This window comes from Magallana gigas, chromosome 4 (genome assembly GCF_963853765.1).
Source record: "Magallana gigas chromosome 4, xbMagGiga1.1, whole genome shotgun sequence".
NCBI lineage: Eukaryota > Metazoa > Mollusca > Bivalvia > Ostreida > Ostreidae > Magallana > Magallana gigas.
Window position 1 is genome coordinate 55598593 of NC_088856.1, and position 56598 is coordinate 55655190.

General features: G+C 35.1%; 4 protein-coding genes and 2 long non-coding RNA genes across 11 annotated transcripts; 3 read left to right on the forward strand and 3 right to left on the reverse strand.

The window, feature by feature from the left end:
* Positions 1-3683: 3683 nt before the first annotated feature.
* On the forward strand, positions 3684-9302 carry LOC136269576 (E3 ubiquitin-protein ligase TRIM71-like). Its single transcript, XM_066083048.1, has 2 exons — positions 3684-3836; positions 7052-9302. The coding sequence occupies exon 2, from the start codon at positions 7075-7077 to the stop codon at positions 8734-8736; it is 1662 nt and encodes a 553-aa protein (XP_065939120.1). The 5' UTR covers positions 3684-3836; positions 7052-7074; the 3' UTR covers positions 8737-9302.
* Positions 9303-14764: 5462 nt separating this feature from the next.
* LOC105326348 (uncharacterized) lies at positions 14765-20978 on the reverse strand. Of its 2 annotated transcripts, XR_010713439.1 has the most exons (3): positions 20872-20978; positions 15051-20657; positions 14765-14836 (listed from the first exon to the last, which is right to left on the reverse strand). XR_010713439.1 is itself a non-coding variant. In XM_066083106.1 (2 exons), exon 2 carries the CDS (start codon positions 20575-20577, stop codon positions 15235-15237), a length of 5343 nt encoding a protein of 1780 aa, XP_065939178.1. In that variant the 5' UTR covers positions 20578-20657; positions 20872-20978; the 3' UTR covers positions 14779-15234. The 2 variants fall into 2 exon arrangements, 1 of the variants encoding a protein (XP_065939178.1); XM_066083106.1 differs by having other exon boundaries at positions 14779-20657.
* Positions 20979-26024: 5046 nt separating this feature from the next.
* On the forward strand, positions 26025-34811 carry LOC117683207 (amidase). The gene is given in 12 exon segments (XM_066083107.1): positions 26025-26109; positions 27291-27398; positions 27862-27976; positions 29517-29689; positions 30076-30215; positions 31024-31224; positions 31780-31854; positions 32263-32419; positions 32728-32790; positions 32984-33045; positions 33047-33275; positions 33616-34811. Coding segments are annotated over 12 exon segments (1548 nt in total). The 5' UTR covers positions 26025-26093; the 3' UTR covers positions 33825-34811.
* Positions 34812-41790: 6979 nt separating this feature from the next.
* Positions 41791-44444, forward strand: LOC117683205 (ankyrin repeat and SOCS box protein 2). 2 transcript variants are annotated; one of them, XM_034452229.2, is made up of 3 exons: positions 41791-42500; positions 42840-43134; positions 43527-44444. In XM_034452229.2, the coding sequence occupies exons 1-3, from the start codon at positions 41946-41948 to the stop codon at positions 43970-43972; spliced, it is 1296 nt and encodes a 431-aa protein (XP_034308120.2). In that variant the 5' UTR covers positions 41791-41945; the 3' UTR covers positions 43973-44444. The 2 variants fall into 2 exon arrangements, with proteins under 2 accessions (XP_034308120.2, XP_034308118.2); XM_034452227.2 differs by having other exon boundaries at positions 41795-42500; positions 42840-43143; positions 43527-44439.
* On the reverse strand, positions 43830-49417 carry LOC109617990 (uncharacterized). 2 transcript variants are annotated; one of them, XR_010713449.1, is made up of 3 exons: positions 48926-49417; positions 45575-45688; positions 43830-43968 (listed from the first exon to the last, which is right to left on the reverse strand). It is a non-coding gene; the product is annotated as an uncharacterized lncRNA (long non-coding RNA). The 2 variants fall into 2 exon arrangements; XR_010713448.1 differs by lacking the exons at positions 43830-43968; positions 45575-45688 and adding an exon at positions 46204-46883 and having other exon boundaries at positions 48926-48972; positions 49186-49417.
* A 1834-nt stretch (positions 49418-51251) lies between these two features.
* LOC136274978 (uncharacterized) lies at positions 51252-56043 on the reverse strand. 3 transcript variants are annotated; one of them, XR_010713446.1, is made up of 5 exons: positions 55895-56043; positions 54277-54418; positions 53798-54007; positions 52659-52724; positions 51252-51444 (listed from the first exon to the last, which is right to left on the reverse strand). It is a non-coding gene; the product is annotated as an uncharacterized lncRNA (long non-coding RNA). The 3 variants fall into 3 exon arrangements; XR_010713444.1 differs by lacking the exon at positions 54277-54418 and having other exon boundaries at positions 55895-56042; XR_010713445.1 differs by lacking the exon at positions 55895-56043 and having other exon boundaries at positions 54277-55882.
* Between the last annotated feature and the right edge of the window lie 555 nt (positions 56044-56598).

Consider the following 56598-nt stretch of genomic DNA (forward strand, 5'->3'; position numbering starts at 1 on the left):
ATGCATATATATGCATGTACACAGCACTGTGCATCGTGATCATTTTCATGCAAATAAACCGACTTGACAATTTATAACACCATATTTAATAAGGTTATACAAGAAAACTATGAGAGATTTAAAGAAAAACATTTCCGGGAAGCACGTATTCGAGAGAGTATATAATGGTACAATTTTCGGGCGCCTGTAAAGTGCGAAACGAAATCGAAACGAAACGAAACGAAACGAAATCAAACGAACCGAAACGAAACCAATCGAAACGAAACGAAATCAATCGAAACGAAACGAAACCAATTGAAACGAAACCAAAAATCGAAACGAAACGAAACGGAATTTAAACAAAACTAATATCAATTTTGACTACATAAAAGTGAAAATAAATTCATTGAAATCAATTTTTGAACCATAAAATATAACTATCTGTATGTTTCAGATTACCGCTGTAAATTTTTAAGGCGATTATCCGAAATTTGCAAAAATTATATAACTATGTAAATAAGCGATGTACATTCCTATACCTTTTAATGTTTCTAATTTGTTTCATTTAATGATTTTCAGACGTTTAGAGAGAGAGAGAGAGAGAGAGAGAGAGAGAGAGAGAGAGAGAGAGAGATGCCTTAAAACTTATCAGCAACATCACATAGCAAAGTATATACGCAAGTTTTGAAAGAGAGAGATTGAGATATGATGATGATACTGAAGGGGACATTCTAACAACAATTTTCTTTCTATCGATTTGAAATATTGTAAAAATGAAACGATCGAACACAATGTGATTTATAGTATATATTTATATATATAATACTGTTTGGTTACCAGTTTCTAACATATAATAAGAAAGTATAGCATGAATTTAGACGTTGTAATTTGACAAAATTAAAGTGCAATATAAAGAGGTTTTTTACCTGTTTTTTTTTTTTTTTTACCTTAAATCAAACATGATCTCCTCTTTCTCTCCCTTTCACACGAACGCACAATGTATTTGAATCATTTTTACAATATTTCATATCGATATATGTCACAGGGTCGTTAAATAAATAACGATCAAAGACTTGGATTCGTACTTTGCTTTTATATTATATATGAAAAGAAACCTAGAAAACACAGAAAACACATTCACAACACAACACACACACGTTGACGAAAGACAATTACATGTACTACATATTTAAATAAATTACAAACACAATGGTTTTCCCAATTATAATACCGGTGATTTACCGACAATATCACTGAATATGATGTTACAATAATATGTTTAACAGTGATCTTACCAGGTATCCAGGACTTTAAATAATAAATAAATAACTGGATCTTTGAAGATCAGGAATAGAATATAACAGTATTTGATACTAGCGCCGTAAAGGGTAGAATCTGTGGGTACTGGATTTGGCGGGACTTGCGCTTATATAGTGAACGAAGTTAGTAAAACATGCATATTAATGAGCTAAAAGTCGTCTGTCATTGGTCATGTACCTGGTCACTAAATCCTAAAAATGGAAAAACCACGTGACTTATCACAACATTCACACATGCACTCATTCATACATACAGCAATGCGTTCTATCAGCAATGCGCGCTGATGAACATTAAATAAATAAATTAATATGAACTGTGACATATATAAAAAAACGTGTAGTTGGAATGTCTCCGTAAATACTGTAAACGCACTATATTTAGGGTGTACAATATTTGGCGGAATATAATTTTTCAACAAGCTAGCATGGATTTGATTTAGCGCATTTCTGAATTTACCTTTTCATCTACTTATATATTTTACATTTGGCAATGTACTTGATTTTGCGGACGCCGTTTTCCGCCAAAAACGCAAAATAGAATACATAGCCAAAGGGGTGAAGACAGTTTTATAATACGTTTACAGTATAATCGTCTTTATATTGCAAGTTAATTTTGTCAAATTACGACGTCCAAATTCATGCTATACATATTACAACAATTCTTATTATATGTTAGAAACTGGTTACTAACCAGTATGCTCTAAATCACATTGTATTCGATCGTTTCGTTTTTACAATATTTCAAATCGACAGAAAGAAAATTGATGTTAGAATGTCCCCTTTAGTATCATCCTCATATTTCTATCTCTCTCTTTCTTTCTTTCTCTCTCTCCCAAACTTGCGTATATACTTTGCTATGTGATGTCGCTGATAAGTTTTAAGGCCTCTCTCTCTCTCTCTCTCTCTCTCTCTCTCTCTCTCTCTCTCTCTCTCTCAAAACGTCTGAATATCGTTTTTATCATTTAATGAAACAAATTAGAAACATTAAAAGGTATAAGAATGTACATAATTATATAATTTTTGCAAATTTTGGATAATCGGCTTCAAAATTTACAGCACCAATCTGAAACATACAGGTAGTTATATTTTATGGTTCAAAAATTGATTTCAATGAATTTATTTTCACTTTTATGTAGTCAAAATTGATATTAGTTTTGTTTAAATTCTGTTTCGTTTCGTTTCGATTTTTGGTTTCGTTTCGTTTGATTTTGTTTCGTTTCGATTGATTTCGTTTCGTTTCGATTGGTTTCGTTTCGTTTCGTTTGATTTCGTTTCGTTTCGTTTCGTTTCGTTTCGATTTCGTTTCGCACTTTACAGGCGCCCACAATTTTCAATATTTGAAACTACGCCAATTTTCATGGTTTGTGGGTCGAGTTATTTAAGAAAAATCTTCGCTGAGTGAAAAAGTCAGTGGGGGGGGCAGGCCCCACCCCACCCCCACCCCACCCCGATGCTACGTGCCTGGATTGGGGCATTCATAACTTAGACGTTACATGTTGCAACATTTACTGGCATCAAATATATATTTGCAAGACTCAGATTGACAAAAAACTGTCGCAAAATAAATTCTTGGTTTGTCTATTTGAAAAAAATCCATAATTAATGATAGTACATTACGGATTCTTAAAGATATAATTGCAGGTAATCGGATAAAACCTATCTATGCTTCAATTATTTATATGATTTATTACTTGTATTTAATCAGGGGCGAAACTCTCAGAGCACGCGTGTAACGAGGGCGAAACCACCCTGTTCCTCTTTTATAGAGACAGAGGACCAGTCAACAGACAGACAGAACAGACGACAGTAGACGTGATGAAGTCGGAGAAAAACTAGGTCTGGAAGAAGAGATACAGAGACCTACACATCAGGGAGTTTAATTTTATATACCAACTCATAAGATTGGAGTCACAAAAGTGTTCTTCCGATCACACACATATTATAACATCAATTCATATGTCAAACGTTATGTTGAAGTCCATAAGCCAGACTTCATTTCTGTCGGCTAGTACATGTTTATCATGATACTCATTAACCTTTTCAATTTAATTAAGATGAATAAGATTATCTTAACTGTCCTTTAACAATTAACTACGTGTAGCACAAAGTATCATGCGCGGATCCGGGGAGGGGGGGGGGGGGGGTACGAGGGATATTTTTTGACAAGCGCTTTTAAACGCTTGTTTCATACAGTAGTTGTTCTATTGTGTATAGAAAATAGACCTCCTGTCTAAAACAGGCGCCTGTGGATATTTTTGGTAATTTCACTATGTATAACTATAATTTCACTATGTATAACTAAGAAATGAACAAAAACACGAAAAGAGGGGATGTTTCGGACCCCCCCCCCACCCCACCCCACCCCACCCCGATCAGCGCATGATGTATGGAATCTCGTTTTGGGGTTACCCGGAAGATTTATTTAAACCAATCACGTGATTTTTACAGGCTGCCAAGGAGAACCATCAACAAGGAAGTGTAAACAAATTGTAAACATTAAAGATATGTGGCCATTTTGAGTTAAAGGCCTTTATAAAGGTGTGTATAGTTTGTTAAATGCGTTAATTATTGTCAGCTGTTATTTTCTGATTGTTGAAAATTTAAATCTAATGCTTATAATCTTTAATTTGTTTCCATTGAGTATAAATGTTCTATATCAATGAATATTGCTGAAATGTATCAGCTTACATTAATTAATGAAGAAAATATGAACAGATTTTTTGTTTGAATAACAAAAATAGACAAAAAACAGCAACCTGTAGCATTTTTTAGGTCACCTGAGTCACTCAGGTGACCAATTGCAAATGGTCTTCATTCGTCGTCATATGGTGTGCGTCGTCCGTCGTGCCTGCATGACACTGCATGTCTGCATTAAATTAACAATAAATTTAAAAAAGAAGACGGGGGAATAAGATGGCGCAAATGCCCAATCGGTTAAGTAGTGAAATACAATTTTAAATTTATTTTTCCCCAATTAAATCTATTCAAATATATTATAATACAACTTTGCAAAAGCAAAATTTCTAACTATAGTCAGGTTTTTTTTTATACATGTATATTTAACAATAAACAAGAAAAAAAATATTGTCGGAAATTTTGGTGGTATCGAACCCGTAACATAAAAACCCTAGATATATAAGGTTAGCTTATGCCAGGTACTCTAACCACCGAGCCATTTCAGACACAACAAAGTGGGCTTTTTAAATATTATGTGTGACTAAGGTCACGAACTACCGGACTTGTATTATTTTTTCAAAACGTTCAGTTGTTGGGATACAAAACTATATTTTTAATGTATAGTGGGTCATCTCTCCACGTTTTTGCTGATTGAAATCGGTTTGTTTTCCAATAGACCTTAATTAGACTATGAGAAAAATATGGAGCACAGACCCACTCTTTAAAAGAAAATGCCTTGAAGTTTTAAAAAATGACAGTATTAGCAGGTTTTGATACGTAATCGCCTGTTTGAGTCAGGATATTCCAAGTATTGAATATACCTATAAGTTAAAAATCAACGATTCGTTAAATATATATTGTTTTAAATGATTTTAAAAAACCCATCAGATTTATTGATACTTTAATTTTTCAGTAGCCTGTCTGATCGCGTATGGGCATTTTACACGCCTTATCCACCCATCTTCTTTAAAAATCTTTTCTACACCCATACATACATGTATGAGGGAAATGCATGGTAATGATGTACATGAAACCCTCTACCAAAATTTTGAGCCATATAGAGTTAATGCATATTGTGTTTTAAATTCTTCTTCTCTACTCTCACACATCTGTATGAAAAACTGACTTAGTAATTATGTTAACCAGGATGTTCTCTACTAAAATTATAAATTTCATGTCCCCTGGAGTATGGGTTTTGACTGTAGGGCCTAAGTGGATGTTTAGTGTAAAAGCATATAATGTTTAAAAATTATATTCTCTACTCCCACTCACCTGAAAGGAAAACTCACAGAGTAAAGAATGTTTTAGACCAGGAAGCCCACTATGAAAATCATAAATTTTATGTCCCCCGACTGCCCCGAGGTAGGGGTTCTGACTCTAGAGCAGGGCCAAAATAGTCATATAGTGTTCAAGCATTTAAATGTTTAAGAAAATAGTCATCTTTACTTCTGCTGATACTGAATAAAAGCTGACTGCATTATTATAAAGAAGGAAAAAAGGCCATCTATCATTTTTTTTTTATTTCATGTCTCCCAGTGCAGGGATTTGAATCTAGGGCGGGGCCAAAACACTCATATATAGTGTATAGGGTAGAGGTTCTTAATGCAAGGTGTGACCAAAATGGTCAATTAGTTTAATATATATAATATTTAAAAAACATCTGCATGCTGACACAAAATAAAAACTGACTGCATATTTAGAAAACAAAACTTTAAGCTGTCATCTTTAATGATATATCGTGTCACCTACATATACATGTAAGGCAAGGGTTATGGCTGAGGTGGGGTTATAAATTTGTCTTATTATTTTATTCTGCTCAGGAATTTCTATGAAAGAAATAAGCAAATTCACACATTTAAAAAAGAGAAAGAATTAAGCTGTCTATCAAAGTTAAGACGTTGTAAAACCATTTGGAAAGAGTTCAGTTTATCTATGAAAACATATGCACATAAAACATATCCTGAAAGTTAACAGATATGGGGAAATTATTTTATATCAGAATCTTGCATCTTTTCAATATCAGGTCATGCACTCTATAATGATTGTAAGTTTTTTGCAAAAGTTATAGGTTTCATTGTCCTTTTTGAAAGATTTCAGGCAGGGAGGTGGTCTGTACAATATTATAAATTTCCTACTCCAGAATTAAACTTCACTAAATACATATATATGAGACTTAAACAAGTTTGTATGTGGTACTCATGCAGGTGACCGTCAAGGCCTATTGGCCCCCTGTTTTTTAAAATAAAATCTGAACTGTAAAGGAATGGAATATTTATTTGTAACTAATGAAAACTCTATTTAAAAATTTATACAAAAATATATCTTTTTTTAAATATGTTACTATTTAGAATTAATATAATGAAATATTGTAACAAAATTTACAACAATTAAAGTAAAAAAGAAAGGCAAACAAATATATGTGTACAATATATTTTAATAGTAAAGATTGTTTGAATTCATTTGATGCACTAGTAAGTTTTAAAAGCAATTATCTATTATGAGATTTTTACGAAGACAAAATTAATGCGCTTTTTAGGACTCATATTCATATATTTACATTTTCCAGTGTCTGCCTGTGATAAAACTACGTATCAATTTTGTACTATATAACCCATAATACAAATGACGCCAAATCGAGGCGCCAGCAGTTTGCTTATTTATATTTAAATATATAATCGTATGATGGCTTAAAATTGTATAAATATAAGTAATAAGGAATCATTCTTTGAATACTATGAGATGATAATTTCATCGGTCTATCATAAAGCCCTTCGGGCTTTGTTGGATTTGATCACGCCCTGACGGAAATTATCACCTCATAATACTTAAAGAATGATTCCTTATTCCTTATATAAATCTGTCTTTCAATAATGAAGTTGAGTTTCAAAAGAGATTCACTGCTTCAAACTTCTAAAGTTTAAATAAAATGATAATGTAATTGTCCTTAACAATGGCGTTGTTATTTGAAGGAAGATGATAGAAACATTTCTGTTAAGACTTTTTCTGAACTCATCTCACCTATTACATGTAAGTTTTATTGTATATATAATTAAACCAAATTTTGTTTGATTTTTCAGAACATGAATAAAAGTGTCTGACCATGGACCCTGAGTACAGCCTTCAGGATGTGTTACGGTGTCATCTCTGTGAGACCCCGGGCCCCCCTATGTACTGTGCCATTTGTAACAGATATCTGTGTAAGGCCTGTGAGGGGGACCATTTATCTGATCTATCCAAAGAACACAAAGTGGTACCATTTAAAAAGAGGGGATATACTCCAAAGTGTCTAAAACATCCCTCAAAAATATGTGAACATTACTGTGAGCAATGTGACTTTCCTATTTGTACAACATGTGCTTCCTCTGAAGAACACAGTGGCCATCAATTTATTGAAATAAATAAAACCATGGACAACAAGAAAGAAATCATTCAAAAAGATTTACAACAACTAGAGAAATCCATTTATCTTAAATACCAAGAGATTGCATCCATTATTCCAGTCCAAAAATCTGCTCTGAATGAAAACTCCCAGAAATTAACAACAGAAATCGACAAACATGGAGAAGACTTGCACAGAGAAATAAACACCATTATCAGAAACATGAAATCTAACGTGGAGGAAACGGACACCAAACACCTGGCTACATTAAATAAACAGGAAAATGAAATCAAACACACCATTTCTGAAATCACACAGACCATTACTGAACTGAAGACGTTACTGGACTCCAATGATGTCAGCCGTGTCTCTGCCTACAAATCCAGGAATGATGAATTCAGAAGATTGCCTCCTAAACTCACAGTGTCCTTACCAAGTTTTACCCCTCAGAAGATCAACAAAGAACAGCTTTATCAACAGTTTGGTTCTCTGTCAGCGTCATCTATCAAAACAGAAGAACATGGCTACACCATGGAATCTCCCGGTGCCGAGTCCTCTCCCCCGGACAGACCGCTCATTGATGTACAACGGATCATCACACAGATAAACACCGAGTATGAAGAATTAAATCCATTACGCAGTGTGTCCTGTCTGAGTGATGAGGAGATGTGGACGTGTGGTGAGGACAACATCATGAGACTGTACAACCTCCGTGGGGAACTAGTGAAGTCAGTCCAAACCAAGTCAGGGTACGTTCCACACGACATAGCAGTGACAAGGAGTGGGGATCTAGTTTATACTGATTATGAAGATAGAACTGTGAACATAGTGAAGAATACACAGATAAAGACAGTGATCAGACTACAGGGGTGGATACCTCTTAGTGTCTGTTGTACCTCCTCTGGTGACCTCCTGGTTGTCATGGAGAGTGATGATAATAAACAAACAAAAGTTGTGTGTTACTCTGGCTCCACAAAGAAACAAAGTATTCAGTACGACGACAAAGGACAACCTCTCTATTCATCTGGTGGATACATTAAATACATCAGTGAGAACAGGAACCTAGATATCTGTGTGTCAGACCATAGAGCCTGTGCAGTAGTGGTGGTCAATCAGGCCGGGAAACTCCGGTTTACCTACACTGGTCCTCCCTCTACTACCAAGGAATCATTCTATCCACGCGGCATCACAACAGAAAGCCAGGGTCGCATCCTGACAGCAGACGGTAAAAATGACCGTATCCACATCCTGGATCAGGACGGACAGTTCCTCCGCTACATTGACAACTATCATTTACGGTATCCATGGGGTTTATGTGTGGACACCAGAGACAACCTCTTTGTGGCTGACACAGTTAAAGTGAAGAAAATACAATATGTGTAGAACATTACACAGCAGTGTAACATTGTTTATATGTATTACATGTTAACAAACTGACTGTATATATTATACTTGTTTGTGTATAACAGTTAATTATCTGTATTATATAATTAGTTTATGTTAATAAATAAACACCTTCATATATTCTTTACATACCAACAATACTATTGTTTAGTTTCTCTTTGTAAATCGTAACAAACTCATTGTTTTTGTGCAGTGATTTTAATGGTAAAAAAATTTCAGCATAAATATTTTACTTTCCAAACAAACTATTATATATACATGTGTATATATATATATGCTTGTCATTAAAAGTTGAAAAGAATACAATCAAACATTCTGTTTAATGAACATTGTATATCAAGAATGAGAACAAGTGAATGTTTGAAAAAAAAACATTTAATTTATGTCATTCTGTTGGATGAGTATATCATTGTGTAAAATAAATGATTTGTATACAGTTATGTGACTTTTAATAATTATTTTTATTACCTAATCAAAGGGATTTTGTTGTTTTATTACAAATTAAATATTTGCGTCTATTTTCAACTGCCGGTCAATAGACTGCCATCTACAGTGTATCAGAACGCGTGTATGTTATATTGTTGACCTTATAACTGTAATTTTAAATATAAAAAAATAACTGGACTTTCAGATTTAATTGGATGGAGCAAAATGTCTGTATGTTGATATTATCAGTTGGAAATTTTAAACTCTGTAACATTTAATTCTAAGACTATTTTGAAGCAATGCTGATTGTTGCATCTGAGATCTGAGATGAAAATTAAAAGCATCCTCTTTGTCAATGGCCAGGTCCCATCGAAGAAGGGAGCAATCTTCTTAGGTTATGGATCGATGATTTATTTTAGCCATACCCTGTAAGCAGGTTGCCCATTGTTATAGCACGACCCCTGTATATTTCCAGTTCAAAAGGTTGATGGGTCAATAGGTTAATATGTCAGTAAGTGTTCTGTCAAACTATTGTATTTTAAGACTTACGTCATTGATGTTAGTAAACATTATGAAGGTTAAACATGCTGACAAGTGGATGAGGTCAAAGGTCACAAGAAGTAAAAAGCACAGTTACTCTTGATTTCAGCGTAAAATGCATGCGCGGATGCAGAATTTTTTTCCAGAGGAGGTCCGCGTCATATTTTCGGCAAATTTACTATATAAGTAAGAAAATTGAGTTTTTCAGGGGGTACCGACTCTCCCTATCTATATCCGCGCATGAAAATATACAGAAATGTTAAAATTCACTGTTTAATGCAAATAAAAAAATACCAGAGTCAATGTTTCAAAATTTAAGAACTTATTTATTTCTTCTACAAAGGTTCAAATGTGCTACAAATAACATTTCTGATGTAAGGAGGGTAACTGCAACAGGGATTTGAATGACTTGCGTTATTTTTTCAATCAAAATGAGCCTATACCAACGTATGGGCGGATATTTTAGAATAGTTGGCATTGAGGTTCTAAATAAGATTTTGGCGCAAACAGCAGTCAATAGTGTCAATATGTTTGGAGTACTAAGTTAAAAGACTACAAAAGTCGATGTTTTGCTAGATAACAGAATTCTGATAGAAATGTTAGATATGTTATGGTATCAGGCACGTAGCATCGCTTTTCCAAGTTGAAGGGGACCAAGACTTGAAAAAAAAAACCCAGAAAAATCCGCTAATTTTAATCCGTAGTGTTCTTTATTAAAGGATTAAAATTTCCTTTAATACGCTTTATTAAAGGATGTAACTACGACCTTCTTGAACTGTTATAATGCTTTTCAATACAATTTCTATAGTTTCTTACAGTGATAGAAAAGTAGAGCCACAAGTTTATTTTTTGAATTATATAAGTAACTCTAAGTAATATGTCAGTAGGCAAAATAAGTTTACCCCCTCCCGTAGCTACGTGTCTGGTTTTATTTTTCCAGTTTCGTATCTGCGTTCATCGTCCTTTTTCTTGTTTTGGTGCTACATTTGTCTTATGCTAATAAATTCAAGATATTGTTATAAAAGACATTTTGGCTAAAATGTTTGATCGGACATAAAAAGTAATATTTGATACAATATTCGCTATTAACCGTTCCAAGGGGGGGGGGGGTGCGGAATTATTTTGCATTTTAAATTCGTGTCCATTGTTAATATATTTTCACAGTAAACACGAACAAATATATCATCTTATTCTTTAGCATTTTATTTTTATTTCAACAAAACAAAAAAACCAAAGTGCTCTGATTAATCAATTTGATAAAACTTTTATTAAAATGTATGTGATGGGAGTTATCTCTCTTTGATCAGTTATGCAAATTAGATTTACGTTTAAGTGATATAAACTCGCATATATACTTAAATGTATTCTATAATAAAAGGGTGAAAAATTCAACAAGAGCTTCCATAAATGAAAAGTTGTACAAAACTTTATATGATAAATGCAAACCATGTCCACCACTTTCCTCGTTTAATAATTTTAGACAAATACCAGACATTTGCTGGGTAAATTGACTCGAAATACCCCACGTGTTAGACCCTGGGAATCCTTTCAAAACTGCCACCCCTCCTCCAAGTACGGAAAAAAATCATTAAAAAATTAACTTAGTTTATTTCCGAAAGCTGCCTTTTTTGGATCTGAATTCGATATTCGACAAATCCAGCATTCAAAAAAGTATTCAACTTTAGTATGGGGACAAGGGTTTCTAAGACAAAAGCCAATCGCTGTAAAAATAGAATAACAACATAATTATGACAATAAATGATAGGAAACGGGATTATCTTATACAGAAATAAAACTTAACAACTAACTTGACCCGCAATCTGAGGCCGGGTCGTAACCATGGATACTAGTGCACGTGTAGTTTGCTCCACTCTCAACGCACGTCCCTCCATTATAGCATGGCGTTGCAAAGCAAGGTCGGTCTGCAATCAATGTTTGAATGAGAAATATTTTTTTTCATAGCCTTATAGTAGAATTTGACCTACAGTACAGTACCGTCAACGCGGATCCCGTATTTAACCTGCGAAAAGCGTTTTTCGTACACCCCCCCCCCCCTTGCAACGTTCCATGACGGGCAAAGTAAACTGTATTTGACTTAAGCCCCAATTGTTTTAAACAAAAGTGTGAAACCATCGCACAGACTATCACTCTACGCTTGAACGCACAGAATACACAGGTATAATGCAGGTGGATAATCCACGTAACGAGTGACCATCAGGAATTCTACCCGTATATCAAACATTTCAACTAACAGTAACTATGAAAAATTGTTTCATTTTACTGCTTTTACTGCCTTTTTAATCTGTAAAACATGTTCAACATGTTTTTGTTTTTGTTTTTTTGCGCAACCCCCCCCCTCTAAAATCTTCAATATAAGAGAGAGAGAGAGAGAGAGAGAGAGAGAGAGAGAGAGAGAGAGAGAGAGAGAGAGAAGTTTTCTCTTTATAAGTAGTATACGAATTAAAATTTCGAATACAGTGTCAATCATTAAATAAAACATCATTATCAGTGTTAAATACTTAATTGTTTGATAAACTTCTTTTTTTCTATGCTTGAAATAAAAACTAATTGAACCTTTATCATGGAAGAAGCACGTGGTGCAGGTCGCGGGCTGATTTGATTGACAGGTGTAGCATGTGGACTCAGACTGATACTGCATGTTGGTTTTCAATCACAATGTACCCCTCCATATTCTTTTATGAATACTAATCTTATGGTTAATTAATATAAGTATATTTTAAATGAATGTTGGTAAAATTAATCCTAAAACGCATTAACTCACGTAATGTCACGTGATATGTATGGAGGTGGACGTGTTTTTACCGGAGTACGACCTAAGGGAATTTCATACCATATATAGCGAAGTTTAGTTAAAGGTTGCGGTGTAACCTCGGCAAATACATTTATTATAGTATGAAATTAAGAAACGATATATGTAATTAAGTGTAGATGTTGTTCTTTTTTTATTTTTTTCGCATTTACTTATGTCAATTTTTCATATTTATGTATGTACAATGTAATAGGGGCTCCTGTAAAATACCCACTTCTGTACTTTAATATGTTTAATTTGTAAAATCTGATGAGCTGCAAAGCTTAAAGAAATAAAGAATGAAAACTCTCTCTCTCTCTCTCTCTCTCTCTCTCTCTCTCTCTCTCTCTCAGAGATCGTAGAGAATATCTGGATCGTCGACACTCAAAATAATCAAGAAGCCTCTTCTGCACCCCTGCGAATGTTATTGTCATTCAAATTTTAGACCACGTGGTTTTATTTCACCCTTTCAGTTTCGCAGTAAGAATCGTACCTCGTGTATAAAGTCTATTTCACAGTACATGTATCTAGGTTCTTAATATAGTAGTAAAATATAAAATCTAGAGGTTTATTGATTTTAAACTTTATCTTCATTAATTAGTGAATAAAATGTGTTCTAGAAATAAACGTGACTATACAAAAATTAGTTTTTGTCTGCTGTTGCAACAACTAACATGCTTAAAAGAGATCCCTCCTGAGGATTAATTTTCGATCCGCGCCTGATCGACCTAGTAATAACATCAATAGTGAAACAGACTATACCATTTTATGCAGAATGTTCCTTGAAAATGGCTCGATATACTAAGTTTTAATGCAAAACAGACACCCATTATTTTTTTTTAAAACATGGTATTGCACACCACAAGCATCAAACATGGCTATGATTTTATTAAGCAACTCAATGGTTATATTTTCAACCACTCTACACGTGTTTGAACACGAACGATAACTCTGTTCTGAATATTATCGTTTAATATAAATAACTGCTAGATGGTAAAATAAGACATACATCTTGAAAGCTTTTCCCGTTTTAACATAAATCACAGTAGGATATGATATGAAAAACGACCAGTACTTACGTATTTTGAGAATATTATCCGAACACTTATACTTCCGCTCGAAATTTCACAGGAAGTGAACAAATATTGGTGAAGTCTCGTGAACTTTCATTCGAGCACCTCTGGATTTATTACTTACTTAGCAACGATAAAGAAAACATTCCGAACACATTCGCAGGGGTGTTCTGTACGATAGAAAATGGGCGATGTTGTACGGTTAGACGGGTACGCAATTTAAAGATTCTCTTTTGTCTTGAGTAAGGTGTGAAAACCCTTAGGGCTGTCGTTTTTACCCTGGGTTTGTTAATCACTATTATAATACACAGGAAATGATTGCGACTTATAATTCATATACACCAGAAAGGAAATGTTTACACTAACAGTTTGCTTTTGATTTTTTAAAAGTAATTCGAGATGTATGCATTTAATAACATGTACATTTTCCCATGTTTTTTTTTGTGATGCAAATTAATTACCTCCTTTTATTTTTTGTAAAGAATAACACCTTTAATGTATCGAATTTAAGACAGCAGTTATAAAACAAACATATAAGGTTAATAAACAACACTAATTATTTTAAAATATTATTAATCTAACTTTGATGTCAAGTTGAAAAATATCTTCGCGACCTTATATTGCCATAAACCACCTTGCGAATATTTTTATATGATATGTGGTTAGCGCGCTGTTTTCTCGACCGTGTATTATATTACTTGTACAGACAACCTTGTCTATGGACAAGTTAATTAAGAACTCAAAATACATAAAAAAAATACAAATATAATCAATACATGTATTTCCTGAGTATTTTCTGTATTTGATAATACGATTGCAAAATGGCTGAAAGTTTGTTGAAACTCGATCGCGCGGACATATAGATCAGCAAAAGCATTTCATTAATTTAATTTCCCCGGTATGCAGTTTACGTAGATTAAACAGAAAAGTTTCAATACTTCCTCACAATTTATTAAAAATCAATAAAAAAAGAAACTATCATCCGATTGCCAAGCATACTTATCAAATTTTGAATAGGCCACGTCAATTTGAATGGATTGTAAAATACATCGTCAAGTAACTAATAACTGAAATAGAATTGATGAATGATTTTTAAATCAATCAAACACATGCTATAAATTCAACTTTTTTTTTCAAAATATATCGTATGTTATTTTAGATAGTTCCATTTGTATAGCTCAGCAATGAAAATTCAACCATCTGTTGTAACCATTTATTCCATTGTTTCAACCTAAAATTACATTTCAATAAATCAATGCCAATTTATGATGATAACAGTATTCCATAATTGTTCATGGCTTGACAAGTTTGTTCAATTTATGACGATAACAGTATTCCATAATTGTTCATAGCTTGACGAGTTTGTTCAATGTTATTCTAAGGCTTAACCAAATTTTTGACTGTCAGATATTTACATATACTCAAATAAATCACTTTTCACTCACACTTTGATGGCTCCAAATTTACTGAGCTACAATATCAATATGTGTGTTCAGAGAAAACGTGGGAGGATCTATCCATGTACACTTCCGTTGATGTCTATAAAAGAAAACCATTCATGTCCGATTCTAAAACTTCCGGAATATCGTAAACGATACACTCCCCCGACATTACTTAACACGTTCACAACTAATTACAGTCCTCAATCGGTAGTATTACTACAAGCCTGTGAACAGATCTGCGAACGAGAGTTCCAGTACATCCGACATATTTTGCACCTGGGCCTATATTTTTGTATTGCACTGTAACATCTCGTACTTTTCCATCTTTTCCTGGCTTAGCCTCAGTAACTTGAGCAAGCTTCCATTTTCCGCGAATAATGTTTGTATCTTGAACTAACACAAGGTCACCTCGTTCCAAGTTCCTCCTGCTAGTATGCCATTTCTGCCTGACAATAAGAGTGGGAAAATAATCCCTAATCCACCTCCTCCAAAAAGTATCCACTACCTGCTGAATAAATTTCCATCTCAGACGTGGATTGCACCTGTCATCCATTTGCATTTGAGGAACCCGCACACTAGATCTACCCAACAATAAATCATTTGGGCATAAGTATGTTCCTTCATTTGGGTCACACACTTTGGTTCCAATAGGTCTCTCATTGATCAAGTTTGCGACTTCAAATAATACACTTTGCAATTCCGAAAAAGTCAAAATTGAATCCCCAACTGCAATTTGCAAGCATCTCTTTACAGACTTGATCAACGATTCACTACACCCATTCTCCCATGGAGCATCTGCAGATTTGATGACATTCCACTCTACATCATACTTCTTAAGTTCCTTTCCTGCAGCTACTAGTTGTGTGCCTGCATCAGAAATTATTCGCTTTGGATTGCCACGAATAGAAACAAATCTTCTGAAGACAACAATGAAATTCCCTGTGTCGTAACCTTCAGCCAAATCAATGTAAACACCCCTGCAGTTAAGGCAATTAAACAATATACCATATGCCTTTCCATGTGTTCGTTTTTTAACCGTGTCACGTATAGTGAATGGTCCAAATATGTCAATGGCACAGTTGTAAAATGGTGGTGATGGGTGAAGTCTGTAAGAAGGTAAGACACCCATCTGCTGTTGTATTGTTACCTTATCCCGTTTTCTACATATAACACAATTATCTTTAATTCGTTTTATGATCTTCCGAACACAGGGAATCCAGTATCTACTTCTTATCTTTGCCAAGGTCACCTCTAATCCTGCATGATCTTCACAGTGAACACTGCGAACAACTAACTGGGTAAAACGACCCTTTCTTGGCAATAAAAAGAATTCCCTCTGATTCCATGATTGTTTGATCCATTCGGCCATGCGTTGTCCAACACATACAATCCCATCTTGATTAATAAATGGCCCGAGTCTCTGAAATTTCTTCATGCAGTCCTTAGGTAATTCCTTTTGTGCAAACTTTACCCACCACGTCTCTGCTTCCACTGATGTTTCCGACTTGATTTTGTCAAAAATACCCCTAAAGGTCCTCCAGTGAACAATGGACAGAATAATGCCCGTCACTCGAAGTAGTTTCCTCAAGCTGGAAAATCGATCAATGTCTATGATAGTACTGCTATGGATAGTGTGATTATCAGAGGTGGCCGACATTGTGACTCCAATAATGTCAGGTATTTGATCATTATCCAAGGTGTTTTCTTGACTTATTGGCCATAGTTCAAATGGAGTTCTCAAGAAATCTGGACCTTTTTGCCACTTGGAGTCAGCCCCCAGAGCACTTGCTGGCGCAACTCTTGTAGTCATGTCTGCAGGATTGTGATCTCCCTGCGCCCACCACCATTCAGTAGGATCTGTAATACTCTGTATTTCAGCAACACGTGTGGCAACAAATGTCCCAAACCCATAACTCTCTCGTTGTATCTGTGCTCTGACAATCATGGAATCAATTATGTGCACAACTTTGCTAAATCTAAAACTCATTTCTGTTATGAGTTTTCGACGAAGTCTAGATGCAAGTACTGCTCCACACAATTCAAGACGAGGGGTAGACAATTGCTTTACTGGTGCGATTCGATTTTTTGCGATCACTAGGCTTGATTCATATGTGTTATTGTTAGTGTGCCATCTGATATAAGCACATGCACCATATGCTTGTTGACTTCCATCAGAAAATATAACAAGAACTGGATCACCTTCAGCATTATCTGGCATAAGACACCTTTTGAATGTCAAAGTTTGTAATTCATAGAGCCCCCGAAAGAATTGAACCCATTTGGCCCTAATATCTTCACTCATAGGTTTATCCCATCCATCCTGAACCTCTCTGGAATATAAACTTCTCATGAGAATTTTTGAAGACAATACACATGGAGCAACCAGCCCAAGAGGATCATATATGCCTGCAACTTGACTTAGGACCATTCTCCGAGTAAGATTCTCAGGAATAAGATGCAATTGTCCCTCTGTGAGATCATCTTCTACATGTACACCGCGTCTTTTTGATGAAAAATTCAGTTTCACCTTGAACACCCAGACATCGGTTTTGGGTAACCAACACATTCCAAGAATGTTTTCCTTTTCAGCATTTAGCACATTCATTCCTGCAAAATGTTCATCTACATCACCAGAAATTATCCAATGTTTAACACGAAATCCTCCATAGCTTAACAGCATTTCAGTGTTGCGAATTATTTTCTCGGCCTCACAAACAGTATCCACCGAAGTAAGTAAATCATCCACATAACTGTTTTTAATTATCAATTCAGCTGCCTCTGGATATTCAGTTTGGAACATTTCAGCTGTCATTTGCAGGGCCATAGTAGAGATTGCTCCGCTTGGTCTATCTCCAAATGTCACTGATGTTAACGCATAGTGATCCGGCAATCTGTCCATCTGCAAGTTTCTCCATACAAATCTGTGTGTATGTTGATCTTTTTCTGATAATTTGATCGTGTTGTACATTTTGGTAATATCTCCCGCAATAGCAATTTTCCTTTGCCTAAATCTGAAGATGACTCCCAAAAGGTCATTAATAACATTAGGGCCTTTTGCCCAATATTCATTCAAAACATGACCCATATATGATGATGATGAATCAAATACAATCCGTACAGGCGTAGTCCTGGAATTCGGTTTCAAGATTTCATGGTGTGGAATGTAGTGAATGGGTCCTTTGTAAGTATCCATTTCTTCATCCGTTAACTTTCTTGCTACACTCCTCTGCACCATATCTATAATCTGGTCACCATATGCTTTGCTGTATTCTTGTCCTGCCTTTTCCAATCTTTTTTCTGTGGATTTTAATCGGCATACTGCTGCGCTTAAATTGTTAGGGAGAAATTTTGGATCTTTAACCCATGGGTATGTAGCAGTCCAATATCTACCCGTTTTATCATACTGAAGTCCATCCTTTATGAGATGTAACTCGCGTTCTTCTTTCAGCGTGTAGTTTCCATTTCCTGGTGGACACTTCCCACACTTGCAACTTCCACACTTTGGAATACAATGTGTTCCGAGACTCTCTATGTCGAAAAATTGGTTAAGAGTGTTCTTCAAGTTTTCTTGATTTAATCGAATTGGTTCGATTATCCTTCCCGAAGCATGATGAATGCACACAAGATTTGATTCTGTCGTAAGGGGCACATGTAAATTGGCATGACTTCCTCTTAAACAGTATCCAAATTGATTTCGCATCAATTGGAGGTTTCCAATCTGATCAATTTTTTCAGGCAATAAGATGCAACAATCGGCTCCTATGAGAAGATCCACCTTTCCTTCTGGTCTAACAATGTCTCCTTCATTAATCCCTTTAAAGAATTTCACAACTCCATGTACATTCACCTTTGAAATGTCTGCTGTAATTTTGTTCATTCCATACACTTTAATTTTCCAGATCTTGCCATTAGTATCTGTCAGTGGTAGTAAATATTCCTTACTTTGAATACACTCAGAGGTATTTCCCACCTTTGTTACTGATAATGTTACTTCACGCCCCTTTAATCCAAGTTTCTTTGCTGATTCGTGAGTCAAAAGTGAGATATTGGCGCCTGGATCCCATAAGGTAGTTAATGGAATACTGTTGCTCTTTACTTTACTGATCATGAGGATGACTCCCTTCTTCCCCTGCTCTTCATTAATTATGTTCACACTATGATGATGTGCACTTGCATTCAATATTGCCCCGTGTAAAAATGGATGGTGAAATCTGCCACATTTTCGTTGATTAAAATCTGTGATTTCACAAGGTTTTCTGTTAATACACCGTTTTGAGAGATGACCACTTTTTAAGCAACTAAAACAGGCACCATTTCTCTTTAGCAATTCCATCTTTGTTTCTCCATCCAGGGCGGAAAAGCCTGCGCAGTCTCCAATAGAATGAGTATCAGTCTCATGATACCAACATTTTTTCCTGAGAGGGGCTCCATTTCTTTGAACATCATGTGTCACACCTCTTTGCTTTCCATTAAGCAGAACATCTGTTACTTGTGCTAGTCCATCAATCACTTGTTGCATTCTCTGTTCATTTTGCTGCATTTGACTTTGTATAACATTAACAAGCGCATTCTCAAATTTATCATTATCTTCGTCCTCGGTATTTGTTATGGTGTGAACTTTTCCTTTACGAGAGACACTGCCACTATCGCTATCTCTAATATCTGAAGTCATGTATTCAATTGCTGTTTTTTCATCCAAAAGGAATCTCAAGAAATCAGAAAAAGCTGTATGCTTCAGTCTTATTTTCAGCAATGCCCATTCTCTCTTCTGAATAGATGGTAATAACTTTTCAATCTCACTGATCATTGTAGCATTATCCATTTCCTTTCCCAAGCCCATCCGCTTTAGAGTAAGCCAACATCCTTCCACAGTGTCCACCATTTCAATGAATTTCTTACTGTCTCCTTCCGGAACTATTTTTAGTGCCTTTATGTCAGTCAGAACAGTGTCTGCTAATTTTTCTGGCCTTCCATACTTCAAATCGAGGCGTCTAAACATTTCCTCAAAATTGTTATCCACTCCCTTAACAATTTCTAAAGGCTCTCCAGATAATGAATTTTTCAGAGCAAAAGGGTCCTCCCCATAATTTGGAATCATGTGTGTTGTATAATCTGACTTAAAACTAGGATAATCTCGAATTTTGCCACTGAAGTGAGGCGGATCTAATTTTTTCACCTTGAGGGATTGTTTCTCAATATGGTTCTTTTTCATTGTATTTTCCTTTGAAGTTAGCTTGAGACAAAGGGATCTTGCCTTGCATAACTCTTTATATAAAGTGTTCATGTCATGGTTCACTTCGTTTGCTTTTGCTTTGTCATCTTCATTGTCTGAATCAAAGTTCTCTATATACTCACTATGCCGAACTTCCATGTCTTTGTATGAATGTTCCAGGTCATCTAACATCTGTCTGACTACACCAGCTTCCTCTTCATCTTGAATTTTCTCCAAAAGACGTCCATATATCCTGTGGAATCTTCCTTTCGCAGTACTCCGTTTTTTCTTTAACGTCTTCCGAATTTCCTCCCCCATATTGTCCAAAGTGTTGAAATGTATAGCTCAGCAATGAAAATTCAACCATCTGTTGTAACCATTTATTCCATTGTTTCAACCTAAAATTACATTTCAATAAATCAATGCCAATTTATGATGATAACAGTATTCCATAATTGTTCATGGCTTGACAAGTTTGTTCAATTTATGACGATAACAGTATTCCATAATTGTTCATAGCTTGACGAGTTTGTTCAATGTTATTCTAAGGCTTAACCAAATTTTTGACTGTCAGATATTTACATATACTCAAATAAATCACTTTTCACTCACACTTTGATGGCTCCAAATTTACTGAGCTACAATATCAATATGTGTGTTCAGAGAAAACGTGGGAGGATCTATCCATGTACACTTCCGTTGATGTCTATAAAAGAAAACCATTCATGTCCGATTCTAAAATTTCCGGAATATCGTAAACGATACACCATTAAATGAAATGATTTATGTACATGTAGCTGTCAATTATTTTTTAGTCGAGGGAGATAACTCGCGTTTCAGTCCGATACTTTTATTCACCTGAAATTTATCGTCAAGACCACGGCGGTGTTAACTTGCTAGACGACTCTACCGCGGGGGTACGCGGTTTTACCTGAGATACCTGTCTTAAACCGCGTTGTAATTTGGACCGCGGGGTGCGCGGAAAATACGGGATCTGCGTTTACGGTACTGTAAGTGTGTTCCTAATATTAAACCTAAGTGTGTTTCTAAGATTTGACCTAAGTGAGTTGCTTAAATTTGACCTAAGTATGTTCCTTAAATTTGACCTAAGTGTGTTCTTAAGATTTAACGTAAGTAAGTTCCTAAGATTCAACCTTAGTGTCTTTGACCTGTGTTCCTAAGATTTGACGTAAATGTGTTCCTAAGATTTGACCTATGTGTGTTCCTAAGATTTAACCTAAGTGTGCTCCTAAGATTTGACCTAAGTGTGTTCCTAAGATTTCAGGCACGAAGCAGGGGGCCTGCCCCGCCCCACTTTTTCTCGCACCAAATAATTTTATTAAATTTGAATTATCATGGGGTTGCCCCCCCCCCTCCACACACACACACTTTTGGGGTAGTATGTATAAAAATTGGAATAGAAATGAGAGAAATCGAAGTTATAAGTTATAAATCTACGCAATTTTTATTTTTTTTGCTTGTCAAGATTTTTTGGATGAGTCTGCCCCCCCCACCCCCCACTTTCAAAATCGATGCTACGTGCCTGGATTTAACTTAGAAAAAAAAAGGTTAGGGATCTTAAGATGTAGCTAGACGGTAACTTAGGAACTCCTAAGTAAGGATACCCACACCTACTAAAATCATTCCTAGTTTTCATATTAATTTATAGAGCTTGTTCAAGGATAAATCATAAACAATTCACTAGGGAAAATAATACATGTACATTGGTACGATAGGCCTAAAACCAGTAATTTTTATACATTGCTTAGATTTATTTTAGTGCCCAAAGCAATTGTGTTAACAAAACCTAAAATCAAATTAACCGCTATTTTGTGTAAAGAAATTATGTATTGGGACAGCTTTTGGCTTAGAAGCCAATAATTATAGAAACAAAAAATGCATGTTTTAGTGTAAATTAACATTTTGATACTCTTGTCATTCAAGTAAGCACATAGGCACGCGCTGTTACGTCAAATTTAAAGGTTACAAAGACTGCCAAGTTTTTTATTTTAAATTCAATGTTGTATTGTAGTTGAGTAAATGAGTATGTCTCTCCCCCCCCCCCTCCGACCCTCCTCCCCAGTCTAAGAAATCGAGGTTCGTCGGAAATGATTGAACTATAGAAAAGATTGCCTAATTCTACCGGTCTTAAGAAAAAGCTTCACAACAGTCGCAACCTTATAGGGTGGTCTTAGGACATGGTATGTGCTACCCTAAAGTTAGGACAAAGTTATGGCGGTTCCTAGATTTAGGAGAGCTTCGAGAAACAACCCTATGCCTAGGACGTATCATAATACATACTTCGGACGCATCATAGTCCCAAGATTAAGAGAGCTTCGTTAACATGCCTGCATATAAATAACTGGCAGTAAGTTAAAAGACAGGAGAAGATAAATAAAATCACAGTGTGTTTGACAAAATCTTATACACGTTCTTTTTATTTCTATGCTGCTACATTGGTAAACTTCTTTTCTTCACAATTAATTCTTATTAAGGGTGATAAAGTAAGATACTTGTACATGAGTATTTTTTTTTCAACGACTTACTACATTATGCATTTTTTCTAATGCCCGAGTAGGAAAAATATTGTAGATTGCCAGCGTACATCCAGTTTGAATTAAAGAAAATGTTCTACTTGAATTTATAATAAACACTTTATCCCTCAGCAAAGCACGTAAATTTTGTTTTGATATCGTTAGACAAAGCAATCCCCCACATTTTCAAATATGTGATGTGAAATGCAGGACTTAAAAAATAAAATGTTTGCATAGTAAACACGGAAGTCATAGATACGTCATTAAATGATATTGTAAACAAATTACGCAAGGTCCTCATTATCCTTTAATATTGACTTCCTAAACTGGATAAACACAAAAATCGCTGAAATAACTGTTACAGATCGAACCGGTGAATTCAATTGAACTGATAAAATCAAAATAGGTAAGACACAAGTTCTAAATATCTTAGATAGTCTTCTCCTGATGTAATAATTTATTTAATAAATTATGATAAAACTAGTTACATCAGAAAGAACTGTGCTTTTCAGTCTGGATTTAAAAAAAAATACTTGGCTTTTATTTGAAATGGGTTTTTTTAATTATATTTTGATTTTCTTTTTTTTTTTTTAGAAAGATCTCATAAACTGTCCTCATCATTCTAGCCAAGATACATGTATATAATGTTTTATTTAATGATTTGGGAATTTTGTTATTATTTTCTAGGAATTTATACATATTCTATAATAACAATGAATGTTATTAGTGATTTATTCGAGTTCAGACAATCACTGTAATGTTAATCAGAATCATTTATTCGATAATCTTAACTCCATTCCAAATTAGCCGATTAGAATATGTTTCATCACACAAACACTTGAGATTATTTTAATTTTGTGTCAGAATATTTGCTGGTATGAGTATATCGACAATATTGTTAAAAATGCATACCAAAGGTTCGGCCTAATGAAGAAGCTGAAATTTAGCGTCATTAATTTTTTTTAAATCTACATAAATTTCATTATAGTCGATCAGTGCTTATTATCTATTCAATATTTAAATAGTCGATCAATGCTTGCTATCTATTCAATATATAAATAGTCGATCAGTGCTTACTCTATCTATTCAATATATAGATTGTCGATGAGTGCTTACTATCTCTTCAGTATATAAATTACTACAGTTAGGTACTGTTTTCATGATTGCGCTAAAAATACATGTAGTTCCATTCATGATCAGCAGACATAACATCACGAAAAATGTTTTGAATATCGATGAATATAAAATACGATCAAGCATAGGGACGATTCCTTAAAATGCTTTCGATTTTTAATCGATTACATAAAGAAATTTTGTGTAATTGATTTTCATAATCTGTTGTAATCATTTTTGCACTGTAATCGGTTGTAATCGATTACTTTATAACAATTAATTGATTAATAATCGATTACTTTATATTTTTCCATTAAAATTTAAATGATACAATTGTGTGACCTCTTCAAGTTGATTTACATGTAACTTGAGAGTTAAATGGGTATTTTCATTATGAACTTGAAAAACACTAATCATTACAATCGATTAGGATAAATTGACTACGAACCACCTTTCCCATAGAAATGTAAATGAAAGTATTCATATTCCTACACTTGCTGCATCTTCAGTCTTTATCAGGAAAATATAAATCATTCTTCGATTGAAAACTTTTTTAACAAAAATAAATGAATATTGCTTACATTGTTGCAATAATCAAAACACTTTCATGACCAATGTCAGTTATTTATCACACAGTCTCTTTCATTTATTGTGTGTGAATGTGTGCGTTTATACAACACCTACACCATATAAATTCTGATCGCACTCGTGTAGACCGTTTAAGCACATGCGTGTGCACTGTTTCCTAGTGACGCATGACTGTTGGCAGTAGTTGCTACTGACATGAAGAACTATATACATCTACACCTGTTTCTTAATAAGTTCAACATTTAATTTGAAATCTGTTACTAAGTGTCTTAGATATGGGGTAACTCATATCTATTCTTGTTATCTTGTGATGCAAAATCTTTCAAAGATTAATTCAAGTTTTTATATTTAATAATCGGATATGTCTACAAAAATCAAACCTGAAGAAAATTGGCAAAATTTTGAGAGAAGCAAAACACTAACTAACCACTCAACTTAAGACAATAGAATACGGAAAGCCACTGTAGCCGCGCCCTCCCCCCCCCCCCCCCCCCATTAGACGCAGTGGGTTAAATCAAGTTAATAAGCAAGTCTTATATACTAGTATATCCAATAATCGGTGCTCTATTTGATATCTATAAATGGTTATAATTTAATTCTGGTTGTAACGCGCTTTCTAATTGGCTAAAAAAAAATTTATATCGTATAAAGAATGTTGCCTACGTCATAGTAAGACTTACGTCAAAAACGTATCAATACGCCTGACGTTGGGTTTGAATTTTGTACAATTTTACGTCATTTTAAAGGTCCGTTTTTATCTACAATGAAGAGTAACAAATTAAATTATAAGCAATGAATTCAATATTTATTAGTTTTTATATACGATATAAAATGGTTTGAAACAGTTTACGCTTTTTTATAAACCGGTTTGCGGTTTATAAAGCGTAAACTGCCCCAAACCATTTTATATCGTATAAAACAAATAAATATTGAATTCATTTCTTAAATAAAATAAATTGTATGCACAAATGACAACCAAGATCCCCATTTCTGAAACACAGCAACCACAGTTACATTTGCTAGCAATAAAATAAAAATATTCTTGAAAAATTCAGAGAGACTTCATGATTTTTTTGTTTTGTAATGTCGTATTTGACAGAAAACATTGTAATGTTTTTATATAGATTTCAAAATATGTTTTTGAAAGCAATAATAGCAAGTACATGCGGGGATCTAGGAGAGGGGCACCTGCAAAATTCATTTCTTTTAAAATTTACAACATTTTTTAAGTAAAATTTCTGAAGAGAGGTTCGGACCCTCTCCCACTCCCCGAGAAAAACAACCCCTCTCCGGAAAACAAAATTTCCTTCTGACGCCCTCCCCCCGAAAAAAATATCCGGGTATGCGCATTTACATGTAGGCAAATAACGTACAGTACTTAATTTTTACTGATTATAAATTTTATAATTTCTACGCTTTTGTCATGTTGTAAATTTTGAATTTGCCGAGTGGAAATAAAATACAAACTTTACAACATGACACTTGCGTGAAATCAATATGTAGCATATATATATATATTATGAAACATCATCTGACATCTTTAAATTTAATTTACCTGTACGACTCACCATACATTTCAAATTGCCCTGCTGATGAAAAATGTCGGGAGAACCAGGTAGTGAATATGTCATAATGAAATAACCTTAAGTTGATATGCGACGTCTATTTTTTATGATGTAAACATCTGTATATTTCCAAACACAGGGTCTATTGTGTGTACGATAATGCTCGGAAAGATTTTTTTGGGCAAAATTGCGTTAAATTCTGCAAGACATTCAAAATGCAAATTTGCGTCTTTATAAATAACCAACGAAATTTGATCAAAATATGAATTCGAATTAAAATTTTGATAGGGCAAATATTGATATTATAATAGCATTTGAACTAATACGTCGCCCGTGATAAGCAGGAGCTGCAGCGTGTGATCTTACTTCCAAGTCAACCCTGACCTTTTTCTGAAACTAGGTCATGCATTCCTTATCAGCAGATTGAAAGTATTGCAATCTTCCAAATAACATATTACAATCCTTTTTTTTTTAAATTTCTTTAAATGCGTCTTGCTTTATACTGTGAGAGCTTTAAAAATGCACTCTTCCAGCGCGTGAAGCGGGTGCAGGTTAAGGTTCTGTGAGCATAGACCTATGTGTACATAGTAGGCCTTATATATATGAATATATATACATTTTTTACACGACCTAACGTTCATGTCCTTAATGTTCGACATCATGCTTTTTCGAGTTTGAATTAAAAAAAAAAAGCCAGTGAAAGTAAACGTTGACATCTCTGTAACTGTTACAGACCACACTTGTGTAAAAGTAATAAAACTGTAGAAAGTGAACAAACGTGTTTACAAACATTGGAAAGTATGTATGGAAACCTGCTGGTACGGTCAAAAACAAAATGGGACCGTTATCTGCGACGAGAACACAAATGAACGCGTACATGCACGTGTATTTTGTGAAATGACGAAGCGTGAACAACAAAAACTCTTCAACCCAAACTTCAAAAGATTCAATAACAGTTGTAAAATATACAGACCGTAACAAATGCGGTCCATTGAGTTTTATGTGATACAGTAGCTAATGATTGTCTGAATAATTATAACGAAATATTATATATTTTAATATTGAAAGTTTTTGGGTTTTTTAAATAACTAAAGGGTAATAGTTTGATATTTTAAAAGTAATAATTAAACAAACACAGTTCCACAGTTAGATAGACCCTGATATATCATTTTTTGATAATTTTATCTTATTTTGCGAACGTTTTGTGCGTTTTTATATTTTTTTACCGCAGAACTTCAAAAGAGTGCCGCCATTGTACGGATATCAGAGGAGGATATCAAATCGATATCAGAGGATCTAAGGCTGAAACTCACACCGGAAGAGACTAGCGCCATCTATGGTAATTAACTATGATAAAATAATTTATTAATACACATATGATAACACAACTTGATTGATACATGTAGCGTTCAAAATTGCCATCTTTGCATATTAACAAGAGCGAGGAAAAATGTTGTCAATTGTGGGACAGCTGAGTTTTAGGATTGGAGAATTATGTAATAGAAGCCAAGAACAATGGTGTTGAAAATATTTCCTTTAATCATGCATCAACAAAAATCTAGACAACAAGCCAACGGAAACTCCCCTTTCAAGAGAGTACTAAGACATTCATTAAAACCTCTTGCACGACACCGATGCAAAATGTATCATAATTTTTATCTTCTCTAATCTTAGACATACATACATGTATATTCACAGAGGCCGTACCTTGACTTGAGTTGGTTTTATAATATAAATGTATCTGTGTTTTGTATAATTACAGTGTCCAGTGTATTGTCTTCTTGATTTATTATTGTATGTAGAGTTCTGTGATGGCACCTGTAAAGACTACCAGAGGGTTTACGAGTTAACGGCACCGACCCCCACCGTCAAATACCCCAGAACCCCCGGGTATAGAGACACACAGGACGACTCCTGGTTTGTATCTATATATTGATCTACATGTACTAGTACATCACATACGTGAATCTAGGGGTGGGGATTGGGGTGACTTCGGACCCCCCCCCCTTGAAAATTCAATTTTATTAAATTCATATAGTAAAGGTCCCAAAAATAGGCCACGGACCCCCTCTCCCTTCCCGTGCAGTTTCTGGGTCCGTGCATGTACGTACATGTATATCATACCTGCTATATGTATATGATATAGAGAGAATAATACATACCCTTTTCCATATCACAGCTTGTATCACCCCGAGACTTCAATATCAGCCCGAGGGCCGAGGGCCCGAGGATTGATATTGGTCGAGGACTGATACAAGCCGTGATATGGAAAAGGGTATCTATTATTATATTTATTACATACTTAGTAATAAATTTAAAAAGAAAACCCATCACATTGAAGAAATTGATTATTCATATCATTTGAAAAAAGTCTGGACATGTACATGTATTTAGTAAAAATATGAGTTCTTGTTTTAACAAACATGAAGCTACAGAGCGCGGAAATTCATCAGGTTTAAAAGTTGACTGCTTTAAAACATTTGCTAGCATTTGAAGTTTTCAACTGCACTTAAAATGTCGACTGTAACTGAAAATGTTTTCTTTTTCCTCTGTAAACATGCAAAAATGCCGAAGCGAAAAAAGGCAGAGGAGTTCCGCAAGGGGTGTGATACGGATCCGTATCAGCCCTGAAGGGCTGATAACCTGTATCAGCCCCCGAGGCCGATACGGATTTTGTGATGTCATCTGTATCACACGTGCAAACAACTTGTATTTATTACTAAGTATGTAATAAACATCCATATTACGTGTACATGTTCACAAAAAGAGCTAGGTTTGGTATTGAATGACTGATGCATTATTACGTATTTATAACTATATGTCATGTATTGCTAATTAAGGCTGTTGGTTTGTCTCTCATTTGAGGATATTTTATACTTTGATTTTATTTTTATTCAAACATATTTTTCGGGGAAAATACGTATTAAAATCAAGACCTTAAATATTTTAATCTTACTTTAAGAAATAAGAGATCATATATTCTTTGAATATTACGAGGTGATTATTTTGGTGTGTGCGTGGTCAACTCCAATAAAGCTCGAGGGGCTTTATGATAGATTTGACCACGCTCCGACCGAATTTATCACCTCATGATATTCAAAGAATGATTCTGTATTATTTATATTTATATAATATTTAGCATTTGGACGAATAAATATTAGAATGTTGACATATTTCTATGATTTCAATTCTATTTTAGTCATGCAAAACCCGCTTGCACCCCAACAATACGTCATTTGAATTCATTGGACTGTAAATACAACTCGTAGTGTTATCACAAACAAAGACACTAAAAAATGTAGATAAATAAGAATTTAACTTCTGACAATTTCATTTTAAACTAAATATTTATTTCTAAGTTAAAGTACTTGTATATATTTATAGTTAAGAATCAACGATCTTTCTTCTCACATTTATGCTTTCAATGTTTTTGAAGAAATACTACCTGTATTGTTAGGTATTACCGATGTGACATCAAAGGAGCGGAGAAAGGACTTTTGGCGGGAAAAACTGTGGCCATTAAAGACAATGTGACTGTGGCGGGGGTCCCAATGATGAACGGAAGTAAGCTCCTGGAGGGGTTCGTGCCCGACAGAGACGCCACTGTAGTGACCAGGATACTGGATGCAGGTAACTACCGGGGGTGTGGGGGGGGGGGGTCAACTTTGCATTCGTTGTTGACGTACAGAAAGGAGAGTGTAAAGGGATGGGAGAAATGATGACGGACCACACCTCTCGATGATCACTCCAAGGGGGAGGGGTGTGACGGTCAGGCCTGTGGGAATACCGGTGCCAGATAGTTCAGTTGGTAGAGCACATGAATAAAGATTCAGGTGGCCCGGGTTCGAATACCAGTCTGGTCCGTCATTTTGTCTCCCAAACCGTTATAAAAGTAAGAGAGATAGAGAGGGGGGGGGGGGTCGATTGATTTTGAACCTGCGAAAATGTATGTAAAATTGTCATGAGTACAATGCATGAGACCTCGACATTAATTCGTTTATAAACCTTTTTTCAAGGAGGTCGCATTCTGGGTAAATCTGTGTGCGAGGACTTATGCTTCTCCGGAAATAGCTGCACTTCCTCTACCGGTCCAGTCAAAAATCCACACGATCCGACAAGAAGCGCAGGTGGTTCTAGCTCGGGCTCGGGGTCTCTGGTAATACGGGATTTTTATTTTTTTTAGTTCACCGCTTTCAGCTTTTCTGCTCAACCGTTGTCCATCGTCCTTCTGTCCGCCCGTGTGTCTATTCGTCTGTAAACTTTTCTTTTTTTTGACTTCCTCTCTATAACCCCTGGGCCAAGTTTTACCAAGCATAGTACACAAAATCCTCGTGGAAAGAGGATTCTAAATTGTTGAAATTAAGGACAGAACCCTTTTTAAAAGGGAGCTAATTGTGAAACAGTGAAACTAGGCTTTGTGTCTTTAAAAATCTTCTTCCCAAGAGCCACTACACCAGAAATGCCAACTTTAACACCAAAGCTTGTATTCTTAGTGAAGATTCTAAATTATTAAAATTGTGACCAACTGACTAATACTGGGGCTCAATTAAGGGTTCAAAGTTTAACAAAAATCTATATGGAAAATTTTTAAAGTCCTCTTCTCAAGAACTACAATGCTGCAACTTGTGATATAACACAATGCAAGAATTCTAAGAAAAAGAAGATTCTCAATAGTTTACATTGTACCGCAAGACTATTGCTGGGTCCCCAAGGGTGATTTTAAAAATAACTTTAGATTATATGGGGAACATATTTAAAAACTGCATTAAAATAGAGTGATACAAAGAACTGTTGTTCGGGTGAGCGATGTGAGTTATTGGCCTTAAGCTCTTGTTTTTTTTTTTATATATACATGTAGGTTCAATGTCATGTGAGCAAACGCCATTAATCACATATTGGTTATGATAATTCGGAAAAAGTAGACCAAAAAACCCTCATCAACATACTTTTTTATTATTCTATAGGTTGCAAGAAAAGTAGTAGATGTTGCTATTGGAGGAGATCAAGGCGGATCCATACGTATCCCCGCCAGCTGGTGTGGAATTGTGGGATTAAAGCCGACCTATGGTTTGGTGCCATACACTGGCATTATGCCAATAGAGAAGACGATCGACCATGCCGGCCCCATGGCCAGGACTGTGGAGGACTGTGCCGCTTTACTAGAGGTAAAATGTGAAGTGCTTTTTCATTCACGTACGACAAACTTGATACATCAACGTTGCGATTTTTTAAGCTAGCCCCTGGTGATAAAACCCCCCTTCCCTTATTTCTTCTCCCCCAAGAAGAGATTTTCAGAGACACTTCTCCAAAGAAGTGTAGAGTATTAATCGTATTCATTTTAAGGAAGTTATCTCATTTACATCAAAAAGTTCTTTTAAACTATCTTACCGGTCAGTGTGACAGGAAATGTAATTAGTTTGAATACGTTGATAACAATTGTTTCAAACAATGCAATGAAGCTCAACCTTAATGTACAACTGGCGGGTAATTGTAGTCCATCAAAACTCATACTCTAATAGAGGATCGACATGCCAGTGTCCTTATTTACAGGTATCCATTGTCTTTAATTTGTAAAAGAAAAATATTGTCCATGATCCATGATGTATTTTGGTGATCATTCTACCTTTGTCTAATTGTGTGATGTGAGTTTTTTCTTACCTCAGTTAATTCTGCTGTTGTGTATTTTCTGTCGGTGAAATGGATCTCCCATTGTGTTACAGGTGATTGCTGGCTACGATGACGGGAATGACCCTCGCCAGTTCCCTGCAGTACCCCACCCACCCTACTCGAAACTGGTAGGTACATGTTAACTCACTACGGTCTGACTGGGTGATAACCAATTTGTGCCTAATTCTTCTATATCAAAAACACTTATTGCCTCAGCTGGCCTTTGAACCGAGGTCCTCTGGCATGCACATCCAGCACACTACCGATCCAGCTAAAGGGTTAACGCACTAGCCAGAGCTACATGTAGTAGGAATGTTAGATTACTGACTCTACCACACCTCAAACAATTCACTAGTGATGTCGTTGCTTTACTTGCCTCCAGCTTTCTCTCAAACACGCTAACCGACCTCGGAATATGAAGTATGTTAAATCCACGAGCAGATCGAGAGTCGCCTCGCCATCGATGAGATTGGTCAATCCGATATATTTCTGTAGTCAGTCAGGTACCATAGTTTTTTTCATTTATCGTTTCACAGGTAAACGACGGGATCAAAGGAAAGAAGATCGGAATTCTGACTGAGGGATTTGTGGATGTAGAAGAAGACTTAGCGAGGGTCGTCAGACAGAGGGCCTTGACCCTGAAGGAGGCGGGGGCGGAGGTGTCTGACGTCTCCCTCCCTATCCACATGGACGGTGGGTCGACCATGCTTATATATAGAATACAATTACAACTTTTTGATCAGGTTTCATAGATATGTACATTGTACGGTGAATATACCTAATCAAAAGGAAACGAAAGTGTAAAATTAATGTAGTAATTAATGTCCCAATATGTTGTTACATACACGTACAAAGTGTACCCCACCAGTAGATTGTGTTTGATACTGCATATACATATATGATAGATAAAAACGAAAGAAGTTACTTTCGTCAAAAGTACTACAGTCACTGTCATTTTGATTTCATGGATAAGGTTATTAACATTGCTGTGTATCATGTAGGTTTAGCCATTTGGACACCGGTAGCCTTTGAGGGGACCTATCAAATGATGATTAAAGGAAACGGTGCGTATTCCTAAATCTCGTGAAATCTCTTTGTCCGATTCGATTGTCTCTTCAGTTTAATCAATATCGAGTTATATGTTTTTTTATTCATTTATTTTAAAAGGCATGTGATCTAATTTTTGAGGACTATTATATCGTTTTTCTTTATTGCTGGTAAATATCCATGAACATTCTTTTTTGAATTTCTTTAAAGGACATGGTTACAACTGGAAGGGTTCATACGATCTCCCACTGCAAGAGGCCTTGGCGGGGGCATATATATAACCTTCGACCTTTCGACTGCCCCCTACCGGTCAAAATAGTCATGATATTTTCTGAGTACATGCAGAGGAATTACCAGAACAAGTTTTACGGCAAAGCCCAGAATCTAGTCCAGCATCTGACGAGGGAGTACAACAGAATTCTTAAGGATTATGACGTCATAGTCATGCCCACACTTCCAGCCAAGGCATTCAAACTTCCATACAAAGAACATTCCGTATACGGTTCGTTATTCTTCTACCTGAACTATCTCTCCCGGCCCAATAACCATATTCAAAAAGAGACTTTAGTCAGAATTTAATACAAGTTTTGAAATTGTTTTGTTAACAAGAACGAAACAAAAATCATTCGCCATGTTTTAATATGTTTGTGTATTATACAAGCTTGCAACTTTTGAAACGTTTTTGTTATGAAAAAAATCAATCTTCTCAAAGTCGTTAAAGGGCTTATGTTATAATAATATTATGCTTAGTCTTATTGAAAAATTATCCCATTTATCTTTCAGAGTTGCTTAAGTCGAGTTATTATGATATTGTTACACAGTCATGAATGTGTGTGTTGCAGAGACTCTCAAACTGGAGTTGGACATGATCAGGAACACTGCACCGTTCAACGCCACCGGGCACCCCGCCCTCAGTGTCAACGCCGGCCTCAGCGAGGGTCTGCCCGCATTGCCCTGTGGGATGATGATAGTGGGCAGAATGTTTGATGACCTCACGGTTCTACAGGTCGCCCGAGCCGTCGAGAAAACCTTTGAGGAGAAGCCTCAGTAATTCGCGTGGTATATACTCCCCAAGTCTACAAGACATTATTGAAAAACTTGGATGCGTGCCATTTTCATGTTGATATCATATTCTAGACAAGCTTGTAAAATCAAAATTATCTTGTTGGATCCTTACATTAATGTACTGTACCATACTGTTACGTTTATACTCTAGCGACAATTTCAATACATCGCTGCTTAAGGATTCTTTTTCTCAATTTAGATATATTCGTGTAAAAACTCTTTAACATTTACGCAATTGGGTAGATGTCTTACATTATGTACATGTCTTTTCAATTATACTTTACATGTTATATATATTGTATTATTCCCGTTAAGCATTACGTGAACCTGTAGATACACATTTTGTGGGGTTGCCTTAAATATTACCCATTACTCTATAATCACTTTCTGAATGTCAAAAATGTGTTTATTTCCATTTGGATATTTTTCTTTACATTTTCAACTCTTTTTATCTGTGATTACATTACGAATCAAGTTTGAACCCAATAACTCCATTAAACATGAGTGGCACAAAATGGGCGTGTCTCATACCATAACCGACGAACGGTATTGGCTGCACCGCGTAGTAATACACAGCATGTGCTACGTGACAAAATAGGGGTTTTAAAGTGTATGATTTGAAAATAATATGAATATAAGTAATAAGGAATCGTTCTTTGGATATTATGAGGTGATAATTTCGGTCGGAGCGTTGTCAAATCTATAATAAAGCCTATCGGGCTTTATTGGATTTGACCACACCCCGATCGTTATTATCACCTCATATTATTCAAAGAATGATTCCTTATTACTTAAATAACGACATACCGTGTTTATTGTGTTGGGTTTTTTTATTTGGCTTCATAGAATGTTCACCTCTCACACATGTGTTACCCAACCATGAACCTTTGAACTAAATATTGTATTGGCCTTTGAATAACCTTGCATCTAGTTAACTGTAATATCGGCGAAATTAAAATATCTGTCGTAAAAATTTCTTTTTACTTGTTTTCCTTGTTAATAAAACTCTAATAGATCTATATAGGATCTCTCATGATTTGCGATTGTATATGATTTCTATCCAACGAGTTGTGTATTTTCTATCCCCAAGCCTTGGCAAAAGGATAGAAAACACACAACGAGTTGGATAAAAATCATATAAAATCGCAAATCATGAGATATTCTTTCTATCACATGTTTTACCTCATTTTTTGGTTAAATCTCATTTTTTCTATAAAATTATAATTGTTAGCCGCACAACATATTTACTACAAGACGTCAACAACTTTACGCACGGAAAAAAAGTTCCTTAAAGATTAATAAACAAACATTTCATTTTTTAGCATATTTTTATAAATTCTTGGAAGAAAATAAAATCGCATTTATAATTTAAATGCTTCTCATTTATAACTCTACACTTTTCAAATGAGTTGTTTTGTTATTTTTTCATTCTACGTTAATAATCCGCCTGCAGCTACGTAATGTTTAGTTATGACGTCACCTGGCGTAAGAACACACAGTGGAATATCAAACATTTACCCCATGATTGATATCCTGCGCATATTACGATAAACTTTTGATAAAATAATGAATCAAACTTAAATAGATCCAATAATTAATCTCTAAGAGATCTAATAACATTAATGAATCAACCTCCAATAGTTCTAATACTGATGTGTGTTGTTCACTGCGTTAAAAACTTCAAACCTATATAACAGAAAAAAAAACTAGCGCACTTCAATATAATTTACTTCATTTCAAGTGTGTCGCCAGTTTCTTAATATATCCGGAATTTCATTAACGTATATTTACTCCATATAAAATGCGTGCCTAAAAGTAACAAATACAATGCATGTACATTTACCATAATAGCGAGCACAGCTCGCCAGCGCGCGCCGGCGAGCTCTAAGAACCAGTGGGCGCGGGGAAAAGAACGAGCTAAACTTACAGATTCATCAAACAATTTTTTAGACGGTGGCTATAAATAGCCACGGTCTATTGCTACGGTCCTGACCGGAAGAGTATTTCTCACGGGGACCCTAGCGGATAACGAACGATAACTCTTGTTGGGTACATTTATGCAGTGTTATACAGACACTGTTTTATCTACGTGTCGATTTCAGTATGAGAACTAATTTTAATCTTATCAGATATTTTAAGCATTATAGCTGCTAATTATTTTGTACATACATTTAAATAATGTATGAAATTGTGTTTTATTTTAAATGGGCCGTTACCCTATCTGCTTACGCGGTATTAATAATTAAATATAAGCACCAACTGCTAGTTTTGACGTTTAACTCTGTATCAGGACTGCATAAACTATATCACTGCGATAATTGGTCAAGAGATCTCACAATAATTGCTTCTTGTTTTTTTATGTTATAAATAATTGTCAGAAACACACTATTTAAACTGGTTTGCCATTTCATATTTCAGCAATTATGCTTCCTCGATAAATTCAGCCATTTTCAACGCATTAGTTTTAGTTGAGCAGCATAATTTTTGTTGTTGTAGAATTCACAACAGATACTGACAATGAATATTACATAAATTACATTTTATTGAACTTCAAACGATCAATGGCACAGTTTCTTCTACAAGTGTGCATGTGTTTTCAAACACACAAAAAACTTTAAATTTACGATACAAATGTGTTAAATTTTCGACTGACCTGTGATTTACAATGTACCTTATTTTTGTACCTCACTCAGTCTGTAGAAACATTAATTTTATTACAGGCACCTCAATATTCATCAGACAATATTAACTGCAGATGTTGACGCTTTACTTGCTGCTGACTTTCTCTCAAACACGCAAATCGACGTCGGATCACAGGGGCTCGTCACGAAGTTTTTTCAACCTTTTATATATACCACCTCTATACTATAAAATACACAAGGGAAGAATCAAAACTCGAAAAAATCGCTACCTCCCGATTTCGGTCGCCTCGTATTAATTCTTCTCGGACGTTAAACCCTGCACTCTAGGTATCATTAGATCGGGAAAGGACCATAGTTTTTAGGAATACCTGCAAAATTTAAACATCGGCAACAATTCTAGAAGTTTTCTCGCATTTTCTTCCAGTTTACTCTCCGGTGACACTTTCTTCGATCAGATGTTGCGCACCAAATTTATTCTTGCGCTCTCATTGGTTAAATTTGTTGATCAAGATAAATCGTACGTTGACTCGTATTTTAGAGGGATATTCAAATGATGAGTGAAGAAGTTCTTATTACGTGGTGAGTATATGTATTAATTTTCATATTTATGTAGAAATATTTTAACAATATCTCGGACATTCAGTAGGACGTGACTATGTATTTCTTGCATCAAAGCAAGTTTGAATATCGTTTGAAAATCCCTCTGAAATACAAGTCCGCGTACGAGTTATCTTGAGCAACATTGAATTGACCAATGAGAGCGCGACATCTGATCGAAGAAAGGGTCACCGGAGAGTAAACTGGAAGAAAATGCGTGAAAACTTCTAAAGTTGTTGCCGATGTTTAAATTTTGCAGGTATTCCTAAAAACTATGGTCCTTTCCCGATCTAATGATACCTAGAATGCAGGGTTTAACGTCCGAGAAGAATTAATAAGAGGCGACCGAAATCGGAAGGTAGCGATTTTTTCGAGTTTTGATTCCTCCCTTGTGTATTTTATAGTATAGAGGTGGTATATATAAAAGGTTGAAAAAACTTCGTGTCGAGCCCCTGTGGTCGGATTGTAAAATTCACGTGCAAATCTAGTCGCCATTTTAAATGTTTATAAACTACACTTTACGATGTTTCAAAGATTTTTTGTTCAGATTTTTTTTTTTACATATTCTGTAAAACGTCTTATGGATTTCACAGCGTGTCAGCTCGTGCATCTCTAATTTGCAGCAAACGCTAGCTTTTTTGTGAGAAAAAAACATGCGATATTCCATATAAATTTATGGTACATTGTGAACGGTAATGTAAGATATAATAATTTTAATAACTTAACAGTTTCTGTCGAATTTTTTCACAATGAACTGAATAACGCAATTCGATAAGCGAAGTACAAATAGTGACTTTAATTTATATGCGCCCGTCCCTGCTAAATGCATTAGAGAATCTTTTCTTTGGTTTGGGGGCATTTTTTCACTAACAGATAACATTATTTACATATGTACGTAAACATCGCCCCGTTTGTTCTCAAATAATTTTTAACTCGCGAGTACAACTCTATTATGAACTTTCTTCGACATTTGTTTCCAAGCTTTTTTTTACAGCTGCTTGGTCCGATTTTTTTGTAATTACAGTATCAAAATTTTTTCCATACAAATCATTTATCTTAGAAAGTTATGGACTTTCTCCTATTTACACCAGCAGAATCAATCTCCTTCCAATGTTAGAAATATTCAAAGTAAATAAAAATAATTTCTCTTTTGGCAAACGAAAAAACAAATCAAAATGCATCACGGGAATGTTTAGAAAAGGAAACCGCTTGGTTTCGTCCCCCGAATGATTGGGGTTATTCAACCCGCATGCTATGCATCGATTGTAAAGAAAGTAGACTTTGGAAATATTAGCGAACAAAACGTACACATTTTTATTTGTAATTTGTCTGATCATTTCGACCTATATTTAAAGCTATGTCAAAGTCGTAATACAACCATACCCGTCTCGTCGTCAGGGGTGAAATTTAACATGAGGCGAAATAACGCGGTACCTTTTAATGTCGTTTGTTTTGTTAGCAAATTTTGTACGTATTTTTCTTCATTAAAATTAGGCATAATTAACGGGTTAAACTACTGCAATGTCTATTATTATACATATACTAAGCATAGCCATCGTTTAAAAGCGTGCATAAAATTTAATACAAAATCGGACCAAGCAGCTTTGGCATCATTTTGTCAACATGCATTTACAAATAGGCGGGCCTATATAAATGCGCCAGTTTGTTGCGACTCTCAATTGAAATACACACACGCAATGCTACATCGGCCGTAGCGTATACATCCATGCTATATTTGCGATAAATAATGAAACATGAAGGCATAAAATGTGCTTCATAGATGACTGTAGAATTCTGCTGAGCTACAGAAATATAGCTTTCCGAAAATATTGCCGGGATTTGCGTACCCTAGATCTATTGTCTAGTACATGCAAAGAATAAATTCAAAGAAGATGGGTGAATAAGGCGTGTAAAATGCCCATATGAGGAATGATTAGATACGGCAAAATTAAAATATCATTAAATAAAATAAATAAATTACCGTAACATCGGGTTGTAATCTTTAAATATTCTAAATACTTGCAATATATTGATTTAAACTGGCGTATGCGTGTCAAAACCTCCTAATCGTGCAATTTTTATATAACTTCAATGCATTTTTTTCATAGAGTGGGTCTGAGCTCAATATTTTTTTTTTACAGTCTAAATGTGGTTCAATGGAATTTAAACCGATTGTAGTCAACAAAAATGTGAAGAGATGACCCACTACAGTTCAAAAATGTCATTTTGTAGCTCAACAATTGAACGTTTTAGAAATATAATACAAGTCCGTAAATCCGTGGTCATAGTCTCATATAGCATTTAAACAACGCACGTGTGTTGTGAATGAAATGGCTCAGTGGTTAGAGCACCAGCCATTAGGAAACTTTATAGAACTTGGGTTTTTAGGTTGTGGGTTCAATACCACCAAAACTTAAAGATTTATTATTTTTTTCTTATCGTTTTGAAATATTTCAAACTGAATATAGTTAGAAATTACCATTTTATAAACTTGTATAATAACATATCAAATATATTTATTTGATAAAATGCTAAATTTGAAATTGTATTTTACGACTAAACCAAAAGGGCATCTTCTTTATATATACACAGCTGTACGGTCAGAAAAACGTGCGTTCAGCTTGAATTTTGTTTGTTTGGTGTTTTAAAAAACTAATTTTGTATAATTAATTAATATTTGTTGTAAGTTTACTAGAAAAGTTTAATGTAGCAAGTAATTTATGCGTGTTAAAGTGTACTGAGAAGCGATAAAATATACATGTGACTTTCCCGAATTCATTAAAATAATTTGAATAAATCTATAGCTAAATACAATAGAACAAATGTTTAAAACGTTGATTAATGAAACTGCCGCGACCAATTGTTGTATGATAGTTTTTTTGAATTTTCATTCACTTTCGTTGTGAGCAAATGGAAATAATCCACTAAAATCGAAGATAAAATATTGATTTACTCTTCTGTTTCATGATGACGTGCATTCCAAAAGCAATACCAGTTTTATCAAACAGGTTCTTGTAAACCCATTCTGTTTTCTTTACACCTAAATGTATTAACTGACTATGAGGAAAAAAAGCAAATGTGATGATCCACAAGACTGCAACTTTTTCCACGTGAAGAAAATGAGGGAATATACTATCGAGAGGGACAATTAACATACTATATATATGCCCAAATAGTTAGTAAAAATAGGTATTTTATCATACCAAAGTTTTATTTCTTCACGTTACTTTGAGAATTCTACAATATATTTAAAGCACAATAGTCCAATCCACACTTTTCAAAAGTTGTTCCCCTTTGCGGGGTCAACCCAAAGGTCAAAAGGGAAAAAACCAAAATTCCCCTTCAAGCAATCAAATATTTGGGTGTATTGTGATGAAATCGCTTTGGATTTGATTTATTCATTCAATATGTGGTGCCAACCATTCAAACGGGGTTTTAATGTCAACTGATATAGATACAAACATATTGATACAAAATATAGATACAAACTTCTATACGACAAAGACTACTGTGATAAATCTTTGGCTTTTTCCCAAAAGATGACGACCAAGAGACACAGCATTTGTAAAGTGTGGATTGCGATCACAGCTACGATTTCCACAGAATTATCCATGTAGGAAACTCACGACCAGTTGTGCGAGTACGCGTTAAGTATTAGTGCATGTATGCGATACTGGCCGCGGTTTTCGACAAAAATAATTATGATCATAATCACTCATTGTTACATGTAATATGCCAATTTCAAACGACGCCACCGTCTAACAGTACTTTCAGTACTTTGATTTTGTCTATGTCCCGTAATGCTCTCTATACTCTGTCCCGAGTTTTTGCTTCCATCACTTTTTGCTTGATATTTCAATCATAGTAAATACCTTTGTGCTCAAACAACGTTCATCTGCTAATATGAAAAATGTCCAGATTATCTGTTTTGAAAAGCCCCCTCTACCGCTTCAGGCTTCAATACACATCCCAAAATTGAAAGTCTACGGAGAGTTTGCATTGCAACCGCCATTAATAAGCCCGGATGATAACGTAAAAAAATTGCGCGAGGTATCCCGAGTACTTCCGAATGGAGAAAAGATGTAAACATTTCCCATTATAAATCTCCGTAAGAAAATTGATTTCGTTTCTGTGAAATTTTATGAGTGAAAAGGGATAATTGTTCAATGACGATTTCTTGGATATATTCCCTTTCATCGATTTCAATTGTACACGTATTTCTTTAATTCATAGGTATGTGTATTTTTATTAAAAATCACCATTAATTGATGGAAGCAATATATATACTATAATGTTTTCACCCGTTGTGCTATGCCAAAAGTAGCCGACATTTAACTCGTAATTTACGGTGTCTTGAGGTTTTAAGACACTTTTTGAGTACCGCACAAGCTTTGCCAACATTTCAGGAAATCATTTGATTACGGTATATTATCGGTCGAGTAAGCCCAGTACACTGATGCATTCCATATATATCACATGCATATGTCTTGTTAGCTTATGGTTTTTTTAAAGTAAACTGTTAGTCAAGACAAGCTTTGTCGATTTATCTTCGAAAAGAAGTTGTTTGTTTTGTTTTGTTTTTTTTTTTTTTGGGGGGGGGGGGGTTGTTGTTGTTTTTTTTGTCTTTGGAAACGCCCCCTGGATCTCATCTTCCCAAGTCAAGGGTTTCTGATCCGCTCCGCTTTTTGTAGAGAGGAGCGGATCAGAAACCCTTGACTTGGTAAGATGCCTGGGTCCATGATAACACAGAGTCTGTATACAGAGAGCTATTTATAGAAATCTGTTGAGGATGACGATAAACACAACCATTAATTGGAGCTCCGACTGCTTACAGACGGTGGTTCGGTCAAGTACTCCTCACATATACAATGGTTGACAAAGCAGCAGAGCTTTACCACGCTGTGTGTGAAAATAATGCGGACAAAATCTTAGAACTTCTGGACAGCGGGGCCAATCCGAATGAATATTATGACGACATGGAGAACATCAGTTCAAGCTCAATTCTCCATGTCTGTTGTGGAAAAGGACATCTCGAGTCGATTCGGGTCCTCGTGGACAGAGGGGCCGACATCATGTCACGTGACAAATGGCGGATGTCACCACTGATCCACGCCATCATGCCCCAATTTACGGAAGTGGTTGAATTCCTGGTAACAAGATGCCCGGATGTTATCAATATGTGCGATAAATTTGGTAAAGCTCCATTACATTATGCCATTGAATCAGACTGTGTGACAATGGTGAACTTGTTGATTTGTAACGGCGCGGATGTAAACATTGGGACAATGAAAGGAATTACTCCTCTCATGTTGTTGTGTTCTAAATCTGACGTACAGAATGACACAGAGATGATGCGTCTACTGATAAACCACGGAGCCTTAGTTAACTTGAGGGACTTGGCGGCCAAACGCAGTGCTTTACAAGTATATATCTACTAAAGGCATACACTAATATCGTCAATCATTTTTATTAATGTAACGTTCGTCACAATTTTCTGTTGTAACATTATTTAACGGATTTACAGAACCTTAAGGAGGCTGGATGGTCAATAAAATGCCTATTTACTTTAAGATTTCAATTATCCTGATATTTTGGCCGGCATAAACAATTAGATATAAATCCAAAATATTTTGCTCTCAAATTTAATATTTAGAATTTTCAATATTTTCTTAGAGGACTCTGCCCAAGGAGACTTATACAGTATTAAAACGATCATGAACATCCAATCCAGCCCCTATTTTTACACAACGCACATTTTTCAGTATGCCGCTCTTAAGCTGAAAGTTGAAGCGGTCCAGATTCTGCTACAGGCGGGCGGTGACCCCAATACTCTGGACGGGGCCGGGAGAACTCCAATGACTAACGTGATCCGCCAGTGTGTGAGAGCTGACGGGACCATCCGTACCGACGACTGTCTGACCATTGTCTTGATGCTACTCCACGCCGGAAGTGATGTCAACATGACAACCTGTGAGGAATGCTGTCCGCTCATGGTGGCCTCGATTTTGAGGTGCCCGACTTTGGTCAAGTTTTTCTTGGATCATGGCGGGAATCCCGGTATTCGATGTAAGTTGGACATGCATTTTTTCATGATTAAACCATTCTAAAACCGTCGTCAAAAATAAAGTGACTTTAATGTCACTGGATTTTATTTGAATCCTTATATCAATCTCTACATGTTAAATTTTTTTAAGTTGACCCTTAAAGCTTACAATTCTAATATATAAGTTTAATTAATTTAATATATTTTATTTTGAAAAGTTCAAAATATTAAATATGAACCCTTTACATGTATCTAACCAATATGTCACGTACAGTGTAGACTTATATATAATATCGTCATGAGGCAATAATAATGGATATTTATGAGAACAATTGTTGTTGTTTCCATTGAAGTACTAGTGAAACTGATTAACGATAAATTTAAAGCATAAAGTGGTCCATTTTAGTTGCCTGTGGAATAACTCCCATTTTGCCAGCCGTTTGTAACCACGACACCCAGACGATCAGACTTTTGCTTGAATACAACAGTCCTATCAATCTCCCAGGCCGAATCATCAGGCGGAGAGAGGAGTTCTACTTTGACCCCTGTGAGCTGGCCATCCACTTGGGTTTCTTTGACGTTGTTGAACTGTTATATGATTATGGCTATAACCTATCGAAGTACCCGTATCTAGTCGATCCTATGGGCTCTATTGATACCCCTGCGACGCTCAAAGAAAATACCCTAGCCCTAGGGCAGCTACGTTCGCTAGCATCTAACCCTCATTCGCTGTTTAAAGTTTCAGCGCTAACTATTCGTAAAGTTTTACAGAAGAATTTACACGACAAAGTGAAACTGTTACCTCTGCCATCGTCTTTACAGGAAGATTTGCTTTGTTTAGCTGCTCACTGACAAAAATAAATAAATAAAACAATGGTCAATGAAAGCCTTGTCATGAATTAACAAAAACTTATTTATAAATTACTCAATTGACAAATTTGAAGCACCCCAAAAAATACATTTGTAAGAGTTTGCGCTTTGTTGATACCATGTTATATTTACATCTACCAAGCATAATTTCCTCGATTTCTTACGGAAACTTATAGTTAATTCATAGCTCTATAGAAACAACCAGACTGAAATCTACACGCCATATCTATCGATTGGTCGAAATCTACAGCGGCTGAAAGTGACAGGACTGAAATCGACACGCCCTGTTTATCGATTGGTCTGAACCTACAGCGACCTTAGTAAAATCCCGGACTGCACGAAATAATCATGACGATGCCAGACTCAAAGTCTCACAGTAGACGATTTGGCTGTTTCTTTTAGCTAACGTACTTTTGTACATTAACAGTAATTTAGTGAATTTTAATTAGTTAAAGCGATCATCACAGGAAAAATTTACATAATCCGCTAACGCGGGTTATGTATTTTTCCTGTAATGTCGCCACCTTCATATCCCGTATGAATCACCATAGAAAGCATTTTATTGTTTAAATAAATATTATTTTAATTGATGTGTAATGTTATCACAGACAAGGGCATGTTAAGTTTTTTATTTACATGTTAGTGTATAATTGACTTGTCATATTTTTTTGAACATGTACATTGATATGTATCACCCATTTGTTTTGAAAGACATCTAGCGATATTCTTGAATAAGGTAATGTTGCTTTCGGTAAATATAAACAATAAAATGCTTTCTTTGACGATTCATTCGGGTTATGAAGATAACGATGATTGAAGAAAAAATTAAATGACCCGCTAATGCGGTTAAGTATTTTTTTTCTGTATTGTCGCCACGATCATATCCCTCATGACTCACCAAAAAAAAGCATTTTATTGTTTCAATAATCATGACCTTTAAAAGAGACAAATCTGCCCAGATTGTTTATACTTATATTCTGTGTGGGATATAATACACTAAATGGACTGAATTTAAGTAAAAAAGAAATGGAATTTTGACTGGATATTGTTTTAAACATAAATCCGCATAATTGCATATCAGATGTAACTATAGTTTGTAAGACTGATACCCAAAAAGTTTTGAATATATCAAGGAACCAATCTCCGTAACGGTGAGGTAACAGAAAATCTTGTTTACCAAAATATGTTACATTCTTCTATTAGTTGATGTCGCTCAAGGTTTGATAAAAGCTAAATGTACCCTACATCTTTGTATTGTAATGAAATACATATTAAATTGAATTGAATACTGAAAAAATCAATAAAAGCAGTCATACTTGTTGGCTGTATATTTGTTATCAATTGAATGCGATGGATGTGAATTTTAAAACGAGAGTGGCCTAATCGTTACAAATAACATGTAAAATACCGTATACTCTGACTGACAGTTTTCATCCAAATAAAAGTTATCTCTCTTTGATAAGCAATAATTCATTGAAATGTATAAAATATAACCACCATTTCGGAGTGCATTAAAATACATTGAAGACCGTCTTTATAAGAACCCAGGGTTGGGATTCATAAAAATACTTAAACAGTACTTACATGTAAGTGTAAGAAAATCCCGGCCCTGGTTTCCTTATCATGATTTAATCAGCTTAGTTTTAGAATTCTATCTCCGTAGATTTTTAGTGCCTCATCAAGAGGAGCATGGTAAAGCTGTACATAACTATATTATATATACCTGGTATACGTACATGTATGTATATATATTCTACATTAGCAAGTAACTCAACCTAAAGTACAGAATCCGGTTTTTTTAAATACTTAACTTTTTTTTAATTATAAATGACAGGTTTTATCTATAAATTCATACTTTAAAAAAAAAAAATTCAGTTCAATTTACTTTCTTAAGTTATTTAACTATTCAGAATGGAAACAAAAAAAATTTGAAACTTTCCTAAGATTTAACCTATGTGTGTTCCTAAGATTTGACGTAAGAATGTTCCTAGGCAGGCACGTAGCATCGATTTTGAAAAGGGGGGGAGGGGGCAGACTCATCCAAAAAATCTTGACAAGCAAAAAATAAAAAAAAATAAGGGAAAAGGCAGGTTCCTAAATTTTCAAAATCCTAATCGGGGGGGGGGGGGGGGGGGGGGGGGGTTGGTGGCGTAGATTTATAAATTGTAACTTCGATTTCTCTCATGTCTGTTCCAAATTTTATACATACTCCCAAAAAAGTGGGGGGGGGGGGGGGCAACCCCATTGTAACGGGATGAGCGGAGGCTACTCCAAACAACAACAAGACATCTTAAATTTAACAAAATTTAATAACAAAAAAAATAAGAGAAAGAAAGAAAAGATAGAAATATAAACACTAAACCACACAAACACTCACACACCTTTCACTCAACAAGAAAAATTATGATGTTTATACAAATGACCAAATATAAATTAGAAGAGTGTCCGAATCTCCGGGGCTGTAGTCCTGGACCAACTACGGACAACCACAACTAGAGTAGTTTCGTCACCACAATCATCATCATCATCATCGCCATCATAATCATCGACACTATCGTCAACATCATCGCCTACAACACCATAATCATAAAAGACATCATCGTCATCACCATAATCATTTACTTCATAATCATCACCGACGTCACCATGAACGACATCATCTACATCATCTTCATCGACATGACCATCATCATCGTCGTCGTCATCATAACATCATCGTCGTCATCAACATCACCATCACATCGTCATCGACTTCACCATGAACGACATCATCTACACCATCATCATCATAATCGACATGACCATCATCATCGTCGTCGTCATCATCACCAACATCACATCGTCATCGATATCACCATCACACCGTCATCTTCTCAACATCAACAATATGACACTACAATAAGTGTAAAAGTGACACCATAACACCATAATAAAAACACTATTGTATAATACATCATATAAGTATCTCACTGATAGTATCAAACTATGATAATGTATAAATAGTATTATATTAAAGGCAACATCTCAAAATATTGTAAGTATATGGTAACTAAGTTATTTGTTTACAGTAAACAATATGGCGTCTGAGACTTCCGGTGACGCACTTCCGCCCAAGTAGTTAAGTGGAAAAAGTGACAATAAATTGTAAAATAAAATAACGCATAGAAAATAACCCTTTAAATCACTGTTACTTTATACAGCAATAGCAAAAACTGTACTGTAGAAAAAGACGAATTCCATTTAAACACTCTCGCTAAAGTCACACATCAGTGAACACACAGGTAACTCTACAGTGAACAATGGTCAAGGTGACTTTATAGGACGACTGCGTAATACTAATAAAAAGGCAAAAATTTACAAATAAACTACACCAAACTAAATAAATACTTACCACGGTCAGCTATCCGTGTCCGCGTCAAATGCTGAACTTGTGAAACTAAAACATGCCACACAGGCTTCTAACACGATACCCCCTTCACACACTAAGCACGTCTTAATTGCTGGACAGCTCGGCCGGGTATAACTTAGCGCCTATTGTTAGGGTCGGCCAAGCACGTTGCAAAGAATTATGGGAAAAATAAAATCGGGTGTGTTCGATATGAACAGTGATTGTCACACCCATGATAATTCAATTTTTACCATGTAAATTTAAGAAAACTATTTGGTGCGAGAAAAAGTGGGGGAGGGGGGGGGGGGGCAGGCCCTCTCCCCCTGATGCTACGTGCCTGCTCATTTAGAATTAAGTGGACAGAATGTAGGCTATGCTTGTCCACCTCTCGAAAAAAAAATGTATTATAACCCTATGCTTCGTTTGTCTGCTAAAACAAATGGTACATAGATAAGACTTGATGAATAATATTGAATACTTATTAAACGATCACTATCTTATAATGGAGCCCTGCTCCAACATCAGAATCACCGACCCTGTAGCCATAACTTGGTAGAAGCCTCCTCATTTATCATCAGCATGTGCTTGTTTATCCACTGATGTTCCAACAGTTGACAAAGAAGAGTTCGTTAAAAAAAATATGAATTGTAAAATTTTTACCCCAAAACAGTATGGCCCCTGGGGATGGTAGTCAAGAATTGCACAAATTATGCTCCACTATAAAATATATTGTATAAACTACAAAAAGAATATATTATTATACGATTTATTAAGTAAAAAGTAAAAGAATTCAATCACATTTTTATAAATATTGTGCCCCGAGAGGTTTTAACCGCATTTAATGTCTGCCTATAGCATGTCATGATGTTGTTTGATCAGCACATGAAAGATTAACGATCTAATATATATATAAAGACTAACTGCCGAAATAACTTACGAGTGAGCATTCACAATCAAATCAAAATTAGATCCTCCACGCTTTCGTCAAATACGGTAGCGTGAAGGATCTAATTTTAATTTGATTGCAGGCACGTAGCATCATTTTTGAAAGTGTGTGTGTGTGGGGGGGAGGGGGGGGGGGGAGCAGACTCATCCAAAAAAAAGAAGCAAAAAAAGGGGGGGGGGATGTTACCATAATCCTGAAAATCCCAATCCGTTGGGGGGGGGGTTATACTTTTCACTTCAATTTCACTGTTTATTTCCTTGTTTCAATTCAATTTTTACAGGGTCACAGAAAAGTGGGGGGCCAACGTTAATTCAAGATTCTTTCACTTTTTGTTCATGTAAATGACAATAAAACTCATACAGAAGGACGAGAAAAAAAATTTCAAATGACTTCTTCGGATAAAAAACACATAGAGATAAATGGTGTTTATTAATTTTAATCATAGCTTGTTTTCTATGTGATATATATACGTTTGTTGTTTATTTATTTTTTTTTCAATAAAGGGCAATAACTAGAATCCGTTACAGGTGCGGATCCAAAATTTTAACTATTTTAAAAAACCAATGAAAATGAATTTCTTTATACTACAATGTACAATTACCTTTATTCAATATTGTGGAAATGAACTTGACAACAGGGAATGTTTATCTATTAAAAAAAGAAAATGAACAGCATATCAAAACATCAGCATATTTTGACCCCCCCCCCCCATTTTTTTTTTGGTGTTATTGTTAAGCTACATAAAATTTGCAAATTTATAAATGATTTGCAGCATATTCTTGTATACATTATATAGTATGTCTCATGTTACAGTTTCCAGCCATTTTTTATGAATTTTAAAGATAATACCGGTACAAATACCTGACAAATTGAAACAAGGGGAAAATTATGATTTTGTCAATCCACTGAAGCTCCTCCATTCAGTCATCCATCCATTCCTCTCCCATTTCCCAGCACATCTAGAGGACATGCTTCATGCTGCATGTGCAAGTGCCAAGGTCCAAAGCTGGTTGTAATTCCAGTAGGTGTAAGACATCACATCTTCATCACTAAAGAGGTCATCATCCCTGCTGGAGCTCGCTGCTGTCCAAACCACATACAACAGAACATAGACGATCTCAATCCTTTATCTGATTCTACTTAAGTTTGTTTAATAAGACAGGAATCACAGAACTAGTTAAGTTTTTGCGGAATGAGGTTTTAAAGAAGGAGAGGATGAGATTAGACTTTGATAGCCGTGGGAATCTTGCTTCAACAGATTACCAATGTCTGCTTGGAAATCAAAAAAAAGCCTTTGAGGACTTACTGAAGTATGTTGAGGGGAAAGTGAAGGTCACTCCAGTAAGAACAGTGCGGACAACCTTAGCCATATTTCTAATGAAATTAAGAGGAGGGGAGTCAAATCGAATTCTGTCCACTCTATTCAACATATCCAAATCCAGTGTACATAGAGGTGTGAAATCAATACGGACAGCACTGATGAATGGTGGATTTGTAGCCGAAAATCTGGGATTTGGACATGTTACCAGTGAACAGATAATTAAGGAGCACACAAGACCTCTGGCCCAGATGATTCTTGGTGAAACAGTTTCCCAGCCAGCAATACTTGTCCTTGATGGTACTTATATTAATATACACAAAAGTGGCAATTTCAAGTTTACAACATGACACAATGATGCTACAATCCTTAACCACATAATGCACAGCAACCTTGAGGACATTCGGAGCTGGGTACAGGAGGACATATTTGTGGTTGATCGTGGATTTAGGGATTCCTTAGACTGTCTAGAGCAGATGGGGATTAATGCCAAAATGCCTTCATTCCTGAACAAAGGAGATAAGCAGATGTCGACAGAAAATGCAAACACCAGTTGATTAGTGACAAAGGTATGGAATATAATTAGTATCAATATATCTTTCAATATAAGATATATTTGTAAAATAAATTAATGCATGTAAATAACCTACTAATCTAAATATAAGTACCATTCATATTTAAGTAATAAAAGAAAACCCTATTAATAATTATGACTATATGTTCCATATTATGTTTCACAGATACGTTGGGTTGTTGAGTCTGCTAACGCTAGGATCAAGCAATTGCGTTACCTAAGACACATCCTACCTTTCAGTCAAATTCCCTACATTGGTGACTTTGTCAGGATTGTATGTGTCATTTGCAATAAGCAAGTTATTACCAAATAATATAAATATATAAAGATAATATATATAAAAATCTACAGGGTCTTTTATTTATGAATTTATCAAAACTAAAACTTGCTAGACTTTAATAAATTTTTAATAAATATTTTTTTAAAAATTGAATATCAATTATACCGGTACATGTATTTCTATTATTTTGCTATGAATATGTAATACAGTTATATCAAATAGATCAGGGATTTTTCTTCTTACAACTTTTAAGCCTTGTATTTTTTAAAATACAGTTTAGTTAAAAAATATACACATGATATACTCATTACTCACTTCCATTTTACTTTAGTTCAGATACCTAAAAACCCCTTGCTAGTGGAGACACTGAAGAAGACCAGGGCTGCGTTTTACAAAAGAACTTACGACTTACGACCAAATTAATGAATGCTAATTAATCACCAACTAATCAATAAATTATTCTTATGGCTGGAAAATATAATGGAAATTGGAATATTTATAAACAAATGGTTTTATGTCAATTTTGTTCTTTGAAGATCATTTTACGAGGCTGTAAATATTAACGACTTTGTCGTAAGTCCTTTTGTAAAATGCCTTGGTGCAAAAATGGTTTTCCTCTCCAAGCAAGTAAATACCCTTCAGTATCATATAGAAGAAAACCATCTGGACAGACAATCAGTATGCTGGAAGGAGATTGATGACTTACTGGACTTTCCAACCATGGATGAGGAACAACTTGGAGCCATCACATGGGTATAGTCCACTAAATAAATGCATTTTCCATAGGCGGTAGTGTTAACGTTATGGTTCATAGCTCCGGCCCTAATTTTCGTTCAGCAACGAGGGACCTCTTGAATGAAAGCTCATCAAATTGTCTCTTTCCTGTTAAAATTTCGTGGTTTGAAGTCAGATTCGTTTTCCGGCAAAATGCGTCTGTATTGAAAAACTCTGAAAATGAAAGTAAAAGTAGGGAATTTCTCAGTTTTGGAAAGGGTGTACATCAAACAATTTCAATTCTTTTCTTCAAATGATAATTCAATTTTGACACTTAATTGTTTTAAAAATTGCAAATCCTCTTTTCTGACATGTGTCAACCATTCTGTAAAGGCACTTCTTTGTTGTCCTACCGATTCTAAAAATAGTTAGAGGGATATACCCAATATAAAACAGTCATTGTGGTTATTTACAATTCTTAGCTTATATATTCACTCTAGACACAATAAAGAACCATGATTCCAAATTTGGAAAAATTCAATACATAACTATGGATTTTGCAGCATTGATACACATGCATGAAATTTGAAGAAACAGTCCAGTCATAATTTACCTAAACAACATATAGCTCATTGGCACTCGATGCTCTTCAAATTGCATAAATTGAGGAAACTTTAATCTCAAGGATTAAAATACATGTAAAACATAAACATTCAATATTTTACCAAATTTATTTTGTCCATATTCTTATGAAAAAGCTCAATTATGTCTGGTTTTATAAAATTGTTGTCGTAAAAATCATGAGTTTTTCTTAAGTTACAAAAAAGAATTGTTTTCAAACACCACGAAAAAGGTAAAATAGAAAAGTATAGGAATTTCCCTATCCATCAAGGTATTACATGTAGGTATTGGTTTATAAATAATAAAGTTATATGACTCTATAATGTGAGGCCCTCAATTCAGTTTTTGCTCCATTTTGATGCTAGCTTGAGATTACCTCACCTATGACGTCATAATGACGTCATAGTGATGAGTTGTTTTTACTCATATAAGTGTAATATTTGCTGAACTTTTATTTAAGCCTAATTTCGGAACAAATGCACCATGACTTAACTCATTAAATATATGTCATAGGGAAAAGAAACTTGCTAATAAGGATTTTTTCTTTTACTCTTGTATATTGTTACCATGGTAACAAATTTAACAAAAATTATCAAAAGACATATCCTGTGGAAGAGAGTCTACATTTAACTAAAGTTCAAAATCCAAAAGAACAAGAAATACCCACAAAGTCTGTGAAATATGTATAATCAATGTAAAGTTTCCCAGTATCTATAATATTCTAAATTATCTGCATGTAAAATACTGGCCATGCAGGGTATATAGTTTTTATAGGTTCCTTCTTTTAAACTTGGATGAGTGAAGTTACAAACATAAATTTCACTTACATCAAGTGTGGCTCATTGTTGTGTTCTATTCTTGGAAGAAGACTTCCATTTCAATTTACATGTTATCTAAAATGAAATGTTTTGAATTAAATTCTACATTATCCAACACTATTCCCAACATTTGCAATTCCAAATCAAAAGCAGCCATATGTTGAGAGAGACAGAGAGAGAGAGAGAGAGAGAGACAGACAGACAGACAGACGGACAGAGACAGACAGACAGAGAGACAGACAGACAGACAGAGAGAATTAGAGAGAGGGGGAAAGATACAGAAAGAGAGAACAGATAGGCAACAATAACTACATCTTCATGCACAACACATCTATACAGCCTAAAGACCAACACCCCCCCCCCCCCCCATAAAATTCAATATCAACCCCCAACCCAACATATTGATCTATTTTTAATAGTATGAATAAATAAATACTAGTAAATATCTACTTATTAATAAAATGATTACTGACAATTTCATTCAATTTTGATTATGATAAACAAAGATAGATTTTGTGGATTAAGTACTAACCAACATGGTAGGCTTCTACATGTTAAAGAGTGCATACCTACATCTTCGGTACATAGTCATGTCACATGCATGACAAATTAATTTACTCCAATTTAATGCAAATCTATCATCATAAATATAGAATTGGAACCTACCGGACACTAATACAATTCCCGTACAATGCAAACTAATCTTAGATAGCTGGCAGACACTGCTAGAATGAAGTATTTTTCCTCACCGGAAACTTTCTGCTTTTCTACTTTCACTTTTGCTCACTTGAAATGATCGCACTAAAAACCCGAAGTGATGTTTGGTCTCAAATTTAAAAAAAAAAAGTCTTCTAAACTCATATATAGTTAGAAACACACCTACATTTTCATTTTTTTTAATGTAAAAACTCAAAATAAATTACATTCAAGTTAAAATCACAAATTCTTTAATTTAAATTGGTTTTTTGAAAATCCCGGGGGGGGGGGTGTTGTGATGGATATTTTCTTGGAAAATATGCTATTAAAATGATTAAACTTGTTGAACTTGTTGGAAATTTAGTTTATTCACATAAATGAGAAAATGTACGTACAAAAGAAAAATGCACGTTTATCATAATAATTGCAAATAAACAAGAAATATGCCTTACCAGCATGGAGCTCAATATGGGTATAGTCCACTAATGCATTTTCCATAGGCGGTAATGTTAACGTTATGGTTCATAGCTCCGGCCCTAATTTTCGTTCAGCAACGAGGGACCTCTTGAATGAAAGCTCATCAAATTGTCTCTTTCCTGTTAAAATTTCGTGGTTTGAAGTCAGATTCGTTTTCCGGCAAAATGCGTCTGTATTGAAAAACTCTGAAAATGAAAGTAAAAGTAGGGAATTTCTCAGTTTTGGAAAGGGTGTACATCAAACAATTTCAATTCTTTTCTTCAAATGATAATTCAATTTTGACACTTAATTGTTTTAAAAATTGCAAATCCTCTTTTCTGACATGTGTCAACCATTCTGATTTAAAATGTCCCAATAAATGTATATACACTCTGCAAGTATAGGGACTATTTTGCTTAAAGGCACTTCTTTGTTGTCCTACCGATTCTAAAAATAGTTAGAGGGATATACCCACATGCGGTGTATACCAACTGCGTCTATCACCATCATATGCCCAAGAACATATAGAGGGAGACTGCAGCATCCAAGTCCACAGAGAGGAGCCAGGCCTTCTTCGTGTAAAACTGCAGAGTCGTCACGTGTCATCAAGATCCTACCTATTGTGGATACAGTATGGTGAGGGTGAAGTCAAGGCTTGGTACTGCAAGTGCAGGGCTGGTGCTCGTGTTGTGGGTATGTGTTCCCATGTTGCTGCCATCCTTTGGTATCTGGGACATGCTCGCCATCAAAGAAATGAGAAACTGGGAGTGCGAGACTGGGGGGAGTTTGTTGATGATGCCACACTGGTGGATGACTCTGACAGCTCCAGTGAAAGTGATGAAAGTGGACCAGAGGTAGTGATGGGAATCGGTAAGAATTTCATAATCGATGATTGGGTTACTCTAACTGACTAATTATCGATTATAATCGGACATGTAAAAAGTACATCAATTTTAACAAATAAATCATAAGAATGGGTAAATGATGACTTTCTGTGGTGATCCAACTGGTCCTTTGTTCATTTTATAGAACCAAAAGTACGCCCAAGCCCAGAAACATGCTTTGTTATACGGGTAGAAATACAAGAGTTTATTTATCTGCACCTTTAACTTACACACATAAGTCAAAAGCATTAGCTGTGGTTGGAAAATAAGGGTTAAAAACTATTATGCTTGTAAAATAAAATAATAAACCGATTAATCAGAATTTTAAAAATGCAATCGATTGCTTGGATTACGTCAGCAATCGACTGATTTTCGATAATAATCGATGATTGGAACACCACTAACCAGAGGAATAGATGTGTGACAAGTATGTCGAGTTTAAGTTGTACATTTACCTGAGTGTACAGTTCTGGGGTTTTTTCATTGTATGTTGACTTTGAGAAACTAATGTTTTGTTTCATTTTTTAATCTGTACTGATATATGAGAGAGAGAGAGAGAGACAGAGAGACAGAGAGAGAGAGAGAGAGAGAGAGAGAGAGAGAGAGCATATTTATCTTATTGATGTGAGAGAGTGTGTAGAAATCAGGAGAGAAAACAGAAAGAGAGAATGAGCATGTATAAGAGAGAGTGCGTGGGAGAGAGAGAGAGAGAGAGAGAGAGAGAGAGAGAGAGAGAATGAGTATTTTATTGATGAGAGAGAGTTAATTTTCACTTGTATCATGCATAAACAATTGATATGTAAATGATTCAATGTATTACTTCTGCAGCAATTTAATGTTTTATTACTCAAATACTTTGTAGATATAATTGTAATAACTGTAATCTCAGGAAAAATGCATGTTCATACATATCCTGTTACTCCTGTAATTAATTTTCATAAGCTATATAATCAACCATGACCTACTGGCATTTAATTTATTCATCTTTCCTCGCAAATATTATCTATATCAATGGAATACACATCATTGTTGTTATTTTTATTTCTGGGTTATGGATAATATAATGATTAAGAATTAGCATATGTTTTGTTTTATTTATCGACACTGACTTGATCAGTAAGCTTATAAAAAATAACCTATTAGCTATAAGCTTCATAAGAAATAGACAAATTAAATTAAGAAAATATCGATGTTAAAATACTTCATTACACTTTTCATGTGGATTGTAGCTAGAATACTGATGATCGCTGCAAATGTTGTTGCATGTTGTCAAAAACTCCCGAGTAAATTCGAGTCGACAATGTTTTTACAGGAAGCGGTGTCGATTCAGTTCGTTGCTGTGCACATACATGTGGATTGTGTATTGAGTTTAAAAACTGATTATACAATTAATCCTGTCTAATTATACATTCTGAATAAACAAATATTTTAATTATTATAATTGAGATTATAATTGCTTTTTAGTGCATCAGCCATGGTTATCTACCGTCGATATAACATGTTAACCATATTGTTATTTGTAATTTTACCGCAGCATATTGCAATAGACAAAATTATTAACACATTTATTTATTTTGATTTCCCTGCACACATATTTTTTAATCATTTGCTGAATAATGCATATGCATGTACACAGCACTGTGCATCCTGATCATTTTCATGAAAATAAGCCGACTTGACAATTTATAACACCATATTTAACAACGTTATACAAGAAAACTATGAGAGATATAAAAAAAAAAGAAAAACATTTCCGGGAAGCACGTATTCTAGAGAGTATATAATGGTACAATTTTTAATATTTGAAACTAGGCCAATTTTCATGGTTTGTGGGTCGAGTTCTTTAAGAAAAATCTTCGCTGCGTGAAAAAGTGGGGGGGGGGGGGGCAGGCCCCTCCCCACCCCCACCCCAC

Bases quoted from the DNA above. Each gene is read 5' to 3' on its own strand.
- LOC105326348 (XM_066083106.1), bottom strand. From the start codon at position 20,577: ATGGGGGAGGAAATTCGGAAGACGTTAAAGAAAAAACGGAGTACTGCG.
- LOC117683205 (XM_034452227.2), top strand. From the start codon at position 41,946: ATGGTTGACAAAGCAGCAGAGCTTTACCACGCTGTGTGTGAAAATAAT. The intron at 42,501-42,839 runs GTATATATCTAC...CACATTTTTCAG, and splicing joins CCAAACGCAGTGCTTTACAA to TATGCCGCTCTTAAGCTGAA. The intron at 43,144-43,526 runs GTAAGTTGGACA...GGTCCATTTTAG, and splicing joins CGGGAATCCCGGTATTCGAT to TTGCCTGTGGAATAACTCCC.
- LOC136269576 (XM_066083048.1), top strand. From the start codon at position 7,075: ATGGACCCTGAGTACAGCCTTCAGGATGTGTTACGGTGTCATCTCTGT.